General features: G+C 37.6%; 1 protein-coding gene and 1 pseudogene across 1 annotated transcript; both read left to right on the top strand.

The window, feature by feature from the left end:
• Positions 1 to 35,191: 35,191 nt before the first annotated feature.
• LOC122676719 lies at positions 35,192 to 46,728 on the top strand (annotated as a pseudogene).
• Positions 46,729 to 61,149: 14,421 nt separating this feature from the next.
• LOC122676899 (olfactory receptor 5V1-like) lies at positions 61,150 to 62,094 on the top strand. The gene has a single exon (XM_043876472.1). The coding sequence runs from the start codon at positions 61,159 to 61,161 to the stop codon at positions 62,092 to 62,094; it is 936 nt and encodes a 311-aa protein (XP_043732407.1). The 5' UTR covers positions 61,150 to 61,158.
• The last annotated feature ends 9,995 nt before the right edge of the window (positions 62,095 to 72,089 follow it).

Here is a 72,089-nt window from a genome sequence, read left to right as displayed (position 1 = left end):
GTGAAATAAAGATCACAGGGACAGGCTAAAGATATCCAAGTCCCCAGGCAACACCAAGTGCACTTTTTAAAAAAAAAATTACTTATTTTTAATTGAAGGATAATTGCTTTATATATTGTGTTGGTTTCTGCCATACATCAACATGAATCAACCATAGGTATACATATGTCCCCTGGCTTTCCTTAGTGGTGGTGGTGCTTTAGTCTTTCTGTTGTGTCTGACTCTTGCAACCCCATGGAATATAGCTCACCAGGCTCCTCTGTCCATGGAATTTCCCAAGCAAGAATACTGGAGTGGATTGCCATTTCCATCTCCAGGGGATCCTTCCAATCCAGGAATTGAACCTGGGTCTCCTGGATTGTAGGTGGATTCTTTACTGACTGAGCTACATAAACAAATGAAGCCATCACTACACCAAAATAATGACTATTTTCATCATGCCCAAAAGATTTCCTGTGCCAGTATCACTTTCCCAAACCCAAGCAACCATTGATCTGATTTTTAAAACTATAATAAGTTTTCATCTTTTTAACAAAGTTTTATAAATGGAATAATAAAGTAGTCTTTTTAAAAAAAAAAAAAACTGCCTTCTTACAGTCAACGTAATTATTTGGAGATTCATACGTGTTGTTGCATGTATCCGTGGTTTGTAATTTTTGTTCTTTTTCTTTTAGAATGGATATTCTATTGTGGGGATATACCATAACCATCTACTTGTTGATAAATATTTAAGTTGTATTTAAGTTTTTTTTCAGTTTGGGGTCTTTACAAATAAAGATGCTATAAATAATTCATGTACTAGTCTTTGAGGAGACATACATTTTCTTTCTCTTGGGTAAATACATAGAAGTGATTTATTGGGTATTACAGATGAATCTTCAAATAATTGAGTGTAAGAAGCCATATTTTTTAAAAACGGCTACTGTATTATTCCATTTATAAAAATGTGTTAAAAAGAGAAAAACTCATTATAGTTTTAAAAATCAGATCAACTTAAAAATAACTTTTCAAGAAGCTGCCAAACTGTTTTCTAAAGTGGCTGTTATTTTACATTTCTATTAGCAGTGTATTAGAGTTCCAGTTGCTATACATGCTTGCCCAAACTTGGCTTCCTCAGTCTTTAATATTAGCCATTCTAGAGGAGGTATATTAGTGTCTCATTTTGGTTTTATTTTTCATTTCCTTAATGACTAATGATGTTGAATATATTTCATGTACTTATTTGCTATCATACATCCTCTTTGATGAAATGTTCAAATGTTTGCCCATTTTTTGATTGGGTTGTTTGTCTTCTTGTTGTTGAATTGAAAAAGGTTTTTGTAATCTAGATGCAAGTCCTTTCTTGGATATATGTTTGCAAATGTTTTCTCCCAGTCTGTGGCTTTGCTTTGAGTCTCCTTTAGTGTCTTTTTGAAAAGAAAAGTGGTAAAATTTGGATGAAGGCAAATAAATGAACATTTTCTTTTATAGCTTTTGCTTTTTGTATCCTATTTATGAAATATCTACCTAGCCAATGTCATTAAGATTTCTCCTATGCTTTATTTTGTGTGTATGTGTTCAGTTGCTCAGTCATGTCTGATTCTTTGCAATTCTTTGGACTGTAACCTGCCAGGCTCCTCATCCAAGGGACTTTCCAGGCAAGAACACTGGAGTGGGTTGCTACTTCCTCCTCCAGGAGATTTTCCCAACCCAGAGATGGAACTTGCATATCCTGAATTGCAGACAGATTCTTTACCCACTGAGCTATAATTCTAATAATTTTGAATCTTATAATTAGGACTATGATCCATTACAAGATCATGTTTTACATAGTACACATAAATTGTTTTCACTATTTTATGTTTTTAGAATTTCCATATAAATTTTAAAATTGTCAATGTCTTTTTTTTTAACTTTCTATTATTTTGATCGAGATTAGGTAGAATCTATAGAGAAATTTGGGTGGCTAATTAACATCTAAACAATATTGACTCATACATAAAGTAATCCTCAACTTTGTTCTTTTCAAAACAGTTTTGGCTGTTTGGAATCTTCTGCATTTTCATATAACATTTAGTATTTACTTACAGTTTCTGCAAAAACTTGCTGGAGCTGTTTAAATTCTCTAGACCAATTTGGAAAGAAATGCTGTCTTAACAATAGTGAGCCTTCCAATGCAAGAATATTGACTGTATCTCCATTAATTTAGATGTTGAAAAAAATCTATCTGCAATGTTTGTAACTTTCTGTGTATAAGATTTACACTTCTATTAAATTTATTTCTAAACATGGTATTCTTTTTAATGTTTTTATGAATGAAATATACTCAATTTTATTTTCACATTATTAACTGCAGGCATATAAAATATTTTTTTGTGTATTGATCATGTATCCTGTGATCGTGCTAAACTCATTTGTTAGTTCTAGGAGTTATTTTGTTGTTGTTATAGTTTTCTAGATTCTCTAGGATGTTCTGTGTGAACATGTCATGTCATCCACACATAGGCACAGTTTTGCTTTTTTGTTTCTGATCTGCATGCCTTTTCTTTTCCCTTTTATTTTGTGCCAGCTAGAACCTCCAGTATAATTTGAATAGAAGTGATGAGAATGGACATCTTTGTCTTTTATCTGGTCTTAGAAATAAAACCGTCAGCCTTTCTCCATTAAAACTAATGTTCCCTGCAGGTTATTTTATAGATGGCTTTCATCAGGTTGAGGAAACCTATCTTGCTCCACACTTGCTGAATTTTTATCATGAATAGGTATTAGATTTTGTCAAATGTTTTTTCTATGTATATTGCAATAATCATGTGGGTTTTGTCCTATACTGTTTCAACATGGTGCATTACATTAATCAATACTTGGACATTAAACCAACCTTGCTTTCCTGGGATAAATACCATTTGTTCATGGTGTATAATCATTTTTATATGTTCTTGGATTTTGTTTTCTAATATTTGCATCTATAGTCATGACAGACACTGGTTTGTAGTGTTCTTTGCTTGTGATAACTTTGGTCTGAGAATGATACTGGCCTTGTAGAGTAAGTTGAAAAGTGTTCCTTCTGCCTCTATTTTCTGGAGGAGCCTGTGGAGTAGTGGTATTATTTCTTTTTGAGTATGTGATATAGTTTGCTAGTGAGCATATGTAGGCCTGAACTTATCTTTGTGAAAAGACTGTTAACTAGGTATACTAAGATATTTTATTTCTTCTTGAGTTAGTTTTGATAGTTTGTGTTTTTCTACAAATTTGGCCACTTCATCTAAGTTTTCTAATTTGTTGGCATAAATTTTTTTCATAATATAGCTTTATCATGATTTCAAGTTGACATATTTTCTTTTCTAATATAGGTATTTAAAATCATAAAATCTCCTCTAAGTATTATTTTAGCTGCATCTCACAAATATTGAGGTGTTTTGTTTTCATACTTATTTTAAAATACTTCTAATTTATTTCATAATTTCTTGATTCACACATCATTTAGAAATGTGTTTCCTAATTTCCAGATATTAGTGGAAAATTTCCAAATATTTTATTCTGTGGTTAATCTCTAATTTAATTCCATTTTGGTTAGGGAACACACTTTGTATGATTTCAATCCTTGAAAATTATCATTATTTTATGGCTTAGTATGTGGTGTATCCTGGGGAATATTCCATGTATGTTGAAAATAATGTGTAATTCTTCTGTCACTGAATGAAATATTGTAAGCTCCAACAAATATTTTGATAGGTCAAAATTGTCATTAGTCTTCTATATCCTGGTTGGTTTGCTGTCTAGTTGTTCTATCCATTACTGAAAATGACCTTTCCAATGATTATTGTATCATCTATTCCCCTCTTCAATTTTGTCAATTTTTGTTTCATGTATTTTGGGGCACTGTCAAGTACATACATATCTACATATATTTACATATTTATTGTTATTATAGCTTCCCTCTGAATTGAACTTTGTTTCATATAGAATGTCCCTTTTTGTCTTCAGAAGCTTTTTTGTCTTAAAGCCTATTTTTCTTGATAATAATATAGTCATTTCAGTTCTTTTAGTTACTATTTGCATGGTGTTTTACTTATTGATTAGAAATATTTTTCCATTATTTTACTTTATTTGTGTTTTTGAGTCTAAAGTATGTCTCTTATATAAACACACTTTATTTATAATTGGATGTATAAAATAGGATCCTATTTTTGATTCATCATGACAACTCTTACCCTTTATTTGGAGTGCTTAATACACTTACATTAGATGTACTAAATGAAATGGTAGGGTTTACATTGCCATTTTGCAATATGTTTTATATATTTGTCATTCTTTAATTATTGGCATCTTTTGTGTAAATATTATCAAGTGTATATTTAAATTCTTTTTCTTTTATTTTGGTAATTTGCTTTTTAAAAAATTAGACTTTATTTTTGGAGATGTTTTAGTTTCACAGCAAAATTAATTGGAAGGCACAGACACTTTCATATACCTGGCCTTTTTGCTATATATTTTAAAGCTATTTCCTTAGTATTTGCTATGAGGATTGCAATATATATCTTAATTTAAATCAAACTATCTCAGATTAATACTAATTTATTTCGAGTGGTATACAGAAACTTTGCTTCACTATAACTCTCTTACTTTCCATTGTAAGCCCATTAGTGCAGATTTGTAATTATTATTTTACACAGAAGTCAAAATCAGTTAAGAGAAGAGTAAATTTAAAATATTTTATAATATTTTTTGCATTTACTTATTAATTACCAGTCCATCCTAAAGGAGATCAGGATTTGAGTTGCTCTCTAGTGTCCTGTCTTTTAAGCCTGAAGAAATCTCTTTAGTACATCTTGTAGAATAGGACTCTTTGTGATTAATTAGCTCTGCTTTGTTAATCTGAGGATGTCTCAATTTCTTCTTCATTAAAATTTTTTAAACTTTTTATTTTAAAATAATTGCATTTTAAAAAAAAAGTTGTAATGATAGTACAGAGAGGTCCTATGTACCCTTTGACAAGTTTTCCTAATTGGATATTTCAAATCCTGAAAGATGATGCTGTGAAAGTGCTGCACTCAATATGCCAGCAAATTTGGAAAACTCAGCAGTGGCCACAGGACTGGAAAGTGTCAGTTTTCACTCCAATCCTAAAGAAAGGCAATGCCAAAGGATGCTCAAACTACCGCACAATTGCACTCATCTCACATGCTAGTAAAGTAATGCTCAAAATTCTCCAAGCCAGGCTTCAGCAATACATGAACCGTGAACTTCCAGATGTTGAAGCTGATTTTAGAAAAGGCAGAGGAACCAGAGATCAAATTGCCAACATCTGCTGGATCATCGAAAAAGCAAGAGAGTTCCAGAAAAACATCTATTTCTGCTTTATTGACTATACCAAAGCCTTCGACTGTGTGGATCACAATAAACTGTAGATAATTCTGAAAGAGATGGGAATACCAGACCATCTTACCTGTCTCTTGATAAACCTGTATGCAGGTCAGGAAGCAACAGTTAGAACTGGACATGGAACAACAGACTGGTTCCAAAAAGGAAAAGGAGTACGTCAAGGTTGTATATTGTCACCCTGCTTATTTAACTTGTATGCAGAGTACATCATGAGAAACGCTGGGCTGGAGGAAGCACAAGCTGGAATCAAGATTGCCAGGAGAAATATCAATAACCTCGGATATGCAGATGACACCACCCTTATGGCAGAGAGTGAAGAGGAAATAAAAAGCCTCTTGATGTAAGTGAAAGAGGAGAGTGAAAAAGTTGGCTAAAAGCTCAACATTCAGAAAACGAAGATCATGGCATCTGGTCCCATCACCTCATGGGAAATAGATGGGGAGACAGTGGAAACAGTGTCAGACTTCATTTTGGGGGGCTCCAAAATCACTACAGATGGTGATTGCAGCCATGAAATTAAAAGACGCTTACTCCTTGGAAGGAAAGTTATGACCAAGCTAGATAGCATATTTAAAAGCAGAGACATTACTTTGCCAAAAAAGGTCCGTCTAGTCAAGGCTATGGCTTTTCCAGTGGTCATGTGTGGATGTGAGAGTTGGACTGTGAAGAAAGCTTAGCACTGAGGAATTGATGCTTTTGAACTGTGGTATTGGAGAAGACTCTTGAGAGTCCCTTGGACTGCAAGGAGATCCAACCAGTCCATCCTAAAGGAGATCAGTCCTGGGTGTTCATTGGAAGGACTGATGCTGAAGCTCCAGTACTTTGGCCACCTCACAGGAAGACTTGACTTACTGGAAAAGACCCTGATGCCTGGAGGGATTGGGGCAGGGGGGGAAGGGGACAACAGAGGATGAAATGGCTGGATGGGATCACCAACTTGATGGGCATGAGTTTGAGTAAACTCTGGGAGCTGGTGATGGACAGGGAGGCCTGGCGTGCTGTGATTCATGGGGTTGCAGGTTGGACACGACTGAGGGACTGAACTGAACTGAACTGGACTATATGACTATAGTACAAAATCAAAACCAGGAAACTGACATTATACATTATGATGTATGTGTTGAGTTCTGTGTTATCACAGGTAGAGATTTGTGTAACTACCACTACAGTTAAGTTACAGAACTATCCTATCACCATAAGTATCTCCCTTATTCTACTCCTCAATAGACATGTCCTTCTTCCTAGACATTCCTAACTTGGGCAACCACTAATCTGTTCTCCATCTCTATAATTTTTCCCTTCTGAGAATGTTATATAAATGAAATCATACCATATACAGCCTTTTGAGATTGCCCTTTAGGGCTCAGAATAATGCCATTAAGGGGCTTCCCAGGTGTCTCAATGGTACAGAATCTGCCTGCCAACACAGGAGACACAAGAGATGTGGGTTTGATCCCTGGGTTGGAACGATCCACTAGAGTAGAAAGTGGCAATCCACTCTAGTGTTCTTGCCTGGAGAATCCCATGGATAAAGGAGCCTGGCAGGCTACAGTCAATGGGGTCACAAACAGTTGGACAGGACTGAGCATGCATGCAGTACAATGCTAATAAGATCAATACAAGTTGCCATGTGTATCAATAATTCATTTTTTGTTGCTGAGCAGTATTCCACAATTTAAGTTAATATGAAAAAGTTAGTTGGCTCTTTGTGATCCCATGGACTGTAGCGTGCCAGACTCTGTCCATGGAATTCTCCAGGCAAGAATAGTGGAGTGGGTAGCCATTCCCTTCTCCAGGGTATATGTCCTACTCAGGGATTGACCCCAAGTCTCCTGCATTAAGGCAGATTCTTTACTGTCTGAGCCACCAGGGAAGCCAATTGTAGAATATTTTGGTTATTTCCAGTTTTTGGCTACTGCAAATAAAACTGCCTTAAATGATCATGTACAAACTTTAATGTGGATGTTAGTATTCATTTCCCTGGGCTAACTGTCCCAGGAGAGCAATTTCTGGCTTGTGTAGAAAATGCATGTTTAGTCTCTAAAGAAATTTTTAAACTGTTTTTCAGAATGGTTGTGTCATTTTATATTTCTACCAGAAATATGAGAGAGATCTATTTTCTCCACATTTTTGCTAGTTTTTGCTACCATCACTTTTTTATATGAGCTATTCTAACAGGTATGATGTGATATCTCATTGTAGTCTTTATTTGTTCTTCCCGGGTGGTTGATGGTATTAAATATGATCTCTGATCAGTATAACCTCTTGTGAAAAGTCTCTTCATGTATTTTGCCCATTTTCTAATTAGAATGTGTTTTCTTTACTGTTAAGACTCCTAAAAACATATTCTGAGTCTTCTGTTAGCTAATTGGTTTGAAAATATTTTTTCCATATCCATAACTTGTACTTTAATCCTTTAGTCATTCTCAGAATAAAAGTTTTTAGTTTTGATGATCAATTTATCATTTTTTTCTTTTATGGATCAGACTTTTTATACCACGTTTGAAAAGTCTTCAACAATCATAGGTCCCCCAATTTTTCTCTTATTTTCCTCTACATGTTCACAGTTTGGTGGTTTAAACTTAAATATATGATCCATTTTGAGTTAATTTTTAAATGAGGTGTGATTTAGGCTGAGGTTCAGTTTAGAGGCTTTTTTCCTTGTTTGCCTCTGGATATCTAATTGCTCCAACATAATATTTTAAATTTTTATTTTATATTGGAATATAGTTGATTAACAAAGTTGTGTTCACTTCAGGTGTACAGCAAAATGATTCAATTAGACATATATCTATTCTTTTTTCAAGGGACTTCCCTGGTGGCTCAGTGGTAAAAGAATCCTCCTGCCAAGCAGGTGATGTGGACTTGATCCCTGGGTCAAAAAGATCTCCTGGAAGAGGACATGGCTACCCACTCCAGTATTCTTGTCTGGGAAATCCCATGGACAGAGTAGTCAGACACGACTGAGCAACTAACACACTTATAAACAAAATTGTTTTAAGTTGCTGATCTTTCAATTTAAAATGCATTTCCAGTATCCTTCATTTGTCCTCTCTTTTTCTCACAATCCCTGGTTTTGATATCATATTTGTGTGTTGATGATTTCCTACATTTACTGTATGTTTGCCTTTACCAATAAGCTTTTCCATTCATAATTTTCTTGTTTCTAGTAATGGCCTTTTCTTTTCCACCTAGAGAAGTAGCTGATCTGATGTTGTTCAGTTCTCTTAGCTTTTGCTTGCCAGTAACTGTCTTGATTTCTCCATTGAATATGAATGAGAGCCTAGAGTTTTCTTAGTTGTGGGTTCTTCCCTTTTATTACTTTAAGTATATTATACCATTCCCTTCTAGCCTGCAAAATTTCTGCTGAGAAATCAGCTGATAATCTATGGGAGTTCCTTTGTGTGTTACCTGCTGCTTTTCCCTTGTTGTTTTTAGTATTTTTGCTTTGTCTTTAATTTTTATCAATTTGATTACTATGTGTCTTGGTGTGTTCCTCTTTGGGTTTATCTTTCCTGGGATTCTCAGCACTTCGGGGAGTTGAGTAACTGTTTCCTTTCCCATATTAGGAAAGTTTTGGGGACTTCCCAAGTGGCACTAGTGGTAAAGAATCAGCGTGCCAGTGCAGAAGATGCAAGAGACGTGGATTTCATCCCTGGGTCAAGAAGATCCTATGGAGTAAGAAATGGCAACTCACTCCAGTATTCTTGCCTGGAAAATTCCATGGACAGAGGAGCCTGGCAGGCTATAATCCATGGGGCCACAAAGAGTTGGACATGACTGAGGGACTGAGCACACACATTAGGAAAGTTTTCAGCTATTGTCTCTTCAAATACTTTCTTAGGTCTTTTCTCTCTCTCTCTCCTCCTTCTATGACCTATACAATGCAAATGTAGGTGCATTAAATGTTGACCCAGAGGTCTCTCAGACTGTCTTCATTTCTTTACATTTTTTTTCTTTATTCTGTTCTGCAGAAGTGATTTCCACTATTCTGTCTTCCAGCTCACTTATCTAGTCTTCTGCTAAACTTATGGTGCTATTGATTCCTTCTACTATATTTTTCATTTCAATTACTGTATTACTCATCTGTTTGTTCTTTAGATTCTCTAGCTTTTTGTGTTAAAGATTTCTTGTAACTTCTCAATCAACACATCTATTCTTTTTTCAAGATCTTGGATCATCTTTACAATCATTACTCCGAATTCTTTTTCAGTAAGATTGCCTATCTCTACTTTACTTAGTTATCCTTCTGGGGTTTTATCCTGTTCTCCATCTGAGATATTTTCCTCTGCCACATCATTTTGTCTAGTTTCTGTGATTGTGGTTTCTGTTTCACAGGCTGCAAGATTGTAGTTCTTGCTTCTGCTGTCTGCCTTCTGGTGGATGAGGCTGTATAAGAAGTTTGTGCAGACTTCCTGGTGGTAGGGACTGGTTCCTGCCCACTGGTGAGTGGAGCCTGGTCTTGTTCCTCTGGTGGTCTGGGCCATTCAAAACAGTTTATTTGAAAGACTACTTCCTCCATGAAATTTCCCTTGTACTTTTGTCAATAATCAGTTGTGTTTAGTAGTGTGAGACTGTCTGGCTTCTCTATCATGTTCCATTAATCTAGCCCTACACCAACACAACATAGTTTGGTTATAGGGTAGAGTTCTTCCCATTTTATTCTTCTTTTCAAAATGTTTTAGCTATTACAGTTCATTTACTTTTCCATTTAAATTTTGGAATAATCTTGTCTATATTTACAAAATTTCTGCTGGGATTTTGACAAAGTGAAATGAAGTGAAAGTTGCTCAGTCATGTCCGACTGTTTGCGACCCCATGGACTATATAGTCCATGGCATTCTCAGGCCAGAATACTGGAGTGGGTAGCTGTTTCCTTCTCCAGGGGATCTTCCCAAACTAGGAGTAGAACTGGGGTCTCCTGCATTGCGGGCGGATTCTTTACCAGCTGAGCTACTAGTGATTTTGATGGGAAACACATTAAATCTGTATATCAGTTTGAGGAGAATTGACATCTTTACTATGTTAAGTCTTCCAATCATGAAAACAATATATCCCTCTACCTTTATAGATGTTTCTTTTACTTCTTTCATACTCATTTTTTAGTTTTCAGCATAAAAGTCTTTGTGTATGTTTGGTTAAATTTTATAGCTAAGCTTTTTTTTTGAAAAATTGCAAATGATATTATATCTTTAATTTTGGTTTCCACTTGCTCATTGATAGTACATAAATGTAATTTATTTCTGTTGGATAATCTGTGACATTGCTCATTTCACTTATTAATTTTAGGATGTTTTGTTAACTTCTTTGTACTCAGATCATTGTATCAGCAGAGAATAACAGTTTGTTTCTTCCTTCCCAATACACCTGCTTTTTATTTCCTTATTTCGCCTTGTTGCTCTGACTAGAACTTCCAGTGAAATGTTGAATAAGAGTAGAGAGTAGGCATCCTTAACTTGCCTTAAGGGCAAGATCTTAAGGGAAAAGCATTCAATCTTTTACCACTAAGTATAATGTTAGATGTAGTTTTTTTTGTAGCTTCTCATTATCACTTGATAAAGAGGAAGTTGAGTAAGGTCCCCTTTATTTCCATTTGTTTTTGTTTTTTTTTTTCCTGAGAATTTATCATAAATGGGATTTGGATTTTGTCAAATGCCTTTTCTGCATTGATTGATATAATCTTGTAATTTTTCTGCCTTTGCTGTTAATATGGTGAGTCACACAGGTTGATTTTCAATATTGTGCCACTAAAAAAAAAGAACCCACTTGGTATTAGTGTATAATTCTTCTTATATAAATATTTCTGAATTCTATATGCTAATATTGTTAACCATTTTCCCATCTATATTCATAAAGTATATTGATCTATAGTTTTCTTTCACTGTGGTGTCTTGTCTAGTGTTGGTGTTAGAGTAATACCTCATAAAATGAATTGCTAAGAGTTCCCTCCTCTTCTATTTTCTAAAAGAACTGTATGTTAATTCTTCTTTAAAAGTTTGGTGGAGTACTCCAGTAGACCTATATGGGAAGAGAGCTTTCCTATTTTGGATTTTTTTAAGTTAGAATTTAATTTCCTTCATAATTATAGATGGGACTAATTTTTTTGAAAAATATCAGATAGGCCACAGTAGTTTATGCTTCTTCAGGAACTGACCCATTTTTATCTAAGTTGTCAAATTTACATGTTTGGAGTTATTTGTAGTATTCCCTTATTGCCTATTTGATGTTTGCAGAGACTGAATAATGTTCCTTGTTACATCACTGATATTGGCAATTTCTGTCTATCTTTAATAATCTTTGGAGACAGGAATGGCAACCAATCCAGCATTCTTGCCTGGAGAATTCCATGAACAGTGGAGCCTGGCAGGCTACAGTTCAAGGGGTCACAAAGAATTGGACACAACTTTGCTTGTGTGGACTGAAGTTTGCCAATTTTATCAATCTTTTCAAAAACCAGGTGTTTTTTTTTTTCAATAAATTTTCTCTATTATTTCTTGTTTTCAATTTCACTGATTTCTATTCTTTGATACTTCATCCTTTCTTCTTACTTAGGGTTTATTTGCTCTTGTTTTTTTAGTTTGTGTGTATGTGTAGACTTTAGATTAATAATTTTAGACTTTTTTCTAATTAAGTATTTAGCATACAAATTTCCCACTCAGCACTGATTTAGATGCATCCCAGAAAGTTTGATATGTGTGTCTTTATGTTGATTCCATTCAATGTATTTATTTTCTTTCAGACGCCTACTCATGGACTATTTAGAAGTGTATTGTTAGCTCTCCAAATGCTTGGAAACTTTACCATTATCTTTCTGATATTGGTTTCTAGTGTGATTCTTTTGTGGACAGAGAACATACTCTGAATGATTTCAATTCTCGTAAATGTACTAAAGTTTGTTTTATACCAAAGAGATAGTCTATCCCAGTATATATTCTGTGGGCACTTGAAAGGAAGGTGGTATCTGATTTTGGACGGATTGTTCCATATATGTATGTTAGATCCTGTTGATTGATTATGTTCCTGAGTTCTGACTTTCTGTCTGGTTGTTCAATCAATTGTTGAGATAACTGTATAGGACTTGCCTATTTTTCATTTTAGTCCTAACAGTTTTTGTTTAATATTTACCAAAGCTCTGGGTTTTTTGGTGCATGCACATTTAGAATTAGTTGGTCTTCCTGATAGATTGACTCATCATGATGTAATATTCCTTTCAACTTCTGGTAATTTTCTTTTCTCTGAAATAAAATAATACAGCCATTCCTGCTGCCTTTTGGTTATTATTTGGCAAGGTATATTTATTTTCATTCTTTTACTTTAAATGTCTCTTTGTTGTCACTTTTAATGTAAGTTCTTATAGACACATACAGTTAGGCCATGTTTTTATTTTTATTTATTTATTTTTTTTTTTTGAAATTAGATATTCTTTTTTTTTTTTTTCCAGTGGGTTTTGCCATACATTGATATGAATCAGCCATGGATTTACATGTATTCCCAATCCCGATCCCCCCTCCCACCTCCCTCTCCACCCGATTCCTCTGGGTCTTCCCAGTGCACCAGGCCCGAGCACTTGTCTCATGCGTCCCACCTGGGCTGGTGATCTGTTTCACCATAGATAGTATACATGCTGTTCTTTTGAAATATCCCACCCTCACATTCTCCCACAAAGTTCAAAAGTCTGTTCTGTATTTCTGTGTCTCTTTTTCTGTTTTGCATATAGGGTGATCGTTATCACCTTTCTAAATTCCATATATATGTGTTAGTATGCTGTAATGTTCTTTATCTTTCTGGCTTACTTCACTCTGTATAATGGGCTCCAGCTTCACCCATCTCATTAGGACTGGTTCAAATGAATTCTTTTTAATGGCTGAGTAATATTCCATGGTGCATATGTACCACAGCTTCCTTATCCATTCATCTGCTGATGGGCATCTAGGTTGCTTCCATGTCCTGGCTATTATAAACAGTGCTGCGATGAACATTGGGGTGCACGTGTCTCTTTCAGATCTGGTTTCCTCAGTGTGTGTGCCCAGAAGTGGGATTGCTGGGTCATATGGCAGGTCTATTTCCAGTTTTTTAAGAAATCTCCACACTGTTGTCCATAGCGGCTGTACTAGCTTGCATTCCCACTAACAGTGTAAAAGGGTTCCCTTTTCTCCACACCCTCTCCAGCATTTATTGCTTGTAGACTTTTGGATAGCAGCCATCCTGACTGGCGTGTAATGGTACCTCATTGTGGTTTTGATTTGCATTTCTCTGATAATGAGTGATGTTGAGCATCTTTTCATGTGTTTGTTAGCCATCTGTATGTCTTCTTTGGAGAAATGTCTGTTTAGTTCTTTGGCCCATTTTTTGATTGGGTCATTTATTTTTCTGGAATTGAGCTTCAGGAGTTGCTTGTATATTTTTGAGATTAATCCTTTGTCTGTTTCTTCATTTGCTATTATTTTCTCCCAATCTGAGGGCTGTCTTTTCACCTTGCTTATAGTTTCCTTTGTAGTGCAAAAGCTTTTAAGTTTCATTAGGTCCCATTTGTTTAGTTTTGCTTTTATTTCCAATATTCTGGGAGGTGGGTCATAGAGGATCTTGCTGTGATTTATGTCGGAGAGTGTTTTGCCTATGTTCTCCTCACTGTACCAATCTGTCTTCTGTTGGTATATATAGACCAATAGAATTTAAATGTTATATACTTTTTGATATGTTAAGGATTAATTTTGTCATATTATTTTTTGTTTCATATTTGCTTTCTCTGTTGTTTACTCCTCTAGAGGTTTTTCCCATGACTTGAACTTTTAAAAATTCCACTTTGATTTATCTACAGTGTTTAGAGTATATCACTTTGTATAACATTTTTAGTGGTTGTCTAGACTGAGCTACTGAGCACACACACAGAGGTATAACATTATATACACATAACTTATCATAATCTACAGGTATCAATGTTTTATCAATTCAAGTGATACACAGAAATCTTACCATGCTTAACGTCCTTTTATTCTCACCCATATATTACACAATTATGTTAAATATTTCCTCTATATATGTTAAGAACTATTTCAAAAACCTAGGACAACAGCAGCCCCACAGCCTGTCATAGCAGGAACCAACACCCATCAGCAGGCCTTCACCATGCCTGTAACTGGTTGGCCCTGGCTCCACCCACTGAAGGGCAACAAAAGTTTTGGGACACCCCAAACCCTACAGCCTGCTGTGTCAAGTACTGGCCCTACCTACCAGCAGTCTGAATGAACCATGGGGCCTGCACTAAGGCCCCAGAGCCCATCTCTGCTCACCTGTGGCCAGAACTAGCGCCAGGACCTGGCTTAACATACTGGTCAGCAGACGCCAGCCCTGGGACTCCCTGGAACCTGAATCCACTGACCAGTGAGCCAGCACTGGCTTGGGAGCCTCCTGGGGTTTCACTGACAGCTGCCTCAAGACCAAGCCCCACCAGCCAGTGATTTGCAGCCCCACACAAGCAAGACCTGGAAATCAACTAAACCAGGGCCAGCTATGCTTATTAAACCACTCACAGTAGTCAGCAAGCCACAAAAGAAGGACCCACACAACCCACATAGTGGACACCTCTAGTTCAAATGACCAAAGAGGAGTGCACTGCTGGGGTACATAGGATATTTCCTACAAAATGTCATTTCTCCAAAATTGGGAAACATAATCAACATACTAGATACATAGAGATAGCAACAGCAAGCTAGGTAAAATGAGATGACAGAGGAACATATTCCAAATGAAGGAACAAAATAAAACTCCAGAAAAATAACTAAGTGAAGTGGAGATAGGAAATCTACCTGAGAAAGAGTTGAAGGTAATGATTGTAAAGATGATCAAAGAACTTCAGAGAAGAGTGGATGTCCATAGCAAGATGTTAGAAGCTTGTAATAAAGAATTAGAAAATATAAACTGAACAGAGATGAAGAATACAACACTGAAAAAAAAATACACTAGAAGGAATAAACAGGAGACTAAATGATACAGAGGCATGAATCAGTGAACTGGAAGACAGAGAAGTGGAAATCACTGAAGATGAGTGGAAAAAAGAATAAAAATAAATGAGAGCAATTTAAGATACCTTTAGGACAACATTAAGTATTCATAAGTATTGTGTTATAGGAATCCTAGAAGGAGAAGAGAGAAAGAAAGGAATAGGAAACAAATGAAGACATAATATCTGAAAATGTCTCTAACTTGAGAGATTAGACAGACACCCAAGTCTGTAACGAAGCTCATAATGACACAAGCTTACCTTAGGAAACAAGCCAATCTCAATTAAACAACCTAATCTTATACCTAAAGATTTATCTTTGAAAATTAAACAAAATTGATAACCTGGAGCCAGGCTCAAGAGATAAGAGAGAGGGCCCACATAAATCTGGTCTTGGAAAATTCAAAAAAATTGAAATCATTCCAGTCATCTTTTCTGACCACAGTGCAGTAAGATTAGATCTCAATTACAGGAAAAAAATTGTTAAAAATTCAAACATATGGAGGCTAAATAACACGCTTCTGAATAACCAACAAATCATAGAAGAAATCAAAAAAGAAATCAAAATATGTATAGAAATGAATGAAAACACAACAACCCAAAACCTATGGGACACTGTAAAAGCAGTGCTAAGGGGAAGGTTCATAGCATTACAGGCTTACATCAAGAAACAAGAAAAAAGCCAAATAAATAACCTAACTCTACACCTAAAGCAATTAGAGAAGGAAGAAATGAAGAACCCCAGAGTTAGCAGAAGGAAAGAAATCTTAAAAATTAGGGCAGAAATAAATGCAAAAGAAACTAAAGAGACCATAGCAAAAATCAACAAAGCTAAAAGCTGGTTTTTTGAAAAAATAAACAAAATTGACAAACCATTAGCAAGACTCATTAAGAAACAAAGAGAGAAGAACCAAATTAACAAAATTAGAAATGAAAATGGAGAGATCACAACAGACAACACTGAAATCCAAAGGATCATAAGAGACTACTACCAGCAGCTCTATGCCAATAAAATGGACAACTTGGAAGAAATGGACAAATTCTTAGAAAAGTATAACTTTCCAAAACTGAACCAGGAAGAAATAGAAGATCTTAACAGACCCATCACAAGCAAGGAAATCGAAACTGTAATCAGAAATCTGCCAGCAAACAAAAGCCCAGGACCAGATGGCTTCACAGCTGAATTCTACCAAAAATTTAGAGAAGAGCTAACACCTGTCTTACTCAGACTCTTCCAGAAAATTGCAGAAGAAGGTAAACTTCCAAACTCATTCTATGAGGCCACCATCACCCTAATTCCAAAACCAGACAAAGATGCCACAAAAAAAGAAAACTACAGACCAATATCACTGATGAACATAGATGCAAAAATCCTTAACAAAATTCTAGCAAACAGAATCCAACAACATATTAAAAAAATCATACACCACGACCAAGTGGGCTTTATCCCAGGGATGCAAGGATTCTTTAATATCCACAAATCAATCAATGTAATACACCACATTAACAAATTGAAAGATAAAAACCATATGATTATCTCAATAGATGCAGAGAAAGCCTTTGACAAAATTCAACACTCATTTATGATTAAAACTCTCCAAAAAGCAGGAATAGAAGGAACATACCTCAACATAATAAAAGCTATATATGACAAACATACAGCAAGCATTATCCTCAATGGTGAAAAATTGAAAGCATTTCCCCTGAAATCAGGAACAAGACAAGGGTGCGCACTCTCACCACTACTATTCAACATAGTGTTGGAAGTTTTGGCCACAGTAATCAGAGCAGAAAAAGAAGTAAAAGGAATCCAGATAGGAAAAGAAGAAGTGAAACTCTCGCTGTTTGCAGATGACATGATCCTCTACATAGAAAACCCTGAAGACTCTACCAGAAAATTACTAGAGCTAATCAATGAATATAGTAAAGTTGCAGGATATAAAATTAACACACAGAAATCCCTTGCATTCCTATATACTAACAATGAAAAAACAGAAAGAGAACTTAAGGAAACAATACCATTCACCATTGCAACAAAAAGAATAAAATACTTAGGAGTATATCTACCTAAAGAAACAAAAGACCTATACATAGAAAACTATAAAACACTGATGAAAGAAATCAAAGAGGACACAAACAGATGGAGAAACATACCGTGTTCATGGATTGGAAGAATCAACATTGTTAAAATGGCTATTCTACCCAAAGCAATCTATAGATTCAATGCAATCCCTATCAAGCTACCAACGGTATTTTTCACAGAACTAGAACAAGTAATTTCACAATTTGTATGGAAATACAAAAAACCTTGAATAGCCAAAGTAATCTTGAGAAAGAAGAATGGAACTGGAGGAATCAACCTGCCTGACTTCAGACTCTACTACAAAGCCACAGTCATCAAGACAGTATGGTACTGGCACAAAGACAGATATATAGATCAATGGAACAGAATAGAAAGCCCAGAGATAAATCCACGAACCTATGGACACCTTATCTTTGACAAAGGAGGCAAGGATATACAATGGAAAAAAGACAACCTCTTTAACAAGTGGTGCTGGGAAAACTGGTCAACCACTTGTAAAAGAATGAAACTAGAACACTTTCTAACACCATACACAAAAATAAACTCAAAATGGATTAAAGATCTAAATGTAAGACCAGAAACTATAAAACTCCTAGAGGAGAACATAGGCAAAACTCTCTCCGACATAAATCACAGCAAGATCCTCTATGAACCACCCCCCAGAATATTGGAAATAAAAGCAAAACTAAACAAATGGGACCTAATGAAACTTAAAAGCTTTTGCACTACAAAGGAAACTATAAGTAAGGTGAAAAGACAGCCCTCAGATTGGGAGAAAATAATAGCAAATGAAGAAACAGACAAAGGATTAATCTCAAAAATATACAAGCAACTCTTGAAGCTCAATTCTAGAAAAATAAATGACCCAATCAAAAACTGGGCCAAAGGACTAACAGACATTTCTCCAAAGAAGACATACAGATGGCTAACAAACACATGATAAGATGCTCAACACCACTCATTATCAGAGAAATGCAAATCAAAACCACAATGAGGTACCATTACACGCCAGTCAGGATGGCTGCTATCCAAAAGTCTACAAGCAATAAATGCTGGAGAGGGTGTGGAGAAAAGGGAACCCTCTTACACTGTTGGTGGGAATGCAAACTAGTACAGCCACTATGGACAACAGTGTGGAGATTTCTTAAAAAACTGGAATTAGAACTGCCATATGACCCAGCAATCCCACTTCTGGGCATACACATTGAGGAAACCAGATCTGAAAGAGACACGTGCACCCCAATGTTCATCACAGCACTGTTTATAATAGCCAGGACATGGAAGCAACCTAGATGCCCATCAGCAGATGAATGGATAAGGAAGCTGTGGTACATATACACCATGGAATATTACTCAGCAATTAAAAAGAATTCATTTGAATCAGTTCTAATGAGATGGATGAAACTTGAGCCCATTATACAGAGTGAAGTAAGCCAGAAAGATAAAGAACATTACAGCATACTAACACATATATATGGAATTTAGAAAGATGGTAATGATAACCCTATATGCAAAACAGAAAAAGAGACATAGAAGTACAGAACAGACTTTTGAACTCTGTGGGAGAAGGTGAGGGTGGGATGTTTCGAAAGAACAGCATGTATATTATCTGTGGTGAAACAGATCACCAGCCCAGGTGGGATGCATGAGACAGTGCTCGGGCCTGGTGCACTGGGAAGACCCAGAGGAATCAGGTGGAGAGGGAGGTGGGAGGGGGGATCGGGATGGGGAATACGTGTAAATCTAGGGCTGATTCATATCAATGTATGACAAAACCCACTGAAAATAAATAAATAAAGGAAATAAAAAAAAAAAGAGAGAGAGAGGGCCCAAATAATGTCAGAAATGCAAAAGGAGAAATTGCAAGTAACAAGACAGAACTACAAAGGATCATCAGAGATTACAAGACCTATATGGCAATAAAATAGAAAATCTAGAAAAAATGGACAAATTCCTTGAAACATACTATCTCCTAATCAAATCAGGAAAAATAGAAAATGTGAAAAGACCAATCATCAATAATGAAATTGAAGCAGTAGTAAAAATAAAACAAAAAGCTTCCAACAAATGAAAGTGCAGGACCAAATGGCTTCACTGATGAGTTCTGACACACATTTAGAGAAAAGCTAATTCCTATCTTTCTCAAAATATTCCAAAATATGTCAGAGGAAAGAGTGCTTCTGAACTCATTCTATGATGTCAATGTCACCCTAATATTAAAACCAAAGATACCACGCAATAAAGAAAATTATAAGCCAATATTACTGATGAACATAATTGCAAAATTCCTTAACAAAATATCAGCAAGCTAAATACAACAATACATTAAAATGATCATATACCTGTATCAAGTGGGATTTATCACAGGGATGTAAGGATGGTTCAATATCTGAAAGTAAATCAGTATGATATACCACAATAAAAAACTGAGACAAGGCAGCGGTCCTAAGATGGTGGAGGAACAGGACGGAGAGACCACTTTCTTCCCCACAAATTCATCGAAAGATCATTTGAACGCTGAGCAAATTCCACAAAACAACTTTTGAATGCTGGCGGAGGACACCAGGCACTCAGAAAGGTAGCCCATTCTCTTCGAAAGGAGGTAGGACAAAATATAAAAGATAAAAAGAAAGACAAAAGAGTTAGGGACAGAGACCCATCCCAGGGAGGGAATTGTGAAGGAGGAGAAGTTTCCAAACACCAAGAAACCCTCTCACCAGTGGATCTGTGGGGAGTTTTGGAATCTCGGAAGGCAGCATAACCGGGAGGGGAAAAAAAAAAGAAAAGAACCCACAGATTTTGCGCCTAGCTGTGACTCCCAGTGGAGAGGTAGCCTGGTTACTCAAGTCCGCCAGCAGTAAGCGGGGCGCAGGATGTGCTTAGGGTCAGGAACAGGCCTGAATGCCCTGAGGACAATCTGAGAGAGCTAACGAGAGATAGCAACCCAAACTGTGGGATAGCCAGAGAGGAAAAAAAGAGAGAGAGAGAGAGAAAACTTTTGCGACAGCCTGGCCCATTCACAGAACAAAGGATAGAGCAAACACTGGAGGAGAGCTAGCCGGCTACAGACTGGCCACTCCTCCCACTGGAGGCAGAGAGGCAGGCGGGCGATGACCCAAGCCAGAAGGCAAGGGGCAATCTTGACCCCAGAGATGGCAACCTGTACCAAACTGTGAGCAGGCTCCCAGTTAATAACCAAGTCTTCCTGGGATCCTGGATGTTTGACATCCACCAGGAGGGTCACAGTCAAGAGATCAGCTCCCCAGAGAAGACACACAGCAAACCTGAGATGGCACTCTTGCGGTGTGCCACGAGAAACCAAGAAACCCAGGAAACCAAAAGGCTGGGACCAGGAAGGTGATAAGATGCACTGCCCAGCTGGGAGAGTGCACTAGCCAAGCACCTGGTCACCTGAGCTGCTTGGACCTGGGAAGGGCACAAAACACAGGCCCAACAGAGTCTGTGCCTTTGTGGAGTACTCGAGAACCTGAACCTGGATAGCGAAGACCTGGGAAGAGCAAGCAACCCAGGGCCTGCTTTAGACAGTGCCCCTGCAGAGCAACCTGGAGCCTGAGCAGTGTAGACTTGGAAAGCACACATGCCGTGAGCGGGGGCAGACCAAGTGCGGCCCAGATACTGCAAGCACTCCCCACACAGGTCAATTATATTTCTTTGCAGTGTTCCTCCCTCCCCACAGCACAACTGAACAAGTTAGTCTAAATAAGTGACCACCTTCACCCTCTGGTGTCAGGGGGGAAATTAGACACTGAAGAGACTTGCAAACAGAGGAAGCCAAAATAAACAAACAAGAGGGAACTGCTCTGGAAGTGACAGATGCAACAGATTAAAACCCTGGAGTTAGCATTGGCTAGATTGGAAGGGACCTGTAGACCATGAGAAGAAGTAAAAGCTGGAACAAGGAACTATCTAAAACTGAACTGACCCCACACTGCCCTCAACAGCTCCAGAGAAATTCCTAGATATATTTTACTATTATCATTTTTTCATTTTTTCATTTTTAAGTTCTTTATCACTCCTTTAATTTTCATTTTTATAACCTACTATTACCTTGCCAAAAAAAGAGCCTACTTTTAAAGCAAACATCATATATATATTTTTAATAATTTTTGTGATTTTGTTTTGCTTTTTTAATATTGTATTTCTCAGAGTCTAACCTCTCTCTACTCTAGATTTTTAATCTTTGCCTTTTGGTTTTTGTTATCAATTTTGTACCTTTAAGAATCCAATCTTCAGCACCCATTTTTACTTAAGAGTGTGATTACTGGCTTGATTTCCCTCTCCCATTTTTGACTCTCCTTTTTCTCCCCCGGGTAACCTCTATCTCCTCCCTCTCTCTTCTCTTCTCTACCCAACTCTGTGAATCTTTTTGGGTGTTCCGGGCTGTGGAGAAAACTTAGGGAACTGATTACTGGCTAGATCTATGTCTCTCCTTTTGACTCCCCCTCTTTTCCTCCTGGTCACCTCTATCTCCTTCCTCCCTCTTCTCTTCTCTGTGGAACTCGGTGAACCTCTCTGAGTGTTCCAGACTGTGGGGAGCACATAGGGATTTGATTACTGGCTAGATTGCTCTCTCCGCCTTTTGATTCCCCCTCTTCTCTTCCTGGTCACCTCTATCTCCCTCCTCCCTCTTCCCTTCTCCATGTAACTCTGTGAACATCTCTGGGTGTGCCTCACTATGGACAATCTTTTCTCCATTAATGTAGATGTTTTATCATTGGTGCTATATGGATGGAGAAGTCTTGAGGCTACTGTAAGAATAAGACTGAAAGCCAGAGGCAGGACGCTTAAATCCAAAACTTGAAAACTCCAGAAAACTCCGGACTCCAGGGAACATTAATCAACAAGAGCTCATCCAAAAGCCTCCATACCTACACTGAAACCAAGCTCCACCCAAGAGCCAACAAGTTTCAGACCAAGACATACCAAGCTAATTCTCCAACAACGCAGGAACAAAACCCTGAGCATTAAAATACAGGCAGCCAAAAGTCACACCAAGTCCACAGACACCTCAAAACTTACTACTGGACATTTCATTGCACTCTAGAGTGAAGAGATCCAGCTCCACCCACCAGAACACCAACACAAGCTTCCCTAACCAGGAAACCTTGACAAGCCACTCATCCAACCCCACCCACAGGGAGGAACCTCCACAATAAAGAGGAACCACAAACTACCAGCATACAGAAAGGCCACCCCGAACACAGCAATCTAAACAAGATGAAAAGGCAGAGAAATATCCAGCAGGTAAAGCAACATGATAAATGCCCACCAAACCAAACAAAAGAGGAGGAGATGGGGAGTCTACCTGAAAAAGAATTCAGAATAATGATAGTAAAAATGATCAAAAATCTTGAAAACAAAATGGAGTTGCAGATAAATAATCTGGAGACAAGGAATGAGAAGATGCAGGGAATGTTTAATAAGGACCAGGAAGAAATTAAAAAAAGAGTAAATCAATAATGAATAATGCAATAAATGAGATCAAAAACACTCTGGAGGTAACAAAGAGTAGAATAACAGAGACAGAAAATAGGATAAGTGAGGTGGAAGATAGAATGGTAGAAACAAATGAAGCAGAAAGGAAAAATGAAAAAAGAATTAAAAGAAATGAGGACAACCTCAGAGACCACTGGGACAATGTCAAACACCCCAACATTCGAATCATAGGGGTTCCAGAAGAAGAAGACAAAAAGAAAGGCCTTGAGAAAATACTTGAGGTGATAATAGTTGAAAACTTCCCTAAAATGGGGAAGGAAATAGCCACCCAAGTCCAAAAAGAACAAATACTAAAACCAACAAGGAAAAACAACAAATAACACACAAGGGGATTCACATAAGGATAACAGCTGATCTTTCAATAGAAACTCTTTAGGCCAGAAGGGAATGGCACGACATACTTAAAATGATGAAAGAGAAAAACCTACAGCCCAGATTACTGTACCCAGCAAGGATCTCATTCAAATATGAAGGAGAAATCAAAAGCTTTATAGACAAGCAAAAGCTCAGAGAATTCAGCACCACCAAACCAGCTCGTCCACAAATGCTAAAGGATCTTCCCTAGACAGGAAACACAGAAAAGGTTTATAAACTCGAACCCAAAACAACAAAGTAAATGGCAATGGGATCATACTTATCAATAATTACCTTAAATGTAAATGGGTTGAATGCTCCAACCAAAAAACAAAGACTGGCTGAATGAATACAAAAACAAGACCCCTATATATGCTGTCTACAAGAGACCCGCCTCAAAACAAGGGGCACATACAGACTGAAAGTGAAGAGCTGGAAAAGATATTTCACGGAAATGGAGACCAAAAGAAAGAAGGAGTAGCAATACTCACATCAGAGAAAATAAACTGAAATAAAGGCCCACTACATAATGATCAAAGGATCAATCCAAGAAGAAGATATAACAATTATAAATATATATGCACCCAACATAGGAGCACCGCATTATGTAAGACAAATGCTAACAAGTATGAAAGGGGAAATTAACAGTAACGCAATAATAGTGGGAGACTTTAATACCCCACTCACACCTATGGATAGATCAACTAAACAGAAAATTAACAAGGAAACACGAACTTTAAATGATACAATGGACCAGTTAGACCTAATTGATATCTATAGGACATTTCACCCTAAAACAATGAATTTCACCTTCTTCTCAAGTGCCCACAGAACCTTCTCCAGGATAGATCACATCCTGGGCCATAAATCTAGCATTGGTAAATTTAAAAAAAAAAAAAAAAAAAAACCTGAAGTCATTCCATGCATCTTTTGTGATCACAATGTGGTAAGATTAGATGTCAACTACAAGAAAAAAAAAACTATTGAAAATACAAACAAATGGAGGCTAACAAACAAACTTCTGAATAACCAACAAACCACAGAAGAAATCAAAATATGCATAGAAACAAATGAAAATGAAAACACAACAACCCAAAACCTATGGGATTCAGTAAAAGCAGTGCTAAGGGGAAGGTTCATAGCAATACAAGCTTACCTCAATAAACAAGAGAAAAATCAAATAACCTAACTCTACACCTAAACCAACTAGGAAAAGAAGAAATGAAGAACCCCAGGATTAGTAGAAGGAAAGGAATCAAAAATTAGGGCAGAAATAAATGAAAAAGTAACAAAGGAGACCATAGTAAAAATCAACAAAGGTAAAAACTGGTTCTTTGAGAAGATAAATAAAATAGACAAACCATTAGCCAGACTCATCAAGAAAAAATGGAGAAGCATCAAATCAACAAAATTAGAAATGAAAATGGAGAAATCACAACAGACAAGACAGAAATACAAAGGATCTTAAGAGACTACTATCAGCAACTATATGCCAATAAAATGGACAACTTGGAAGAAATGGACAAATTCTTAGAAAAATACAACTTTTCAAAACTGAACCAGGAAGAAATAGAAAATCTTAACAGACTCATCACAAGCATGGAAACCGAAGCTGTAATCAGAAATCTTCCAGCAAACAAAAGCCTGGGACCAGACGGCTTCACAGCTGAATTCTACCAAAAATTTAGAGAAGAGCTAACATCTATCCTACTCAGACTCTTCCAGAAAATTGCAGAGGAAGGTAAACTTCCAAACTCATTCTATGAGGCCACCATCACCCTAATACCAAAACCTGACAAAGATGCCACAAAAAAAGAAAACTACAGACCAATATCACTGATGAACATAGATGCAAAAATCCTTAACAAAATTCTAGCAAACAGAATCCAACAACATATTAAAAAGATCATACATCATGACCAAGTGGGCTTTATCCCAGGGATGCAAGGATTCTTCAATATTCGCAAATCAACCAATGTGACACACTACATTAACAAATTGAAAGATAAAAGCCATATGATTATCTCAATAGATGCAGAGAAAGCCTTTGACAAAATTCAACATCCATTTATGATAAAAAAAAAAAAAAAAACTCTCCAGAAAGCAGGCATAGAAGGAACATACCTCAGCATAATAAAAGCCATATATGATAAACCCACAGCAAACATTATCCTCAATGGTGAAAAATTGAAAGCATTTCCCCTAAAGTCAGGAACAAGACAAGGGTGCCCACTCTTACCACTACTATTCAACATAGTGTTGGAAGTTTTGGCCACAGCAACCAGAGAAGAAAAAGAATCCAGATTGGAAAAGAAGAAAAACTCTCACTGTTTGCAGATGACATGAATTTCTACCTAGAAAACCCTAAAGACTCCACCAGAAAGCTACTAGAGCTAATCAATGAATATAGTAAAGTTGCAGGATATAAAATTAACACAAAGAAATCCCTTGCATTCCTATACACTAACAATGAGAAAACAGAAAGAGAAATTAAGGAAACGATTCCATTCACCATTGCAACGAAAAGAATAAAATACCTAGGAATAAATCTACCTAAAGAAACAAAAGACCTATATGTAGAAATAAAGAAATCAAAGATGACACAAATAGATGAAGAAATATACCATCTTCATGGATTGGAAGAATCAATGTAGTAAAAATGAGTACACTACACAAAGCAATCTATAGATTCAATGCAATCCCTATCAAGCTACCGACAGTATTTTTCAGAGAACTAGAACAAATAATTTCACAATTTGTATGGAAATACAAAAAACCTCGAATAGCCAAAGAAATCTTGAGAAAGAATAATGGAACTGAAGGAATCAACCTGCCTGACTTCAGGCGATACTACAAAGCAACAGTCAACAAGACAGTATGGTATTGGCACAAAGACAGAAACATAGATCAATGGAACAAAATAGAAAGCCCAGAGGTAAATCCATGCACCTATGGACATCTTATCTTTGACAAAGGAGGTAAGAATATTCAATGGAGAAAAGATAATCTCTTTAACAAGTTGTGCTGGAAAACTGGTCAACCACTTGTAAAAGAATGAAACTAGAACACTTTCTAACACCATACACAAAAATGAACTCAAAATGGATTAAAGATCTAAATGTAAGACCAGAAACTATAAAACTCCTAGAGGAAAACATAGGCAAAACATTCTCTGACATAAATCATAGCTGTATCCTCTATGACCCACCTCCCAGAGTAATGGAAATAAAAGCAAAAATAAACAAATGGGACCTAATTAAACTTAAAAGCTTTTGCACAACGAAGGAAACTATAAGCAAGGTGAAAAGACAGCCTGCAGAATGGGAGAAAATAACAGCAAACAAAGCAACTGACAAATAATTAATCTCAAAAATATACAAGCAGCTCCTGCAGCTCAATTCCAGAAATACAAATGACCCAATCAAAGAACTAAACAGACATTTCTCCAAAGAAGACATACAGATGGCTAACAAACACATGAAAAGATGCTCAACACCACTCATTATCAGAGAAATGCAAATCAAAAGCACAATGAGGTACCATCTCACACCAGTCAGAATGCTGCTATCAAAGTCTACAAACAATAAATACTGGAGAGGGTATGGAGAAAAGGGAACCCTCTTACACTGTTGGTGGGAATGCAAACTAGTACAGCTACTATGGAGAACAGTGTGGAGATTCCTTTAAAAACTGGAAATAGAACTTCCATATGACCCAGCAATCCCACTGCTGGGCATACATACTGAGGAAACCAGAATTGAAAGAGACACATGTACCCCCAGTGTTCATCGCAGCACTGTTTACAATAGCCAGCACATGGAAGCAACCTTGATGTACATCGGCAGATGAATGGACAAGAAAGCTGTGGTACACATACACAATGGAATATTACTCAGCTATTAAAAGAATGCATTTGAATCAGTTCTAATGAGGTGGATGAAACTGAGCCTATTATACAAAGTGAAATAAGTCAGAAAGAAAAATACCAATACAGTATATTAACACATATATATGGAATTTAGAAAGATGGTAACAATGACCCTTTATGTGAGACAGCAAAAGAGACACAGATGTAAAGAACAGACTTTTGGACTCTGTGGGAGAAGGCAAGGGTGGGATGATTTGAGAGAATAGCATTGAATCATGTATATTATCATATGTGAAATAGATCACCAGTCCAGGTTTGATGCATGAAACAGGGTGCTCAGGGCTGGTGCACTGGGATGACTCAGAGGGATGGGATGGGGAGGGAGGAGCAAGGGGTTTTCAGGATGGGGGAACACATGTACACCCTTGGCTGATTCATGTCAATGTATGGCGAAAAACCACTACAATATTGTAAGGTAATTAGCCTCCAATTGTAATAAATAATTTTTTTTTTAAACTGAGAAGAAAAAAATCATCTGATCATCTCAATCAATACAGAAAATGTTTTTTTATAAAGTTCAATATAGATTTAAGATTTTAAAAAACCTCTTAACAAAATGCATATAGAAGGAACACATCTCAACATAATAAAGACTTATATTAAAAGCCCAAAGCTAATATAATACTCAAATGATGAAAACCTGAAAGCATTTCCTCTAACATCAGAAATAGGAAAATGATGCCCACTCTCACCTCTTTTATTTACTACAGTATTGGAAAACATAGTCACAGCAATCAGGTAAGAAAAAGAGATAAAATAATACAACTAGGAAAAGAAGAAAAACTGTCACTCTTTGAAGATTACATGATACTATACATAGATGATCTTAAAGATGTCATGAAAAACTATTATAGCTCATCAATAAATTTAGTAAATTTTCAAGGTACAAAATTAATATACAAAAATCTGTTGCATTTCTATATACTAACAATAAATAATCAGAAAGAGAAATTAAAGAAACAATCCCATTTACAATCACATTTAAAAGAATAAAGTATCTAGGAATAAACATACCTAAGGAGGTAAAACACCTGTACTCAAAAAACTATAAGGTACTGAGGAAAGAATTTGATAACACAGATAGAAAGATACATCATTGCCAGGAGCCATTATGGGTGGCCCCGCCCGTGACGAGGTCATGAAGAAAATACCGGGCAGGAAAGGCCATCTAAGATAAGGGACCCTCCAGGTTGGCCTCGGCCTCTACCCTATGCTATATCCTACCCCCCTTTTCTGCTGTTGTTCTTATTTGCCCTGCTGCAGATTCTTGTGTTGCCTGCCGCGAGCTCTCCTGTTCCTCTTTCACTGAATAAAGACCAACTTAAAAGCTAATTAATAAATCTCTTGGATGCTGGTACCCTATGAAGAGGCCAGGAATGAAGGAAATGCTTCAATTCAAACCCTTTTGCTGGCATTCTGGCTTGTTTGATAAATGTGTGCTTTCATTGCACAAAATGCTCATGATTGTTCTAAACATCCTAAGCACAGTACACTAACAAAAGAAACTATTAAACATAGGTCCCTCTGCGGGGTGAGAAAAGCTCCACAAATATTATAGCCACAAATGTGCCTAACAAAAAAATAGTTTAGATAGAGGATAGCTGGTGACTTCTTACAGGTAATTAACTTTTGGACTAAGAGCATGTTTTGTGCCATATCTGCTATTTTTGCAATCCTTTGCATTTCTGTCCTGTAAAAAATGTAATCCTATCTAGTTCCCATGGAGATGACACCTAATAGAAAGAAAATAGATTAACCACAAAAAAGACAGAGCTGGCTACTGAAGTTGCTTAAAGTTATACCAGGTGCAAGCCATAAATTTGTCAACAGGCCTGAAAGCCAAAAGATATTATACATAGAGATTAACCATAAAAAAGGCCCTAATAGGCACAGAGCCCTTTGGGGGGTGAGGAAGCCCTATTAGAGAATACAAAAATATACTGTTTTAAAACTGGTTATTAGATCAACGTTTGATTGATGTTAATGTACTGAGGCTGTGCAGTGGAAACTATTGTTAATACAGTTGGGGATCTAGAAAAATAAGAGTTTAGGCCTAGTGTAAAAACAATAAGATAATTGTTAATTTTAACCAGGAGTGCTAAACAGGGGCTCCCTCACCAGAGCTGCAGAGTCTTTGTGTGCTAAACTTTTTAGATAAATTTAGCTGAGAACTTCTGCAAAAAGACTGACTTTTATGTTAACAGGATTGTATTTCTATTATGTTTCAACCTGCTGTATCATGAGACTGCCACTTTTCTGTTTTCTGCTAAGTTCAAGGCCAGAAGATAATGTACAAAAAAATCTATGGGAAAAGACTCTCATAAACAAAAATATACAGAGAACACCTGGTTTCATGAAGGACAAGCTGATATAATGTTAAAGTAAGTCTGTATGCTTATCTGCCCCTTAGAAATGTACCAACTTAGGGTATAAAGGTGATGGTGAAAAATAAAGCAACTGCCAGACTCTGCAGTTATGAAGACATATCCTGGTCCTCTCTCTCTCTCTCTCTCTCTCTCTCTCTCTCTCTCTCTCCCCCCTGCAGACTTGGCCCTATCAAGGCCAGTCCTATGTGTCTCTCTCTCGCCGATGCCGTTCATCCTGAGGGTTCCCCTGGATCCTGCTGGGGCTGGACCCCAGCACATCATGTTCTTGATTTGAAAAATTAATACTGTTAAAAGGATGATACTATCCAAGGCAATGTACAGATTCAGTGCAATCTTTATCAATTACATTTTCCACAGAACTAGACTACTTTAAAATTTATATGGAAACACAAGAGACCACAAATTGCTAAAGCAATCTTGAGAAAGGAAAATGGAGCTGGAGGAATCAGGCTCCATGGCTTTAGACTATACTATAAAGCTTCAGTCATCAAAACAGTATGGTATTGTCACAAAAGCAGAAATATAGATCTATGGGAAAAGATAAAAAATCCAGAGATAAGCTCATGTACCTATGGTCAATTAATCTATGACAAAAGAGGCAAGACTATACAATGGAGGAAAGACAGTCTTTTCAATAAGTGGTGCTGAGAAAACTGGACAACTATATGTAAAAGAATGAAATTAGAACACTCCCTGGTACTTCCCTAGTGGTCCAGTGTTAAGACCCTCTGCTCCTAATACAGGATGCGTGGGTTCCATCCCTGGTTGGGGAATTAAGATCCTGCACACTTCACTGGGCAGCCAAAAAAAAAAAGAACACGATCTAACACCATACACAAAAATAAACTCAAAATGAGTTAAAGACTTAAATGTAAGATCTGATACTATAAACCTGTTAGAGGAAAGCACAGCAGAACACTTGCTGACATAAATTGCAGCAATATCTTTTTTTGACCCATCACCTAGAATGACGAAAATAAAAACACAAGTAAACAAATGGAACTTAATTAAACTTAAAAGTTCTTGCACAGCAAAGAAAAACATAAACAAAACCAAAAGACAACCCACATAATGGAAGAAAATATTTGCAAATTATGTGACTGACAAGGGATTAATCTCCAAAATATACAAAGAGCACATGCAGCTCAATATTTAAAAACAACCCAAGCAAAAAATGCGCAGAAGATCTAAATAATCATTTCTCCAAAGAAAGCATTTGTTGTCATTGTTAAGTTGCTAAGTTGTACTCTCTGACATAAATCACAGCAGAATCCTCTATGACCCACCGCCCAGAATATTGGAAATAAAAGCAAAAATAAACAAATGGGACCTAATTAAACTTAAAAGCTTTTGCACAACAAAGGAAACTATAAGCAAGGTGAAAAGACAGCCCTCAGATTAGGAGAAAATAATAGCAAACGAAGCAACTGACAAAGAATTAATCTCAAAAATATACAAGCAACTCCTGAAGCTCAATTCCAGAAAAATAAATGACCCAATCAAAAAATGGGCCAAAGAACTAAACAGACACTTCTCCAAAGAAGACATACAGATGACCAACAAACACATAAGATGCTCAACATCACTCATTATCAGAGAAATGCAAATCAAAACCACAATGAGGTACCATTACACGCCAGTCAGGATGGCTGCTATCCAAAAGTCTACAAGCAATAAATGCTGGAGAGGGTGTGGAGAAAAGGGAACCCTCTTACATTGTTGGTGGGAATGCAAACTAGTACAGCCACTATGGACAACAGTGTGGAGATTTCTTAAAAAACTGGAAATAGAACTGCCATATGACCCAGCAATCCCACTTCTGGGCATACACACCGAGGAAACCAGATCTGAAAGAGACACGTGCACCCCAGTGTTCATCGCAGCACTGTTTATAATAGCCAGGACATGGAAGCAACCTAGATGCCCATCAGCAGATGAATGGATAAGGAAGCTGTGGTACATATACACCATGGAATATTACTCAGCCATTAAAAAGAATTCATTTGAATCAGTTCTAATGAGATGGATGAAACTTGAGCCCATTATACAGAGTGAAGTAAGCCAGAAAGATAAAGACCAATATACTAACGCATATATATGGAATTTAGAAAGATGGTAATGATAACCCTATATGCAAAACAGAAAAAGAGACACAGAAGTACAGAACAGACTTTTGGACTCTGTGGGAGAAGGTGAGGGTGGGATGTTTCTAGAGAACAGCATCAAAACATGTATATTATCAAGGGTGAAACAGATCACCAGCCCAGGTTGGATGCATGAGACAAGTGCTCTGGGCTGGTGCACTGGGAAGACCCAGAGGGATCGGGTGGAGAGGGAGGTGGGAGTGGGGGTCGGGATGGGGAATACATGTAAATCCATGGCTGATTCATGTCAATGTATGGCAAAAACCACTACAATATTGTAAAGTAATTAGCCTCCAACTAATATAAATAAATGGGGGGAAAAAAAGTTGCTAAGTTGTGACCGACTCCTTTGCAACTCCATGGGCTGTAGCCCACCAGGCTCCTCTGACCATGGGATCTCCCCGGCAAGAATACTGGGCTATGTTGCCATTTCCTTCTCCAGGGGATCTTCCTGTGGGATTGAATATGTGTCTCCTGCTTTGGCAGGCAGGTTCTTTACTACTGAACCACCAGGGAAGCCCATGCTGCTGCTGCGTCGCTTCAGTCGTATCTGACTCCATGTGACCCCATAGATGGCAGCCCACCAGGCTCCCCTGTCCCTGGGATTCTCCAGGCAAGAACACTGGAGTGGGTTGCCATTTCCTTCTCCAATGCATGAAAGTGAAAACTGAAAGTGAAGTCACTCAGTCGTGTCCAACTCGTAGCGACCCCATGGACTGCAGCCCACCAGGCTGCTCCGTCCATGGGATTTTCCAGGCCAGAGGACTGGAGTAGGTCGCCATTGCCTTCTCCAGTAGGGGAGCCCATACAGATGGCCAAAAATCACTAATTATAGAGAAATGCAAATCAAAAATCAGGTATCACCTCACAGCAGTGAGAAAGGCCATCATCAAAAAATCTATAAACAATAAACACTAGAGAGGGTATGGAGAAAACAGAATACTCCTACACTGTTGGTGGGAATATAAGTTGGAAGAACCATTATGAAGAACAAATGGAGTTTTCTTAAAAAACTAAAAGAGAAGCTAACGTATGATCTAGTAACCCCACTCCTGGGCATATATCTGGAGAAAACTGTAATTTGAAAAGATACACACACTGCAATATTCATTGCAGCACTGTATAACACAACAGCCAAGATGTGGAAACAACCTAAATGTCCATCAACAGATGAGTGGATAAAGAAGGTATGGTGTGTATATACAGTTTAGAAGTATTCCACTTCTCAGAGAAAGAAAAATATGTGATTTCACTTATATTAATACGTGGAACCTAATAAAAATGATACAAATGAACTTATTTACAAAACAGGAACCGACTCCACAGCTCTTGAAATCAAACTTATTACCAAAGGGGAAACATAGGGGGAAGTGGCAAATTAGGAGATTCAGATTAATATATACAGACTTCTATATATAAAATATTTGGCTAATGAGGATCTACTGTAAAGCACAGGGACTCTACTTTATATTCTGTAATAACCTATAGATAAAGGATCTGGGGAAAAAAAGATATTTATACATGTATAACTGATTCACTTTGCTGTACACCTGAAATTAACATTGTAAGTCAGCTATACTCCAATAAAAACTTTTTAAATTATTTTTGTTTTTTAATTTTAATTGAAATATAGTTGATTTATAATATGTTAGTTTCTGGTGTACAGCAAACTGATTCAGTTATATATAAATATTCTTTTTCAGATTCTTTTCCCTTTACAGGTTATTACAAAACATTGATCTAGTTCCCTGTGCTATATAGTAGGTCTTTGTTGGTTACCTATTTTATATATAATATTGTACACATGTTAATCTGTAACTCCTAATTTATCTGTCCCCAACAATCACCCCTGCTATCCACTTTGGTAACCACAAGTGTTTTCTATGTCTGTGATACTGTTTCTGTGTTGTAAATAGATTCATTTGTATCATTTGTTTAAATTCCACATATAAGCGATATTGTATGATATTTGATTAAAAAGGGGCAGAGGCTCTAAATACACATTTTTTCAAAGAGATCAAATGGCCAACGGGTACATGAAAAGGTGCTCAAGACCACTGATAATCAGGAAAATGCAAATCAAAACCACAATGAGATGCTACCTCACAACTGTTGCAATGATTATTATAAAAAGACAAGAGGTAACTAGTGTTGTCAAGGATATAAGGGAACTCTTGTGCACATACTACTGCACGTCAATTGTATCTCAATTAAATTAGAAGAATAAAAAACAGCTATAGAAAAAAAGATCAATATATTTGTAAAGTGTATTTTATCACATAACATATTCACAGGCTCCAGGGATGAGGGCATGAGCATTTTTGGGGTGCCATTATTTGGTTTACCACATAAGTGTGCAGGTGAAAATGCTTATCCTATCCTTGACTTTTACACTCCATGGTACTACTTTAATAACAAATTTAATAATGGTTTAAACAGTTACTTATTATCTCACATTTTTGTGGGACAGAAGGTTGGTACAGCATAGTTCAGCTGGGTCCTCTGCTTCACTGAAGTACAGGCACAGTGTGAGGCTGGCTCAAGTTGAAATCACTGTGTGTCATCTGGGCTGGGTTCTTATCTAGAAACTCGGGGGAAGATTCCACCTTCACATGTATTCAAGTTGTTAGCAAAAGTTAGTTTCATATGCTCTTAGGACCAATTGTTACCTTTCCTTAACACATGGCCCCGTTTATCTTCAAGCTAACAATGAGATGGAATCCTACTTGTGATTTGAATCTCTGGATTCACCTTCTACTGTGATTTTTAAGCACACATGTAATTAGATTCAGGTTTCCCTGGTGGTTCAGGGTAATTCACCTGCAATTCAGGAGACACAGATTTGATCCCTTCATCGGGAAGGTCCCCTGGAGGAGGGCATGTCAACCCACTACAGTACTCTTGCCTGGAGAATCCCATGGACAGAGGAGCCTGGCGGGCTACAGCCCATAGGATCACAAAGAGTTACGCATGACTGAAGCAATTTAGCACGCATGCATGTGGTTAGATTAGGCACACTTGAATATACAGGATAATCTTTATATCGTTAAGTCACGTGATTAATAACCTTAACGACATCTGCAAATCCCCTTTTGGCATAGACTAGCATATCTCTCGAATAACAACAGGTTGCAAAGATTATGAAAGCTGTTTCATACCCAGTAAACCTAAAATTTGGTACTGTGACTTCTTCCAGGGAAGAAGGAGGTTGAGAAGAAAAGTATTTTGGTTCTAATTTAATTCATCAACTACTGTTTCTCAATGTCAGTGCTTAAGACTGAATTTCTTTCTTTCCTTCCTTAATTCTAATGAAAGTTTTATAGAGTACATGTGGATTAGAGAGAGATAAATCCCTTGCCTAATAGAAATTACAGACTGGTAGGGGAATCAAATAAACTAATAGGTAATAGTGAAGACATGGCAAGTAAACACAGGAGCAAAAGAGATGGGGAGTGAGGGGGAATGCATATATCCTAAAGTGTCAAACTACACTATCTGAAAGAGATATCATCTACCCCATGTAATAAAGGATGAGTAAGTGTTAGTTCTCCCAGTGTTTGTTCTAGTATCTTGTTGTCTTTTTATTTCCTAATTTTCATTTCAATTGAGAAAGAACTCAAAGAAATGAAAAATCATTGTGTTGTCACTGGACTTATCTTCCTAGGATGTTCCAACCATCCTGAATTATAAGCGTTGTTCCTCCCAGCCTTCTTGATCATTTATCTCATAACTCTTCTGGGAAACACATTCACATTAACAGTGGTCAGAGTCAGTCCTGCCCTCTGCATTCCAATGCATTATTTTCTCAGCACCTTGTGTTTCTTGGACATCTGCTACTCATCTGCCACCATTTTGGTTATGCTGGGGAATGTCTAAGGGAAGAAGACCACCTTGTTTGAGGGCTGTCTTTCCCAGACCTTATTCCTTGTGACCTGTGTGGTGCTTAGGGTGTCTTGTTGGCTACTGTGACTTACAACCACTATGCAACCATTTGCCACCTTCTTCAATATCTGCTCCTCATGAGTCTGAAGGTCTGTGTGTATTTTGTTGATTGGAACTTGACTGTGTGGGCTAGAGGATTCTGTGAAACACACAGTGCTGACCCTCTGTGTGGACTCAACAAGATCGTCCACTTTCTCTGTGACGTACTTTTGCTCCTGAAGCTCTCCTGCTCTGACACCTCTCTCAGTGAGTCTGTGCTCCATGTGGCCAGTGTCACCACTGGCCTGAGCCCCTGCCTATTCATTGCAGTGTCCTACTGCTTATCATCTCTGCCATCCTTAGGATTCCCTCTGCTCAGGGCAGGAAACAGACCTTACTATCTGTGCAGCCTACCTCCCTGTGGTCTTTTATGGAATAGCCAACTTTAACTATGATAGACCCAATATAGTCTATATCCTGGACATCCTGGTCTCTGTGCTCTTCTCTGTTGTGATCCCCATGATTAACCCTGTCACCTACAGCCTGAGAAACAAAGAAATCAAGGGTGCCCTGAGGAAGTGGATGGAGAAGGTGGATTCTCTAGTTGTATCAGTGAATAGATCAATATTTTTCATTCTGGAAAATCTTTTCTTTTTCTCTTTTTTTACAGTTTTTCACATTTATTTGTACGCTAATTCTTTATTAAAATATCATTTTAAATAATTCTTTTTAAACAATTTTAAAATTGTGTGTATTTAAGGCATACAACATGTTGATTTGATACAGATATACATAGTGAAGTGGTTACTGTTGTTGTTGCTGATTAGTCAGTCACTAAGCTGTATCTCTTTTGCAACCCCATGGACTGTAACCTGCCAGGCTCCTCTGTCCATAAGATTTCCCAGGCAAGAATGCTGAAATGAGTTGCTGTTTCCTTCTCCAGGGTATCTTCCCACCCCAGGGATTGAACCTCTTTTCATTACCACTGAGCCACCAGGGAGGCCCAAAGTGATTACTACAATTAACATATCATCTCCTCAAAAAGGGAACATCGTTATTGGGAATGTAAATTGGTGCAGCCACTATGGAAACACTATAGAGGTTCCTCAAAAAACTAAAAATAGAGTTGCCATATGATCCAGCCATCCCACTCCTGGGCATATATCTGGATAAAACTGTAATTTAAAAAGATACATGCATGAGACTTCCCTGGTGATCCAGTGGCTAAGACTCTATGCTCCCAATGCAGGGGGCCTGGGTTTGATCCCTGGTCAGGGAACTAGATCCCACATGCCACAACTAAGAGTTGGCATGCTGCAACTAAGACCCAGCACAGCCAAATAAATAAATGAGAAAAAAAAAAAAAAGAAACATGCACCTTTCTGTTCATAGCAGCACAATTCACAACAACAAAGATATGAAAACAATCTAAATGTTCATTGACAGATGAATGCATAAAAATGTGGTAATATATACAATGGAATACTACTCAGCCATAAAAAGAATGAAATAATGTCATTTGCAACAACATGGATGAATCTAGAGATTATTATACTAAGTGAAGTAGGCCAGAAAGAGAAAGATAAATACCATATGATATCACATATGAAATCTTAAAAAAAAAAAAAGACACAAATGAACTTATCTATGAAACTAGCACACTCACAGACATAGAGAACAGACATTTAGTTGCCAAGGCAGAGAGAAGGTCAGAAAGGGGTGGAGTGGGAGTTTGGAATTAGTAGATGCAAACTAATATATGCAGGATGGATACACAACAAGGTCCTACTGTAGAGCACAAGGAACTATATGCAATATCCTGTGATTAGCCACAATGGACAAGAATATGAAAAAGAATGTACATGTATAAATCATCGAACCTCTTTGCTGTACAGTAGAAATTAATGCAATCAACTATACTTCAGTAAAACAAATTAAAGAACATATCATCTCCTCATAAAGTTACCATTTCTTTTGCAATAAGAGCCCCTGAAATCTACTCTCTTAGCATATTTTCAGTATTCAAAGTATTCAAAGTATACAGTATTATTAAGTATAATCATAATGAAACACATTAGATCTCTTAACTTACTCATCCAAACTATGCAACTATAACTTTGCACTCTTTGACCAATATCTCCCCATTTTCCCTACCACATTTCACCCCCAGCTTCTGGTAACCATCATTTTACTCTCCACAAGTTCAACTTTTTAGATTCTACATGTAAGTGAGATAATGCCAGTATTTGCCTTTCTGCACCTGGCTTATTTAGCATAATATCCTCTTCATTCATCTGTAGTGTCAAAAATGCCACAATTTTCTTCTTTGTTTTTTGCCAGGGTCCAGCCTCAGCAGGATCCAGGGGTACCCTCAGGATGAATGGCACTGGCGAAAGAGAGAGAGAGAGAGCCCAGACTGGGGGGTGCAGCAGGGTCTGGTGGTGCTTTATTTTTTACCGTAGCTTTTATACCCTAAATTAGTACATTTCTAAGGGGAAGATAAGCACACAGAGTTAGTTTAACATTACATCAGCTTGACCTTCACAAAACCAGGGTGTTTTCTGCATACTTCTTTGTTTATGAGAGTCTTGTACATTATCTTCTGGCCTTGGGGCCTATTGACATTTTATAACCTAGGTGAATGCAAAGCTGTTTTCCATAATCTATTCTTTATTGTTCCATTTTGCCTTGAGCTTAACAGAAAACAGAAAAGTTGCAGTCTCATGGTACAGCAGGTTGCAACATAGTAGAAATACAATCCTGTTAACACAAAGGTCAATCCTTTTGCAGAAGTTATCAGTTAAATTTATGTAAAAGGTTTACCACACAAAGACTCTGCAGCTCCGGTGAGGCAGCCCCTGTTTAGCATTCCTGGTTAAAATTAACAATTCTAAACTCTTATTTTTCTAAGTCTTTAACTATAACCACTTTTAGAATAATATTTTTGTGTTCTCTAATAGAGCTTCCTCACCCCCCGAAGGGCTCTGTGCCTATTAGGGCCTTTTGTGTGATCAGGTTCTTTATGCTGTTTATGATTAAGGTGTTGTGAGCAGTCATGTGCATTAGTACACATTTGCCAAGCAGGCTAGAATGCCAGCAAAGGGGTCTAAATTGAAACACTCCTTTCATCCCAGATAATCTTATAGGATACCACCATCTGGGGGACATATTGATTAAAGTTCTAAGTTGATTCTGTTTGAGAAGAGATTAGGGAAGGCCTTCTACCTGTGTCACAGAAATTAGGAAGTAGTCTAATATAGCAAGCATCAGAAAGACAGATATCATCTTTAAGGTGAGCGCCGGGGCAGATTTTTGAAATCCCTGAAGTCCTGATCTGCCTTGCTTGTCAGGTCTTTTCCTCATGACCTTGTCATGGGTGGGATCTTATGTGCTGGCTCCCATGAGATCTTTTAAGGCTGAATATATCCATTGCATAGGAACCTGGAATGTTAGGCCCATAAATTGGAAGTGTTCAAATAGGAGGTAGCAAGAGTGAGCATCAACATTTTAGGAAATCAGTGAACTGAAATGGATGGGAACACATGAATTTAATTCAGATGACTGTTATATCTACTACTATGGGGAAGAATCCCTAAAAGAAATGAAATAGCCCTCATAGTCAACAAAAGAGGATGAAATGCAGTACTTGGGTACAATCTCAAAAACGAGGGCAAGTGGGGGCTACTCTTTGTTGCAGTGAGCAGGCTTCTCATATGCAGTGCCTTATTTTGTTGTGGAGTGAGGGCTCTACATGCGTAGGCTCTAGTAGTTGTGGTGCTGAGACTAATGCGCAGTCTCAGTAGTTGTGACACACAGACTCAATAGCTCCATGGCATGTGGGATCCTCCCAGAGCAGGGATGGAACTCATGTCCCCCAAACCAGCAGGCAGAATCTCAACCACTAGACCACTAGGGAAGCCCTCTTTGCCTTTTTCTTAATTAGGTCTTTTTCTCACTACTGAGTTGTATGAGTTCCTTATATATTTTGGGTATGAGCTTCCTAACCATATGTATGATTTGAAAATACTGTCTCTTATTCTGTAGATTTCTCTCTTCTGTTTGTTTTCTTTGTTGTGCAGAAGTTTATTTAGCTTAATGCAATTCCATTTGTCTATTTTACTTTCGTTGCTTGTGCTTTTGGGGTCACATCTGAAAATCATCGCCCAAACCAATGTCAAAAACGTTTGCCCAGTTTTCTTCTTGCAGTTTACAATTTCAAGTTCGACATTTAAGTTTTTAATCCTTTTTAGTTGATTTTTATATACAGAGTGAGGTAAGTGTCCAATTTCATTGTTCTGTGTGTGGATAATTAGTTTTCCTAATACCGTTTATGGAAGATATTGTTCTTCTCTGTTTTGTGTTTTGGTACCTTTCTTGAAGATCAGTTCAGTTCAGTTCAGTCGCTCAGTTGTGTCCGACTCTTTGCGACCCCATGAATTGCAGCACACCAGGCCTCCCTGTCTGTCACCAACTCCCAGAATTTACCCAAACTCATGCCCATTGAGTCGGTGATGCCATCCAGCCATCTCATCCTCTGCCACCCCTTTCTCCTCCTGCCCCCAATCCCTCCCAGCATCAGGGTCTTTTCCAATGAGTCAACTCTTCGCAGTGATTTTAGAGCCCCCCAAAAATAAAGTCAGCCACTGTTTCCACTGTTTCCCCATCTATTTGCCATGAAGTGGTGGGACCAGAAGACATGATCTTAGTTTTCCAAATGTTGAGCTTTAAGCCAACTTTTTCACTCTCCTCTTTCACTTTCATCAAGAGGCTCTTTAGTTCTTCTTTACTTCCTGCCATAAGGGTGGTGTCATCTGCATATCTGAGGTTATTGATATTTCTCCTGGCAATCTTGATTCCAGCTTGTGCTTCCTCCAGCCCAGCGTTTCTCATGATGTACTCTGCATATAAGTTAAATAAGTAGGGTGACAATATACAGCCTTGACGAACTCCTTTTCCTATTTGGAACCAGTCTGTTGTTCCATGTCCTGTTCTAACTGTTGCTTCCTGACCTGCATACAGGTTTCTCAAGAGGCAGGTCAGGTGGTCTGGTATTCCCATCTCCTTCAGAATTTTCCACACAGTTTATTGTGATCCAGACAGTCAAAGGCTTTGGCATAGCCAATAAAACAGAAATAGATGTTTTTCTGAAACTCTCTTGTTTTTTTGATGATTCAGTGGATGTTGGCAATTTGATCTCTGGTTCTTCTGCCTTTTCTAAAACCAGCTTGAACATCTGGAAGTTCATGTCAAAGATAAAGTGACCATAAACACATGGATTTATTTATGGACTTTTTATTCCATTCCACTGGTCTATATGTTTTATTTACGATCATGCTATTTTGGTTAATACAAATTTGTAGCCTATTTTGAGATCAGGTAATGTGATGCCTTTTCATACTGTTCATGGGGTTCATGAAGCTAACAGCAAAGGAGAAAAGGAAAGCTATACCCATCTGAATGCAGAGCTCCAAAGAATAGCAAGAAGAGCTAAGAAAGCTTTCCTAAGTGATTAATGCAAAGAAATAGAGGGAAACAATAGAATGGCAAAGACTAGAAATTTCTTCAAGAAAATTAGAGATATCAAGGGAATATTTCATGCAAAGATGGGCACAGTAAAGGACAGAAATGTTATGGACCTAACAGAAGCAGAAGAGATTAAGAAAAGGTGGCAAGAATACATGGAAGAACTATATAAAAAAGATCTTCATGACCCAGATAACCATGATAGTGTGATCACTCACTTAGAGTCAGACATCCTGGAGTCTGAAGTCAAGTGGGCCTTAGGAAGAATCACTACAAACAAACCTAGTAGAGGTGATAGAATTCCAGTTGAGCATTTTAAGTCTTAAAAGATGGTGCTGTGAAAGTGCTACACTCAATATGCTGGCAAATTTGGAAAACTCAGCAGTGGCCACAGGACTGGAAAAGGTCAGTTTTCATTCCAATTCCAAAAAAAGGCAATGCCAAAGAATGTTCAAACTACTGCACAGGTGCACTCATCTCACATGCTAAATAAGTAATGCTCAAAATTCTCCAAGCCAGGCTTCAACAGTATGTTAACCATGAACTTCCAGATGTTCAAGCTGGTTTTAGAAAAGGCAGAGGAACCATATATCAAATTGCCAACATCCATTGGATCACAGAAAAAGCAGGAGAGTTCCAGAAAAACATCTACTTCTGCTTTATTGACTATGCCAAAAACTTCGACTGTGGGGATCACGACAAACTGGAAAATTCTTAAAGAGATGGGAATGCCACACTACCTTACCTGCCTCCTGAGAAATCTGAATGCAGATCAAGAAGCAACAATTAGAACCAGACATGGACCAATGGACTGGTTCCAAATTGGGAAAGAGTACGCCAAGGCTGTATATTGTCACCCTGCTTATTTAACTTATATGCAGAGTACATCATATGAAATGTGGGGCTGAGTGAAGCACAGGTTGGAATGAAGATTGCTGGGAGACATATCAATAACCTCAGGTATGTACATAACACAACCCTTATGGCAGAAAGCAAAGAAAAACTAAAGAGCCTCTTAAGGAAAGTGAAAGAGGAGAGTGAAAAAGCTGGCTTAAAACTCAGCATTCAAAAAACTAAGATCATGGCATCTGGTCCCATCACTTAATGGCATATAGATGGGGAAACAATGGAAATAGTGACAGACTTTATTTTCTTGGGCTCCAAAATCACTGCAGATGGTGACTGCAGCCATGCAATTAAAAGACACTTGCTCCATGGAAGAAAAGCTATGACAAACCTAGACAGCATATTAAAGAGCAGAGACATCACTTTGCCAACAAAGATCAATCTAGTCAAAGCTATGGTTTTTCCAGTAGTCGTATGGATGTGAGAGTTGGACCATGAAGAAGGCTGAGCGCTGAAAAATTTATGCTTTTGAACTATGGAGTCAGAGAAGACTTTTGAGAGTCCCTTGGACTGCAAGGATATTCAACCAATCAATCCTAAAGGAAATCAGTCCTGAATATTCATTGGAAGGACTGATGCTGAAGCTCCAATACTTCAACCATCTGATGCAAAGAACTGACTCACTGGAAAAGACCCTGATGCTGGGAAAGACTGGAGACAGAAGTAGAAGGGGATGACAGAGGATGAGATGGTTGGATGGCATCACTGACTCAATGGATGTGAGTTTGAGCAGGCTCCAGGAGTTGGTGGTGGACAGGGAAGCCTGGCATGCTGCAGTCCATGGGGTTGCAAAGAGTTGGATACAATTGAGTGACTGAACTGAACTGAACTGAATGTGATGCCTTCAGCTTCTTCTTTTTGCTCAGGATCGCTTTGGCTATCTGATGCCTTTAGTGGTTTCATACAAATTTTATAATTATTTGTCCTATTTCTGTGAAAAATGCTAGTAGTATTTTGGTAGGGATTGTAATTAACCTGTATATCAGTTTGCATAATATGGATATTTTAGCAATATTAGTTTTCCTAATCCATAAACATATTTCCATTCATTAGTGCCTTAAATTTTTTCATCAATGTTTTATAGTTTTAATGTACTGATCTTTCACCTCTTTGGCAAAATTTATCTTAGGTATGTTTGATGCTATTGTAAATAGAATTGTTTCTTAAAGTCTTTTTCATTTTGTTTGTTATTAGTATATAGATATGAAACTAACTTTTATAGGCTGATTCTGTACACTGAATCTTTATTAAATTGTTTATTATTTCTGTTTTGTGGTGAAGTCTTTAGGGTTTTATATGTATAATATTATGTAATCTTCAAACAGTGACAGTTTTACTCCTTCTTTTCCCATTTGGATGTCTTTTCTTTCTTTTTCTTGCCTAACTGATCTGGTTATGACTTCTAGTATTATAGTGAAAAGAAGTGATAAGAGTTGGCATCCTTGGCTGATTCATATCAATGTATGACAAAACCCACTGGGAAAAAAAAAAAAAGAGTTGGCATCCTTGTCTTGTTACTGATCTTCAGAAGAAAAGCTTTCAGCTTTTCACTGTTGAATATGTTATCTGTGGGCTTATCAATATAGCTTTTATTATGTTGAGGTACACTCCTTCCATATCTAGTTTAAGACTTTTTATCACAAAAGTGTGCTGAATTTTGTCAAATGCTTTTCCTACATCCATTGAGATGATCATATAATTTTTGTTCTTCATTCTATAATGTGGTATATCACATTTAATGATTTGCATATATTAAACCATCACTGCATCCAAGAATGAATCCAACTTGCTCATGGGGTATGATCCTTCCACTGTGCTATTAAATTTGGCTTGCTAGTAGTTTTTTGAGGGATTTTGTGTCTGTGCTCAGAAGGATATTGACCTATAATTTTCTTGTAATATCTTTGTCTAGCTCTGGTATGAGAGTAATGTTTGCCTTGTAAAAATGAGTTGGGAAGTGCTCCCTCCTCTTCAATTTTTTGGAAGAATTGAGAATTGGTACTGATTCTTCCTTAATCTAAGAAGATCTTTTTAACTTTAGAGACTTAACTCTTTACTCTGTCTAATGTTTATATTCTAATTTTGATGAGGTAAAATACTGCAAGATTTTTAAACATATAGCTTTCTCCCCTTCTATGCCCTACAGAGCTGTTTGATGGTTCTGCATTTTTCCCCTTAGAAGCCACATCAATAGTGTCATCACCAGGTCAAGGCAATGGCAGAACTAGAAACCAGGGGACATGAAGACATAAGGATGCTGGTGAGAAAGAAGGGAAGCACCATGTCTAAGTGAGCAGACTAACTAGGATGATTTCATGCCAAGAGAGCAGATACACTGTTAGTACTATAGTTCCAAATACATGTTCAATTGAGCATGAAACATGAAGAATCTAGTTCTAAGATCCAAGGCCATGGCTACCAGAACAAGTGGACAAAATTTCCTTGTGCTTTGTAGAATCCCAACTTGAATAAACCTACATCCATGCATCTCTTTTCTTTCCCTAATGGAAAGGAGGAGAAGGCAGTCTTTCAGGCTTTAACCACTCACATCCTAACAAAAAAAATCTGTCACTAAAATTCACCCACAAATGTCCCAAAAGAGATAAGAAGCTGGTCTCATTGCATGCTGGGAAAAGATGATTGATATGACTTTAATGAATACACAAGAGAAACAATTGCTCTTCATTCTACAGTTTCTATTCAGGCTTTTGCCTTGTGTCTGCACTCTGAGGAGTCCTAGAACAGCTGCTTAGAGAAAGATTACATGGTACTCCCAAAAGGTCAGTCCACAGGTGCTTATAAATGTCCATGCTAGAAAAATGAGTTCCTAGAGAGACCATAGAAGGATTTTCAACTCTTGCAGTAGACATTGAACATGTTCAAGGTAGCTCCTAGAATGGAAGGCCTCCTCATGATGCATGGCAGTCAACAGCCTGTTTTACAGAGAGTGTCTTTCCAGCCTAGGAACTAGAAAGAGAGCAGCAAGTCCTTTCTAAAACTTTCAGCAAGAGTCAGTGGTAAGTTGTTCATTTACCATCACAATTGAGAAAAATGCTGCTAAGTGTCAGGATATATATACTTCTTAAAAGCATATTATAAAATATTAAACACATATTTTCAATACCAGTTTCAGGACATCTGTGTAATGACATAAATTTAGTATCATATTTGTGTGTCTGTGTCTATAATGGTAATAATAAAACCAGAGTTGAAATGACCTTAGTGATCATTTGTTTGAAAGCCTGAGGGGTTCTTGAATTCCTTAAGTAAGATAATATGAAGGAGAAATTTGTTCATGGTAAATAATATATAATGCATAGTATTACTCCTATTCTAATTTTGAGAAGATAGAAATAATTTTCAGGGAGAAAGCATATCTCCTAGGCTATGCCATAGTATGACATTAAGGGCACAGAAAATATTTGTTTCAATAAAATGTAATTAAATTTGCATAAAATATATTTGGAACTCCTTTTATTCACTACCTTGGGGATTTTCATCTTATGCTGCAGCACGTTGACATTTGGGAGATGTGTTGGAAGCAACATATCTTTGTTAACTATAAGAAAGTCTTGTATTTTGTGAATCATTTGCTTCTCCTATAGTCCCTTTCTTTTTAGAAATCTCATCAATTCAGGGTGATTCCTAGATAATTTCATTCTCACTCATTTGCCAATGAGATGATTTATAGGTTGGGAAAGAATGAAGCAGAGTTGCTGGTCTCTTGTTCGGAACTGAGCCATTGGTCTCCACTGGAACCACTGCTCTTATGGGAAAGCAGAACGCTAAGACCACCACAGTCCAAGAGGCCATGGCACCACATTTATGTCCCCAAATAATGTTAGTTTCCTCAGGTCAGAAAGCTGTGTGCACAGAAATGTCGTCCTGATTCGGCTGAGATATTCCATCACAACCTCTTCCTTCTCTCTGGGCCTGACTATAGTACTGGATTTTGTGTTTTTCTTTTTCCACTGACTTCAACCTAAGTTGTTTGTGAGTGGTCTTTGTACCCCAAGCTTGGTTCCCCCATTCATCTTTAGTAAGCAGAGGGATCAGATGCCACTGGGAGTATTGAGCCTGGGTCAGTGACCTGAGGCTCCCTCTCTTGGAGAAGTCAACAGTGGAGGCCAGCCCTTCTCCACTCTGACAATCACATTCATGAGAAGGAACTCAGGTTTTTAACAATGGCTCTGTGCTATCCATGGGATAGGCTGGTGGACAGGTACAATTTCCTGTCTAATTTCTATAGAGTCACACTCTTCTCAAACCTAAGACTAAATGCACTGGTTAAGAAATGACCATCTAGATCACTTTCGAGGCAGAAATATATGTTGAGAAATCCTTGCCAGATAAACACTTCCTATTCTCATGCTGGGGCTGTTCAGGGATAGGGATAATGGTAGAAAAGTAAAAAAGCCAGTCATTCAACTCTTTCTGTAAGGGTAAATCCAAGAAATTGGTTTGGCTAATGTTATCAGTAACTTTTTTGTTTCTGTGGGGGTTTTTATCTGTGTGCTGAATTGTCAGGAAATTTTAAAGGTGTGGATATTTTTCCTATTTGGCTCTCTTTTTTTTTCTTTCCATAGAATGCTCTAGCAGTATGATGAACTTTTGATTATGGCTTTCACGGTCAGATGGATGGGATTAAATTCCAAACTATGATAATAGTAGCTGTATAACCTTAAGCATCGGTTTCCTCCTTTATAAATCCTAATAAAATAAATAAGCTTGTGATAAATACATGAGATTATGTATACTAAGCATCCTACCCAGTACCTGATAAATCATAAGTACACCTAAACAGTAGCTAGACTGTTTGACTATTATAAAACTTTGGATAAAACTATGCAAGGATGGAAAGGAAGTTGGGATTATCTGTACTCTGGCTTCTTTTATACGGTCAATCATATATGCATATAAAAAAAGGATTAGAAAGACCCACACAAACTGTTGACAGTGGTGCTGGGCAAGTAGTGGTATAAAGGTGAAGATATTCCATTTTCATTTGATGTGTCTTTGACTCAGGGAAATTTTTAGCATATGCTCTTTTTAAAATTTAGAATCCACTTGGTCGTGGTGTATGATTTTTTTAATATGTTGTTGGATTCTGTTTGCTAGAATTTTGTTAAGGATTTTTGCATCTATGTTCATCAGTGATATTGGTCTGTAGTTTTCTCTTTTTGTGGCATCTTTGTCTGGTTTTGGAATTAGGGTGATGGTGGCCTCATAGAATGAGTTTGGAAGCTTACCTTCATCTGTAATTTTCTGGAAGAGTTTGAGTAAGATAGGTGTTAGCTCTTCTCTAAATTTTTGGTAGAATTCAGCTGTGAAGCCATCTGGTCCTGGGCTTTTGTTTGCTGGCAGATTTTTGATTACAGTTTCGATTTCCTTGCTTGTGATGGGTCTGTTAAGATCTTCTGTTTCTTCCTGGTTCAGTTTTGGAAAGTTATACTTTTCTAAGAATTTGTCCATTTCTTCCAAGTTGTCCATTTTATTGGCATAAAGCTGCTGGTAGTAGTCTCTTATGATCCTTTGGATTTCAGTGTTGTCTGTTGTGATCTCTCCATTTTCATTTCTAATTTTGTTAATTTGGTTCTTCTCTCTTTGCTTCTTAATGAGTCTTGCTAATGGTTTGTCAATTTTGTTTATTTTTTCAAAAAACCAGCTTTTAGCTTTGTTGATTTTTGCTATGGTCTCTTTAGTTTCTTTTGCATTTATTTCTGCCCTGATTTTTAAGATTTCTTTCCTTCTGCTAACCCTGGGGTTCTTCATTTCTTCCTTCTCTAATTGCTTTAGGTGTAGAGTTAGGTTATTTATTTGGTTTTTTTCTTGTTTCTTGATATAAGCCTGTAATGCTATGAACCTTCCCCTAAGCACTGCTTTTACAGTGTCCCATAGGTTTTGGGTTATTGCGTTTTCATTTTCATTCATTTCTATACATATTTTGATTTCTTTTTTGATTTCTTCTATGATTTGTTGGTTATTCAGAAGCGTGTTATTTAGCCTCCATATGTTTGAATTTTTAACAATTTTTTTCCTGTAATTGAGATCTAATCTTACTGCACTGTGGTCAGAAAAGATGACTGGAATGATTTCAATTTTTTTTAATTTTCCAAGACCAGATTTATGGCCCAGGATGTGATCTATCCCAGGAAGGCAAGGATTCTTTAATATCCGCAAATCAATCAATGTAATACACCACATTAACAAATTGAAAGATAAAAATCATATGATTATCTCAATAGATGCAGAGAAAGCCTTTGACAAAATTCAACACTCATTTATGATTAAAACTCTCCAAAAAGCAGGAATAGAAGGAACATACCTCAACATAATAAAAGCTATATATGACAAACACACAGCAAGCATTATCCTCAATGGTGAAAAATTGAAAGCATTTCCCCTGAAATCAGGAACAAGACAAGGGTGCCCACTCTCACCACTACTATTCAACATAGTGTTGGAAGTTTTGGCCACAGCAATCAGAGCAGAAAAAGAAGTAAAAGGAATCCAGATAGGAAAAGAAGAAGTGAAACTCTCACTGTTTGCAGATGACATGATCCTCTACATAGAAAACCCTGAAGACTCTACCAGAAAATTACTAGAGCTAATCAATGACTATAGTAAAGTTGCAGGATATAAAATTAACACACAGAAATCCCTTGCATTCCTATATACTAACAATGAAAAAACAGAAAGAGAACTTAAGGAAACAATACCATTCACCATTGCAACAAAAAGAATAAAATACTTAGGAGTATATCTACCTAAAGAAACAAAAGACCTATACATAGAAAACTATAAAACACTGATGAAAGAAATCAAAGAGGACACAAACAGATGGAGAAACATACCGTGTTCATGGATTGGAAGAATCAATATTGTCAAAATGGCTATTCTACCCAAAGCAATCTATAGATTCAATGCAATCCCTATCAAGCTACCAATGGTATTTTTCACAGAACTAGAACAAATAATTTCACAATTTGTATGGAAATACAAAAAACCTCAAATAGCCAAAGTAATCCTGAGAAAGAAGAATGGAACTGGAGGAATCAACCTGCCTGACTTCAGACTCTACTACAAAGCCACAGTCATCAAGACAGTATGGTACTGGCACAAAGACAGAAATATAGATCAATGGAACAGAATAGAAAGCCCAGAGATAAATCCACGAACCTATGGACACCTTATCTTTGACAAAGGAGGCAAGGATATACAATGGAAAAAAGACAACCTCTTTAACAAGTGGTGCTGGGAAAACTGGTCAACCACTTGTAAAAGAATGAAACTAGAACACTTTCTAACACCATACACAAAAATAAACTCAAAATGGATTAAAGATCTAAATGTAAGACCAGAAACTATAAAACTCCTAGAGGAGAACATAGGCAAAACACTCTCCGACATAAATCACAGCAAGATCCTCTATGACCCACCTCCCAGAATATTGGAAATAAAAGCAAAACTAAACAAATGGGACCTAATGAAACTTAAAAGCTTTTGCACTACAAAGGAAACTATAAGTAAGGTGAAAAGACAGCCCTCAGATTGGGAGAAAATAATAGCAAATGAAGAAACAGACAAAGGATTAATCTCAAAAATATACAAGCAACTCCTGAAGCTCAATTCCAGAAAGATAAATGACCCAATCAAAAAATGGGCCAAGGAACTAAACAGACATTTCTCCAAGGAAGACATACAGATGGCTAACAAACACATGATAAGATGCTCAACATCACTCATTATTAGAGAAATGCAAATCAAAACCACAGTGAGGTACCATTACACACCAGTCAGGATGGCTGCTATCCAAAAGTCTACAAGCAATAAATGCTGGAGAGGGTGTGGAGAAAAGGGAACCCTCTTACACTGTTGGTGGGAATGCAAGCTAGTACAGCCGCTATGGAAAACAGTGTGGAGATTTCTTAAAAAACTGGAAATAGAACTGCCATATGACCCAGCAATCCCACTTCTGGGCATACACACTGAGGAAACCAGATCTGAAAGAGACACGTGCACCCCAATGTTCATCGCAGCACTGTTTATAATAGCCAGGACATGGAAGCAACCTAGATGCCCATCAGCAGATGAATGGATAAGGAAGCTGTGGTACATATACACCATGGAATATTACTCAGCCGTTAAAAAGAATTCATTTGAACCAGTCCTAATGAGATGGATGAAGCTGGAGCCCCTTATACAGAGTGAAGTAAGCCAGAAAGATAAAGAACATTACAGCATACTAACGCATATATATGGAATTTAGAAAGATGGTAACGATAACCCCATATGCAAAACAGAAAAAGAGACACAGAAATACAGAACAGACTTTTGAACTCTGTGGGAGAATGTGAGGGTGGGATATTTCAAAAGAACAGCATGTATACTATCTATGGTGAAACAGATCCCCAGCCCAGGTTGCATGCATGAGACAAGTGCTCGGGCCTGGTGCACTGGGAAGACCCAGAGGAATCGGGTGGAGAGGGAGGTGGGAGGGGGAATCGGGATGGGGAATACGTGTAAATCTATGGCTGATTCATATCAATGTGTGACAAAACCCACTGAAATGTTGTGAAGTAATTAGCCTCCAACTAATAAAAAATTTAAAAAAATAAAAATAAAAATAAAATTTAGAATCCAATAAAATTTTAAATCTAAATATATAATGAGGAGACCTGCCTGTATAAGTCTTTGTAACTTCCTGTGGTTCTATAAATATTTCAAAATAAAGTTTCCTAAAATGTAAAAGGTAAATATCAAGTAAAATATGGGATCTACTTATCTATCTGACATAGCATCAGTCACGTGGAATGTTATCATCCCAAAGGATGTTCATAAATGTGAAATATGGATTTTCCAGGTAAAAGGTAGGCAAAAAGGAAAGAGTACTTAATACCTTAAATATGACCCAGTCATAGGAATATGAAATTTTCAAGGTTCAGGTAATGTCATATTTTCAGATATGTAATGACATTGGTAGAACAATGGAGTCGGAGGGCTGAAAGGAACTGTGTAAATGATCTTTACTTAAGACTTTAACCAATCATCTTTGCAGGAGACATAGCAATCTAGCCTTTCCGTGAACAGCTACCATGATGGGATCTCATTGCTCTTTATATATGATAAAATGCTTGCTTATCTAGGCAAAGTTAAGTTAGAGAAATAAGAAGTTGCAAGGCTAAAGAAGACAAAGGAAGAGCAGATATCAAACAGGCCAATTAAATACATGAGTGAGGAGATTTCACTTCAACATATGTTTGTCAAAGTAGCCAAGTGGACTATCAAGAAATACTTGAAATGAAGCAGGCAAACAGAGTGCGAACCAGCACCTCATCCTTGATCCATTAGTAGGTGAAGGAATATCGCTCAGTGGTAACACTGAGGCTCTGAATTCAGACCACCGGGATAACATTTTGAAGGTTTGAGCTTCTGGAGCCATTAACAGTGCTTTGAATTTCATGGAGTAATTCATGAAGAGTGCCTGGCACATAGGACATGATTAAAAATTAAATGAGAGGCATAGTGATGGTATTTACAGTGTGGACAATCGGAGAAGAAAACACAGTGTTCACTTTGAGGCAGCCTTGACTGATAATCACAATTTAGTAGGAAGGATTTCAAAGCTGAACAGGCAAGAGCAAGGTCATGTTTCCATCATTACCATAGGCTGAGATGAAAGCAAAATTCATTCATCTTACCTGATGGAAATACACGTGATTTATATGCACATAAAATTTGAGAAGCACTTGCCTATTTGATGACTTCTGAATATTTCATCTGGTTTCCTACATGTCTATACAATAGGGAAGGGTACAAAAAGAAACCAGGGCCTAAGCAAAAATAGTTTATATTCCATAGCAATAAATTAACTTTGACATAGACACCCCAGATCTTCTGGATTTTCTTTTAGAAAAATTATCCTGAGTATATTTACTAATCATTGTGTAACTGTGTGCATGTGTTTTAAGTAGGTGGACAATTTACTAGGCCACATGAAAGTGGTATTTAAATTTTTCATCATTGCTTTGTATTACTAGAAATATGAAGAGATGTTTTCCTTATGTGCTTTAAGGGTTTTCACAATTATACCAATTACCTTTGTTTATATTATGCCCATTTTGTTTCCTAAATAAACCCCCAAGGTTAGTCAACAAAACACTTGATTAGCTATTATTAGCTAATGTGTGTGTCTACTCGTTTGTTTAGAAAAATGATTAAATTCAGGTATGTAAAAGTGTTACTTCTTTTCAAAGTACTTCATTGAGCTTTATTTTTTCATTGGGTATGTTATACTGAACTTATTTTAATCTTTAAAGAAAAATACACCTGTTTTAAACTAAATTCAGTAAAATTTCTTTCAAGATACACATTTTTTTATATAGAAGCAGCATTAAAAACCTCCTCCTCAACCTATTTATACTATAAAACCTATCCTTACTGAAGAGTAGAAAGTTATTGCCGTAAAGCAGAGAGTTTGAGACTGTCTGTTTGTGTGCAATAGCATGGAAACTCCAAGAGGCAAGGATTCAGGATGTCACATAAACTCTAATGTGGAAGTGGTGCCTATTTATGATGGATTTTGATGTTGATGAAGATTCATCATTGTTACCTTATACAATGTAAGCATCAGGAGTATGGAAAATGAAATAAATATCACTCTTTGACCCATAGTCCTAGCTCACAAAAAAATTAGACTAGCCTGTCAGACCAAAACAAACAAAAAATCTCACCATGGTTCTGATTCCACTACATTTATATATCTTGCCCCATTAATATACTCCTTGGGGATGGACTTCAAATAATTGTAAAACATTTAAAACAAGCAGTATGTGCAACTTCAGAAACCAAATTTCTAAAAATCACTAAACATTTAAAATTCACTTTTGTAATTTAACTATATACAAATGATGCATTATTTTCTCTTTGTGGGACCTCCTTGCATGAAAGATTTCATGTCTTTCTATGAATAAACCTAGATATCTACCTACAAAAAAGGTTGTTATCTACCTTTTTGATATCATGACTTAAGAGAAAATGCTCATTACTGATTTTGAATGAAATGAAATCTACCTATGCAGTTGATAGAGAAAGTAAATCATAGAACATACATATCACACAAGGATTTTCTTAAAGAACATGCAGATTGTCAGCCCAACTCTAACATTGCTTTACTGTGAAAGGATGCCTATAGCCAATCTGGAGAGAGTGTTGAATATCAGTAAACCTTCTTGCATATATCTTCCATCATACTGTGAATTTGGGGGGATCACAGGAGTCCCACCCTAGCCTTCTTCTCTTACTTTGTCTATTCTCCTTGGTTGATTTCATGTACACCTATGGATTCAAAAGCTACCTTCAAGACAATGACTCCCAAATCTGTTTCTAAACAGATTTAGCCTGTCTCCTGAGGTTAAATCCTTTATTTTCAACTGCCTATTGGGCACTTCCACATGGATATCCCATAAGTATCTAACACTCAACATTACTCTATTAATGATCTAATCTACTGTCTCACCTCCCCGTGCCTAGTGCACCTCATTTATTTCCTACTTTAATGAATGATCTCAGCCTGCCCAAACTGATTCAAATCCTTACCACCCATCAACTTCAAAGTGCTCCAAGTATGTCTCCTTCCCTGTGAATAACTGCTTCATGGATTTTCTCCAGCCTCCAAAACTCTACATCTTCAGTTACGGTTTCATGCTGATAAGGTTTTAGTTTTCAGACTTCTCTCTTGAACAACCAAAGGTGTTTTAAATGAGGGCACATGAACGATGAAGGACTCTGGGGATGGGTTTCACAATTATATGACCCCACTGGAATTATATGGAAGATTCTGTGCATGGGCATAAATGCATTTTCTGGATCTAGAGACTTTCTTCAGTTTCTAAAACCCAGGCTCTTACCTTCCAGATGTCTCCTGCTTCCAGTCTGCCCTCACCTAAAACATGGTCTGTGGGCCACTGCTGCTACTCTGCAACCAATCCTGTCTATTCTCACACCAAAGCCTGGCAGCCTTGATGTCTGGACCCCTTGAGGCCCATGAGGAAAGAGAGGATATTTTCTGAGACCCTCGTTGAAGGACTGTTCAGTTTTTGTTTTTTTCCCAAGAAGCCAGCTCAGAGGCAGGTCTGATATGGCCTCCACAAGCTAGTCCTAGTCCCCAAAGCAGTTGCATCCCCAACACCTCCTCTGAGGTAGCTAGTGAGGTTGTCCTTTATGTGCAAAATCACTAGATTTCTTAGAACTAATGATGGAGCTTGGTAGTAACCAGTCAGGGCTGACTTACCAGGTATCTGCAACTAACAGGAACCTCCAGGGATTAGGGAGGCAGCTGTAGGTGAGATGGCTGCCAGCAAAGCTCAGAATCCTGCAGTCTTCCTTCTTCTGGGATGCTCTCAGAGAAGTTCACTAGGGTCCCAGAGACCTCTGGATCCTTACTCCTATAAACAGGAAGACAACAGAGGTCCCACAAGTTTGTTTGCCCTTAGCTGAACAGACCCATGCTGTCTGTTTTACTTGAGATTTCTGCCATCAATATTGCCTGGGATGCAAACCTGTATATGGGACATTGTTCTTGCACACAGCACCTCCCTCAGTCTCACACACACACACACACACATGCACACACACACACACACACACTGTGAGCATTATTTTTCATCAATGGTCCAAAACCCATGGGACTAACAACCAGGTTCACTCCAAATTAATCACTGTGAATCATGAATCGTTATTCTTGTGTATGCCTGAAGAGACAAGACTGTAGACAGGGAAACAATCTGAAGGCAGTTACAATGGTTCAGATAAAATGTGATAAGTTTCTGAACTGTAACTGCGGTAGAAGGAAAAGTAGAAAGATGAGAAAATGGAAGAAAATATTTAGGTGGTCTTAGTGACTGGTTGTATTTGGGTCTGACAGATACGGTCAGAAATGAAAATTGCATGAAAAATGTCTGTTTTTATCTTTTTCTTTGCACAGACCTTAAGGTTATAGGTTGACTGATTTTTAGATATATGCATACATGTAATCACTATTCAAGTTAAGATATAGAATATTTCCATCACCTCAGAAAATTCCTTTCTACTCCTTTCCCATCAGTGTTATTCAGAGGTAACTACTATGTTCATTTTATCACCATAGATTAGTTTTGACTATTTGTGAACTTCTTTTAAATGGCTACTATGGTACAAATTAAGTCTTTATTTTTTTTAAAAAAATGTTTTAGATTCATTCAGTGTTTATACATGTATCAGTATTTTAAGTAACTGGGTAGTATTCCAACGTATGAATATGCCACAGTTTTGTATCCATTCTCCTGTTCATAGGCAGAGTGTTTATATCTAGTTTATATTATTAATATTACAAACAAATTGGCTTAGATCACTATTAACCATGTGAGCATATGCACCTACTTTCCTCAGATATGTGCCTAGGAATGTTTCTAGGTGCCTAGGAATGTGCCTAGGTGTTGCTGGGTCATAGGGTAACTGGATGTTTGGCTTTATTAGTTCAGTTCAGTCACTCAGTCATGTCCGACTCTTTGCAACCCCATGGACTGCAGTACGCCAGGCTTCCCTGTCCATCACCAACTCTCGGAGCTTGCTTAAGCTCATGTCCATCAAGTCAGTGATGCTATCCGATCACCTCATCCTCTGTCGTCCCCTTCTCCTCCTGCCTTCAATCTTTCCCAGCATCAGGGTCTTTTCCAATGAGTCAGTTCTTCAAATCAGGTGGCCAAAGTATTGGAGCTTCAGCAGCTGTCCTTCCAATGAACATTCAGGACTGATTTCCTTTCTATTGTTTTCCTCTATTTCTTTGACTTTATTAAAAACTTCCAAATAGTTTTCAAAAGCAGTTATACAGACTTCCGACTTCAACTCAGAGATTTAGAGAACTGGATTGTTGCTTCCAGCAGTGTAACAACAACAGTAAAGCTGGACATAATGCAAATTAATGACTTTTCTTGAAGGCTTTAGGGAATAGAAGTTTCAGGGTAAACAACTAAACAGAAAACTGGGGAGGCATAGACTCTTGCAGGGAGAAACAGGAGCCAAATTTTTTTTTTTTTTAACCTGGGGCAGAATCCATCAGATGCCATGTAAGTTGATAAGACTCAATTTCTTTGTGAATTTAATGAATCACAAAACACTAAGTATGGGCCTAGAGGCTCAATGATAAAGAGGAGACTCCAGTTCAATCCCTGGGTTGGGAAGATCCCCTGGAGAAGGAAATGGCAACCCACTCCAGTATGCTTGCCTGGGAAATACCTTGGATAGAGGAGCCTGGCAGGCTACAGTCCATGGGGTCACAGAAGAGTTGAACACAACTTGGCCACTAAAGTTTAAACAGTAGGCCTGCATGAGAGTGTGAAGTCCCTAGGTACCACAGATAGGAAAGTTTGCACCCTCTTGCTTTCCTCCACGAGCTCCACCAAATGCTCACAGTGAAGAGCAAGAAGCATTGAGAAAGCTTCCCTAAATGGAGCTGTCTGGAGGAAGAAGTTGGAGGGAACAGCAGTGAATGCAAAAACTTCTTCCAAACCCATTTACCATATTTTTTGCTACAGAAGTAAAATTGTAATCTGCAGGCAAAAGCAACAACAAAAAAAAAACTGTCACCTTGGGACATTCTGGAAAAACATTGTAGCTGAGAAGGGACAGGTACAAAAATTCCACTACTCAGGGAGAGGCAGGAATATGTGCAAGGACCAACACTATAGCTGGTGGAGGGGCAGGATCACTTGGGAAGGCCATACCCCCAAGACCCAGGTTCACACTACCTCAGATTAAGACTTAAGTGTAATATCACAGGAAACCTCCCCACTCCCCCACGTCCCACCCCACTCCCAGTTCCCCACCCTCCACCCCCCAACAAACAATGAGTGAAATTAACAGTGGAATACCATTGCTACAGTGGAATCAAGAAAAAGATTATCTCTGGGGGATAGTAGTATGAAAGGAAGACACACAGCAGATAGGGAGAGTAACAACTGAGAAAAATAAAACCTCTGGCAAACTGGCTTAACCCTAAGTACAAGAAATCAGTGGAGAAATTTGACGCCTGTAGTGCACTGAAGGTAACCATAGCGACAACAAACTCCAAAGTCAGGCCAACTCCTCAATAGATTAACCCTAACTCCCACACTAAAGGTCTAGCACAAGGGAAGGCTCATCTCCATGCCTCATCTCCCCCAGATTTACCTCTGTCTCTACTGTCTTAATTGTTCAGTTTCAACAAAAAGTTATGAGGTATATTAAGAGGTAAAAAACATTCTAAAGAGATAAAACAAACATCAGAATCAGACTCAGATATGACAAATGTTAAAACCAGACAAGGAATTTAAAATAACAATGGTTAATAGATTAAGGCATTCAATGAAAAAAGTAAACAACACGCAAAATTGAGGTAACATCATCAGAGAGATAGAAACAATAAGAAAAGATAAAATAGAAATGCTAGAAATAAACACAGTGACAGAGAGAAAGAATGACCTTTATGGGATGATCAGCTGAAGAATCTGTGGACTTGAAAATATATTGAAGAATTTACTCAAACCAAAAGACAAAGAGAAATAAAAGTAAAAAATCACCCCTCCCCATATTCAGAGTATCTCAGAGCTACGTTATAGTACCAAACATAAACATAATTGGAATCTCAGAAGTGGGATTATAAAAAAAAAAAAATCACACATCTCAATAGATGTAGGAAAAACTCAACAAAATTTAACATTGATTTATAACAAAACTCTCAATAAAGTAAGTATAGATGGAACTTCCTTAACTGTTAAGGGAATTTTTTAAAAAAGCAAAAAATACCCTACCCTTAACATCGTATTTAATGGTAAAATGCTACAAGATTTCCCCACAAGTTCAAGAACAGACAAGGATGTCCTTTCTAACCCCTCCTAATTCACATTGTTTTAAGTTGAATTTACCTGATGTTGATGCATCTTAAGTTATTGGCTATGTAGATATAGTCTTTTGTGAAGTGTGTATTCATGTATCCCAATTTTCAATTGGGTTGTTCATTTGTTTTTTGTGTTTTTGTTACTGATTTATAGGCATTTAAAATTTATTTTGAATGTTACTGCTTTGTGAGATAAATATATTTTGCCAGTCTCTATACTGCTCTTTAATCTTTAATAGTGCTTTTTGAAGAGCAAAAGTTCTTAATTTTGATAAAAAGTAGGATTATTAATTTTGTATAAGTTGAGAATGAAGACTATTCATTTTTCATACCTATATTCAGTTGCTCCAGCTCCTTTTATTGAAAAATCTTTAATATATTGAATGGCTTTGGTAATTACACTGAAAATCAATTGCCAGTGTATGTTATGGGTCCATTTCTGAACTCTATTATGTTCCACTGATCTGTTTGTCTTTCCTTACAATAGTGCCACACTATCTTAATTATTTATAATTATTAATTCTTGAAATATGAAAGGGTAAGTTCTCCAACTTTATCTTCCAAGATTATCTTGACTATTCTAGAGCCATTAAATTTCCATATAAGCTTTAGAATCAGTTTGTAAATTGCTCAAAAAGGACTACTGAAATTTTTATTTGAGTTGTATTGAAACTATAGGATGATATTTGCCTCTAATTTCCCTAAGCAATATTTTGTGCTTTACAATGAAGAGATCTTGCAAATTTTTTGCTAAATTTATTACTACGTACTTGTTGATAATTAAAGCTATTGCAAATAGTATGGTTTTAAATTACATTTCCAGGGTTTATTGATTATAGAATATAATTAATCTTTGTATGTTGACTTTGCTTCCTGAGATTTTCATAAACATTACTTCTTTAATTCCTTTTGATTTTCTACACACACAATCATGACATCTGTAAATAAAGGTAGGTTGACATCTTTCAGACTTTTGTGCCTTTTACTATTCTTGCCTTATTGCATTAGTTAGGACTTCTGGTACAATTTTGAATAGAAACTCTGAGAATGGCCATTATTATTTAATGTGTTACACAGAATGTGTCACTATTAAGTATAATACAAGCTATATATTTTATCAGGTTGAGGAAGTTCCATTTATTCCCAGTTTGTTATATGTTTAATTTTTATTATGAACGGGTATTGAACTTTGTCAAATGCTTTTTTCGGCATTTATTGAGATGTTTACAGTTTTTCTCCTTTATTCTGTTAATAGAGGGTGGCAATGATTACTTACATTCCTGTAATAAGCCAAAACACACTCTTGTATATTATTTAAGTATCACTGGATTTGATTTGATGGTATTTTGTTCAGACTTTTTGTGTCTGTGTTCCTGAGGGATATCAGCTATAATTTTCTTCTCTTATAAATACCTTATTACATTTTCATGTCAAGATTATGTCCTTATAAAACAAATTAGGAAGTATTCCCTGATTTTATTGCTGAAGAGATTTTGTAATACTATATTATTTCTTCTTAAAATGTTTGGTAGAATTCACCACAAAACAATCTGGGCCTGGAATTTCTTTTTAGAAAGGTTTTTAATTGCAGATGAAATTTCTCTGATAGATTCATATCATTCAATTTTGTGTTTTTACATAATAATTCTTGGTAAGAATAAAGATGAAACATGGTTTATTTTTATTTATCCCATATAAGTTATCAATAGCAAGATATTATCAAGATTTCCTCCAATGTGTTCTTATAAAAAATCATAATTTTAGCTTTTAAGTGTTAGTCTTTAAACATTTTGAGTTAATTTTGTGTATTATATAAGCTAAGGGACCACTTCATTCTTTTGCATGTGGATATTCAGTTTTCCCAGAACTACTCGTTGAAGAAACTTTTTATCCCATTAAATGGTCATGGCGCTCTTGCTGAAAATCAATTAAAATGTTTGTATGAGTTTATTTCTAGGCTCTTTATTCATTCCACTGGTCTATATGTCTGTCTTATGCTAGTACAATAATACCATTGCTTTGTAGTAAGTTTCAAAGTCAGGAAGTGTGAGTACTCCAACTTTATTGTTTTTTTGCCAAGATTGTATTGACTATTCAGGGCCTTTTGCAATTTCATATGAATTTGAGGATTGGCTTTTCCATTTCTGTGGGAAAAATCTAACAGAATTTTGATACTGATTGGGTAAAATCTGTAGATCATTTTGGAATACTGACATCTTAACAATATTAAGTCTTAACCATGAACATGGGATGACTTGCCATTTTTAATGTCTCCTTCAATTTCTTTCAGCAATGCTTTGTGGGTTTCAGTATAAAAAGTCTTTTCACCCTTTAGGGAGACTTATCATAAGTACTTAATTCTTGTAGATATTATTATAAATAGAAGTGATTTTTAAAATTCCTTTTTAGGTTGTTCATTCTTAGTGTACAGAAACAAAAGATTTTTGCATGTTTAATTTCACTGAATTTGATTATAAGCTCTAGTACCTTTCTTGTAGTTTCTTTGGTACTTTCTCTGTATGAGATTATGTCCTCTGTGCATAGATAGTATTACTTCTTTCTTTCCAACTTGGGAAATTGTACTCCTAACAGTCTAAAACTATAACCAAAGCTCAAGATTTACATAACTGAAAAAACCTACAATGGAGTACACTAAAAAGTAGCACTGATTCTGATTCAGCAGGTGATTAATTTCTTTATATTTTTCTACATTTTCCTAATTTTTTGTAATGAAATTATATTTCTTAGAAAAAAATTAAGATGTTTACTAAAAAGGGCAATGATAGGAGGTAGGTATTACCAAAGTAGTGAAAAATGGGTTCATTCCAATGAAGAGGTTAGTAGCTTGTTGGTTTTACCAAGTTTGCATTTATTTTCACACACCGGTAGCCATGCAAATGTGTGGGTTGTCCCTGGGCCTGAGTTGGTTAGATCTGCTAAATGAGAAGTTCCAGTTTCTCTGAAGACACTTCTGCACACTTCCTTCCACAGTCCAAGCTGTCTATATCCAACATTATTTCACATGGCCCTATAAGGTTTCAAGCCCATTTGGGGTGCTCTTTGTATGTTTCCTATTATGGCTTCTTTTTTTCATTGTCTTGTAGCTGTGGTGCCACTTGAGATGAACAATCAAACAGACGTCACTGAATTCATCTTCTTGGGATTTTCCAACCATCCCAATCTACAGAGTTTGTTCTTCCTGGTCATTTATCTGACAACTCTTTTTGGGAACACACTCATAATAATGGCCATCAGGGTCAGTCCTGCCCTCCACATCCCAATGTATTATTTCCTCAGCAACCTGAGTTTCTTGGACATTTGCTACACATCTACCACTGTCCCAGGCATGCTGGTGAACTTCTTCCAGGAGAAGAAGACTATCTCCTATGAGGGCTACCTTTCCCAGATTTTCTTTCTTGTGACCTGTGCTGGCACTGAGGGTGTATTATTGGCAGCTATGGCTTACCACCGCTATGTAGCCATCTGCCACCCTCTTCAATATCCAGTCCTTATGAGTGTGAAGGTCTGTGTCTGTTTGGTGTCTGGGTCCTGGCTGTGTGGACTGGTGAATTCTATGACACACACAGTGCTGACAGCCACACTCACTCTGTGTGGGCCTAACCAGATCAGTCACTTTCTCTGTGACATCCCATTCCTCCTGAAGCTCTCCTGCTCAGATACCTCTCTCAATGAGTTTGTGCTCCATGTGGCCAGTGCCACTATTGGCCTAAGTCCCTGCTTGTTTACTGCTGTGTCCTACATACTCATCATCTCTGCCATCCTTAGGATTCCCTCTGTTCAGGGCAGGAGCAAAGCCTTTTCTACCTGTGCATCCCACCTCACTGTGGTGGTTATCTTCTTTGGAACAGCCAACTTTAACTATGATAGACCCAATGTAGGCTATAACCTGGATATGGACATCCTGGTCTCTGTGTTCTTCTGTGTTGGGACCCCCATGTTTAACCCCATCATCTATAGTCTGAGAAACAAGGAGATCAAAAGTGTCCTGAGGAAGCTGGCTAAAGAATGCTGGTTCTCTAGTGAGATCAGTGGTTAAACAGTTTCATTCTGGAAAATTTATTAATTGGAGAAAAATTGAGTATTCTAGCTACAATTTAAACAGCACTCTTTTTATATATGATCTCTTGACAACTGTGATGACTGGTTCCACCAGGACAAATATGTACACCTGTACTGAGCATTTCACACACTGTGATCCTAAATACTGTGTGTTCTCCAATCCACTGATAACTTAAAGCATTTTGTAACCTCCTAGGTAAACCCCAGTATACATTAGCAGTCACTCCCCATATTCTCCCAAATTTGAAGCACTAGAAAACCACTATTCTGCTTCCTGGGTCCATGGATATCCTTATTCTGGATGTCTCATATAAATAAAATTCTACAACATGTGCCTTTTGTGTCTGGCTTCTTGGAACGTTTTCAAATTTCATATATATACCATGTTGTGGTACTTCATTCCTTCTTCTCATTGAATGATTTCCATTTTACAGATTTACCACATTTTACTTACTGACTCAATAGACATTTTAGTCATTCTCACTTTTTACTATTATGAATAATGCTGCTATGACACTCATATTCAAGTTTTAGGATAAATATTTGTATTTATATAGAGTCTATAGTTTTGAGTGGTATTTCTGGATCACATCATAAACTTTAAAAGGACTGTTAAATTTTTTCAAAGCAGAGGCACTATTTTACATTATCAAGGGCACTGTATGTGGGTTCTAATTTCTCCACATCCTGACCAACACATTATATGTACTTTTTCTTTTATAGCCATCCTAGTATGTGTAAAGTACTGTATCATTTTGATTTGCACTTCCCAGATGCCTAATGATTCTAAGGTCTTTAATAAGCAACATTACTACTTCACAGGCAAGTCTGGCCTTGGAGTACAAAATGAGGTAGGGCAAAGGCTAACAGAGTTTTGCCAAGAGAATGCACTGGTCACAGCAAACACCCTCTTCCCACAAGAGATGACTCTACACATGGACATCACCAGATGGTCAATACCAAAATCAGACTGATTATATTCTTTGCAGTAGAAGATGAAGAAACTCTATACAGTCAGCAAAAGCAAGACCAGAAGCTGACTGTGGCTCAGATCATGAATTCTTTATTGCAAAATTCAGACTTAAATTGAAGAAAGTAGGGAAAACCACTAACCATTCAGGTATGACCTAAATCAAATCCCTTACAATTATACAGTGGACGTGACAAATAGTTTCAAGGGATTAGATCTGATAGAGTGCCTGAAGAACTACAGACAGAGGTTTGTAACATTGTACAGGAAGCAGTGAACACTATACAGGAGGCAGTGATAAAAACCATCCCCAAGAAAAAGAAAAGCAAAATAGTTGTCTGAAGGGGTCTTACAAATATGAGAGAAAAGAAGTGAAAGGCAAAGGCAAAAAGGAAAGAAATACTCATCTGAATGCAGAATTCCAAAGAATAGAAAGGAGAGACAAGAAAGCCTTCCTAAGTGATCAGTACAAAGAAATAGAGGAAAACAATAGAATGGGAAAGACTAGTGATTTCCTCAAGAAAATTAGAGATACCAAGGGACTATTTCAGGCAAAGATGGACATAATAAAGGACAGAAATGACATAGACCTAACAGAAGCAGAAAATATTAAAAGGTGGCAAGAATATGCAGAAGAACTATACAAAAAAAGATCTTCATGACACAGATAACCAGGATGGTGTGATTACTCACCTAAAGCCAGACATCCTGGAGTCTGAAGTCAAGTGGGCCTTAGGAAGCATCACTACAAACAAACCTAGTGGAGGTGATGGAATTCCAGTTGAACTATTTCAGATCCTAAAAGATGATGCTGCCAAAGTGCTGCACACAATATGCCAGCAAATTTGGCAAACTCAGCAGTGGCCACAGGACTGGAAAATGTCAGTTTTCATTCCAGTCCCAAGATTGGAAAGGCAATGCCAAAGAGTGTCCAAACTACCACACAGTTGCACTCATCTCACACGCTAGCAAAGTAATGCTCAAAATTCTCCAAGCTAGGCTTCAGCAGTATGTGAACCATGAAATTTCAGATGTTCAACCTGGATTTAGAAAAGACAGAGGAACCAGATATCAAATTGCCAACATCTGTTGGATCATTGAAAAAGCAAGAGAATTTCAGAAAAACACCTATTTCTGCTTCATTGACTACACCAAAGCCTTTGACTGTGTGGATCACAACAAACTATGGAAAATTCTTCAAGAGATGGGAATACCAGACCACCTCACCTGCCTCCTGAGAAATCTGTATGCAGGTCAAGAAGCAACAGTTAGAACTGGACATGGAACAACAGACTGGTTCCAAATTGGGAAAGGACTACATCAAGGATATTTATTGTTACCCTGCTTATTTAACTTATATGCAAAGTATATCATGCAAAATGTCAGGCTGGAGGAAGCACAAGCTGGAATCAAGATTGCCGGGAGAAATATCAATAATCTCAGATATGCAGATAACACCATCCTAATGGCAGAAAATGAAGAGGAACTAAAGAGCCTCTTGATGAAAGTGAAAGAGGAGAGTGAAGAACTTGGCTTAAAACTCAACATTCAGAAAACTAAGTTCATGGCATCTGGTCCCATCACTTCATGGCAAATAGATAAGGAAACAATAGAAGCAGTGACAGACTTTATTTTCTTGGGCTTCAAAATCACTGCAGATGGTGACCACAGCCATGCAATTAAAAGACACTTGCTCCTTGGAATAAAAGCTATGACAAACCTAGACAGTGTATTAAAAAGCAGAGACATTACTTTGCTGACAAGATCCATCTAGTCAAAGCTATGATTTTTCCAGTAGTCGTATGGATGTGAGAGTTGGACCATCAAGAAGGCTGAGCACCAAAGAATCGATGCTTTTGAACTGTGGTGTCAGAGAAGACTCTTGAGAGTCCCTTGGACTGCAAGGACATCAAATCAGTCAATCCTAAATGAAATCAACCCTGAATGTTCATTGGAAGCACCGATGCTGAAGCTCCAATACTTCGGCCACCTGGTCCGAAGAACTGACTCATTTGAAAGACCCTGATGCTGGGAAAGATTGAAGGCAGGAGGAGAAGGGGATGACAGAGAATGAAATGGTTGGATGGCATCACCAACTCAATGGATATGAGTCTGAGCAAGCTCTGGGAGTTGGTGATGCACAGGGAAACCTGGCATGCTGCAGTCCATGGAGTCACAAAGAGTCAGACACAACTGAACCGAACTAATTTACATGTGGAAAAACTTACCTTGCTAAGGAAGTTTTTGAGCTATAGGTACTTTTTACTCTAATTTTGGTGAGGCAAAATACTGCTAGATTTTCAGACTTGGAGTCTTTCTCCTATCTGTGCCCTACAGAGATGTTTGATGACTCTGACTTATTCTTTTTTACAACCCAAATCTACAGTGTCATGACCAGGTCATGAGAAATGGCATAACAATACCTCAGGGGACATGAAGATGCAAAGATGCAAGTTAGCTGAGAGAAACCAGAGATGGTCCTTTCAGGTAGCCATCCAATAGCCACCTAATCCCACCAGCCAATTTACCAACTTTGCCCCTAAAGTGCCCACCAACACTCCAGAAACAGTCAGGAGGCTATAAAACCCTGCCACCAGCCAACTCGAGAGACTTTCCCTACTTTAGTAGGTGCACACCTCACACTATCCTGTACTAAGGATTTTAGCAGCCACTGGACTCATTAACTGCTCATAAATATTCCATGCATACATCTAATTATAACAGACTGAATTATGGGAAGGACATGCACAGTAGAGCATCTTGTTATAGAATCTGCAGCTGTCGTAGCTCAGTCAGTAAAGAATCTGCCTGCAATGCAGAAGATCTGGGTTTGGTTCCTGGGCCAGAAAGATCTCCTAGAGAAGAAAATGGCAACCCACTCCAGTGTTCTTGCCTGGAGAACCCCACGGACAAAGGAGTCTGGCAGGCTACAGTCCATGGGGTCGCAAGAGTAGGATACGACTTAGTGACTAAACCACCACCAGCTGTCAGTCAAGGCTGTCAGTCAATGACACCCCTTCCCCCGCAGATTATACAAATGACCCTGCTTTAAAAACCCTGTACCCTAGTCCTCCAGGGCCATTGGCCTCCCTTGGCATGACCCACCTCTCTCTTGAGGTGTTCTCTCTGTTCTTTCTTCATGTGTGCTCAGTCCTGTCCAACTCTTTGCCACCTGTTCTTTCTTTCCTTATTGTTAATAAACTTTCTTGCAATGGGTAAGACCTTAGACTCTTCTTGCATCCTTACTAAGAACCAAGGCCCGCAGGAGGGCCTCCGGATCCTCCTTCCACTAACAGAAGGAAGGATGCATCACGCTCAGGTGAGCAGACCTAATTGGGAGTGCTTAGCACCAAGAGAACAGATAGGTTGCTAAAACGGTAGCTCCAGATACACATTCAACAGGCAGATAATTCAGCATGAAGAGTCCAAGTCTAAGAGGAAACTCCCCATACTGCTGGAATCCAAACAAATAAGCCCACAGGAGGATAAGCCAGTATCATAGGCTTCTGCCACCCATGACTTCTTTTTTTGTTTCCAATTATTTTTATTAGTTGGAGGCTAATTACTTCACAACATATGGAAGCACCCATGACTTCTTAATAGAAATCTAGTATTGAACTTCACTTAAAAATATCCCAGCTAAGAACAAGATGGCAGAGGAGTAGGTGAATGTGGAATACATCTCTCTCCATGGATACATCAGGAATATGCCTTCAGACACAGAAGTGAATGCAGAACACCAGCTGAGAACAGACAGGAGTACCTGACCAGCAGAAAAGAATATATAGATCCAGGCAAAACTCGGTAGGATGAAGGAACTAGGGGGAAAAACTGGAGTGTCAGGAGGACTGGACCTGCCCTTGGTGGGTCCGATCCCCACATCGGGGCAACTGTCTGAGTAAGAGGAGAAACATTTAAGACTGAAAAGGAAGCAGCTGATCTGTGGCAGCCTAAATGGAATGAGAATCAGACAGTCCTTGCTGCAGCCATACGTATCCTAGACGGCGCAGTGGCTGGGAGCTGGAGTTTAGGGATTGTGGAGTAATCCCAGGGCAAGGGCTGCTGTTGACTGTGGAGACACTGATCAAGGGGATATGAAAGAGGAGTTTGTGGTGGGAAATGCCTGTGGAGGAAAGCCTGGCATTAATGGAAGCAAGGCAATACTGCTGAGTCACGTGTAGGGGGTGGAGTCATCACCATAGTCTCTCTCCCCTCATGCATCCCCCATGCATTGGCAGCTGAACAATAGAGAGGCTGGCCCATCAAATGCCTGATGCACTGAACTACAGAGTAGGACCCAAGGCTGGGGGCCCCTGTATGTGCCTGATGTGTGGAACAACAGAGAAAGACCCCTGGAAGGAAGCCCTCTAAGTGCCTGAATGGGCGGGGCTTCAGAGAAAGACTGACCAAAGAGGCCTTCTGATTGCCAGCTACAAGAAGCTCGGAAAAAAAGACTCTAGTAGGGCCATAACTCCTGCGGCAGAGGCAGTCCGTGTCCCTGCACACCTGCTGCCAGGGTCCCCACAAGCCAAGCAGCTGCGCTACCTTCATCCTCAGCTCTCACTGGGGCAGAGCTGTCACAGGCAAAGAAAGACTTGCGCTTATGCGCTCAGGGTTGCTTTGGTAGTATCCAACTCTGAGACCCTGTGGACTGTGTCCTGCCAGGCTTCTCTGTCAGGGAGAGGGGTTCTCCAGGCAAGAATAGTGGAGTGTATTGACCAATACTGGTTGCCATACTCTTATAGAGCACTGTATTTCCTACTTCCCTAGCCACAAACTCCTCTGAGTACCTGGTGTTGCAGAACCCCTGAGACTCAAGCAGCTGCACCACCTCCACACCTGGCCATCACATGGGCAAACCCAAGTCCTCCAGGGCAGCCTCAGGAGCAAACCCCAGTGGACAACCCATATCCAGAGGTGGAAATAAAACCATAATTGAAACCCAGGGGCTGTGTGACTAAGGAAGAAGATCCAAAACCCTCCCAACCAGCTGCACAAGCTGCAGATTAAATCCACACGATCAACTAGACAGACTCTGTGTCTGTGGAATATATAAAAGGTCATTGAGAGCTCCCACAAAAGAAAACACACTAGTTCTGATAGCTGTGGACATTGGAGGCAAGAACACAGAGCAGAAGGAGCAGATTAGAATCTGAGCTGCTCCCACAGCAGATCCAGAGATCAGCATAGTGTTAGAGGGCATCCTAGGGAGGTGAAATGGACTGTGACTCCCAGCGAGGAAAAGGGACCTGACAGCAGTGACTCAAGAAAAACATTTATTATTCTTATGTTTTGACTTGTTCTGTACATTCTTTTGGACTTTTTTTTTCTTTTTCCTTTCCCCCACCTCTGTGTAGTTGTCAATTTTATTGGCACTATGAAATCTAACTTAACTTTTGAGCTTCTTTTTTTCTCAGTCACGTATTTTGTTGTTGTTATAAACCTCTGTCTCTATATTGGGCTTTTGCAGTTCTGGGGAGGTTTTTTTCCTCTCTTTTTAATTTTAATTTTTTAAACCTATTATTATTTTTTCTATATTTATTCCTTTGTTTTCTTTTCCTACTGTTCTTTTCCCCTTGCAGCTAATCTTCAATCTATATAAATCTTCTTCATCTACCTCTATTTAACTTTGCATAGGTATTCTTTCTTTCTTTTCTTTCTTTCCTTTCCTCTCAACATATTTGTATTTGTTAGGTTTTTTTTTTTTCATTGCTTTATTCCCCAACTGGCACCTTGCTTTAGTTTTATTTTCCAGCTTGTGCTTTAGTTAACTTTGTTCTTAACTGGTAAATATAATTTTTGATTTCCTTTGTTCACTGGGTCAATCTATTATACTTTATTTTTGTTGGACTGTTTTGATTTTGCTCATGGGTGTATATGTATATGTGTATATTCCATTATTTTAATTATTATTTGCCTGATTCTGTAACTGCCATTTGTCTGGGGTTCATCTTTGATTTCTCGTTTTTGGATATTTGTTTTAATCTTACTTAATGCCATAACAAACCACTTGTGGAATCTTCATTCCTGACCAGAGATCAAGCCCTGAGCCTTTGAAGTGGGAGCACTGACTCCAAGACCCTAGACTACCAGAGAACTAACCCTAGCGGGTGTCAAATAGTGAGAACTCATACAAAGGAAACCACTGTAATACAAGACCTGGCATCACCCAACCACCAATAGCACCCTGTACAGGATGCCTCATCTAAACAAACAAAATGAAAATACAAACCCAATCCTCAGCAGACAGGATTACCACCTCACTCAGCCTTGCCCATCAGGGGGAAAACAAACAAACAAAAACTTAGAATGGACCAACCTTAAAGGGCAGAAACCAAAAGGAAGAAAGAATTCAACCTTGAAGCCTGGGAAAAGGAGACCTCAAACACAATGAGTTAAAAAAAAAGAAAATGCAGATAAATACTACATGAATGAAGGAACAAACTAGAAACACAGAAGTCCAAATAAATGAAGGGGAAATAGGCAAACTACCTGATAAAGAATTCAGAATAATGATAGTAAAGATAATAAAAAAAAACCTTGAAAGCAAAATGGAGAAAATGCAAGGATCAATTAACAAAGACTTAGAAGAATTAAAGAATAAACATGCCAAGACAAACAACACAATTACTGAAATTAAAAATACTCTAGAAGGGATCAATAGCAGAATATCTAAAGTAGAAGAACGAATCAATGAGCTGGAAGATAAAATGGTGGAAATAACTTCTGTAGAGCAGAATAAAGTAAAAAGAATGAAAAGAACTAAGGATAGTCTCAGAGACCTCTGGGACAATCAAATGCACCAACATTCGAATAATAGGGGTCCCAGAAGAAGAAGAGAAAAAGAAAGGGTATGAGAAAATTTTTGAAGAGATTGTAGTTGAAAACTTCCCCAATATGGAAAAGGAAATCATCAATCAAGTCCAAGAGACACAAAGAGTCCCACACAGGATAAACCCAAGGAGAAATACATCAAGACACATACTAATCAAACTAACAAAGAATAAACACAAAGAAATAATATTAAAAGCAGCAAGGGAGAGGCAACAAGTAACATACCATAGAAACCCCACATGCTAAACAGCTGATCTTTCAGCAGAAGCTCTGCAGGCCAGAAGAGAATGACAGGATATATTTAAAGTACTGGAAGGGAAAAATCTACCACCAAGATTACTATACCCAGCAAGAATCTCATTCAAAACTGATGGAGAAATCAAAAGCTTTTCAGACAAGCAAAAGTTAAGAGAATTCAGTACCACCAAACCAGCTTTACAACAAATGTTAAGTGGACTTACATAATCAAGAAATACAAGAGAAGAAAAAAGATCTATAAAATCAACCCCAAACAATTAAGAAAATGGCAACAGTAACATATATGACAATAATTAATTTAAATGTAAATGGATTAAATGCTCCAAACAAAAGACAGACTGGCTGAATGGACACAAAAACAAGACCCATATATATTCTGTCTACAAGAAACCCACTTTAGACCTCAAGACACATATAGACTGAAAGTGAGAGGGTGGAAAAATATATTCCATGCAAATGGGAAGCAAAAGAAAGCTAGAGTAGCAATCCTCATATCAGACAAAATAGACCTTAAAGTAAAGAAGATTACAAGAGATAAAGAAGGACACTACGTAATGATCAAGGGATCAATCCAAGAGGAAGACATAACAATTGTAACTATCCATGCACCCAACATAGGAGCACCTTAATACATAAGACAAACACTAACAGACATAAAAGGAGAAATTGACAGTAACACAATAATAGTAGAAGACTTTAACACCCCACTCACACCAATGGACATATCATCAAAACAGAAAATTAATAAGGAAACACAAGTCTTAAATGATATATTAGGTGAGATGGATCTCATTGATATCTTAAGGACATTCCATCCAAATGCAGAAGAATATACCTTCTTCTCAGGTGCACATGGAACATTCTCCAGGATAGACCACATCTTGGATCACAAATCAAACCTCAGTAAATTTAAGAAAATTGAAATTGTATGAAGCATCTTCTCCAACCAAATGCTATGAGACTAGATATCAATTACAAAAAAAAAAAAAAAGCAACTGTAAGAAACACAAACACATGGAGATTAAACAGTATGTTTCTAAATAACCAACAGATTACTGAAGAAATCAAAAGGGAAATCAAAAAATTTCTAGGAACAAATGACAATGAAAACATGACAACTCAAAACTTATGGGATACAGTAAAAGCAGTCCTAAGAGGGAAGTTTATAGCAATACAATCCTACCTCAAGAAACAAGAAAAACATCAAATAGACAGCCTAACTTTACACCTAAAACAACTGGGAAAAGAACAACAACAACAAAAAAAAAATTAGTAGAAGGAAAAAAATAATAAAGATCCAAGCAGAAATAAATGGAAAAGAAATGAAAGAAACAATAGTAAAGATTAATAAAACTAAAAGCTGGGCTTTTGAGAAGATAAAGTTGATAAACCTCTAGCCAGGAAAAAATAAAAAGAGAGAGAAGAATCGAATCAACAAAATCAGAAATGAAGAAGGAGACATTACAACAGACAATGCAGAAATACAAAGGATTATACAAGACTATTATGAACAACTGTATAGCAATAAAATGGATAACCTGGAAGAAATGACAGATTCTGAGAAAAGTTCAAATTTCCAAGACTGAACCAGAAGAAATAGAAATTATGAACAACCCAATTACAAGCACTGAAATTGAAGCTGTGATCAAAAATCTCCCAAAAAACAAAAGCCCAGGACCAGATGGCTTCACAGGAGAATCCTATCAAACATTTAGAGAAGAGCTAATGCCTATCCTTCTAAATAAAACTCTTTCAAAAAATTGCAGAGAAAGGAACACTTCCAAACTCATTCTACAAGGCAACCATCACCCTGATACCAAAATCAGACAAAGACAACACACAAAAAAGAAAACTACAGGCCAATATCACTGATGAACATAGATGCAAAAATCCTCAACAAAATTTTAGCA

This window comes from Cervus elaphus, chromosome 20, assembly GCF_910594005.1.
Source record: "Cervus elaphus chromosome 20, mCerEla1.1, whole genome shotgun sequence".
Classification (NCBI taxonomy): domain Eukaryota; kingdom Metazoa; phylum Chordata; class Mammalia; order Artiodactyla; family Cervidae; genus Cervus; species Cervus elaphus.
Note: the sequence above shows the minus strand (reverse complement) of the source record. Positions and strands in the feature narration are given on the sequence as shown.

What these genes read in the sequence shown, in the direction of transcription:
- LOC122676899 (XM_043876472.1), top strand. Translation starts at nt 61,159, where the DNA reads ATGAACAATCAAACAGACGTCACTGAATTCATCTTCTTGGGATTTTCC.